Genomic DNA, 64492 nt, shown 5'->3' on the forward strand with positions numbered 1-64492 from the left:
GTGGTGCTAGTGGTAAAGATCCTGCCTGCGATACAGGAGATTCTAGTTCAATCCCTGGCTTGGGAAGATCGCTTGAAGAAGGAAATGGCCACCCACTCCAGTATTCTTGCCTGTAGAATGGATAGAGGAGCCTGGCAGGCTTCATGGATTCACAAAGACTTGGACATGACTGAGTGACTCACACACACACACACACACACAGAGTTTCACAAACACATGGAGTGTGAGCTGAGAAGAGCTCAGTCACGCATGCCCAGAACTGTGGGTCTGGGAACCAAGGAAGGCAAGGCACCTTTTTGGCTACAACGTGCCCTGCACAGACAGGCACCCCTTGTACCTTCCTGCTCTTTGAAATTATCTTCACAAGGCAGAGGTTATTTCCCCCCAAATTTAAAATGCTTAGACACAGAATAAACGGTCCCAGAAATGGGTATACAATAGAAATAGTTAGAAGCTGAAGAAAACCTTGTAGCAGGGCCATCTCTGTGACTTACCAGGGATGTGGCCCCATGAGGAATTATATAATGTCTTTAAGGGCCCCTGAGATCTGAACGCATCTTTAGTAATAAGAGCAGGCCTCTTACGCACGTCACAATGCTCAAAGGGAGTCTAACCACACAAAAATGTCAGAGGATGCCAAAGGCGGAAGCCAGCCAGCCACCGAGAAGCCCGCGGGCACACACGTGCTCAGAGCTCCCAGCTCCCTGGATGCTTAGAGTCCCTGTTGACTCAGCCCCACCCCTTAAAGGTATTTCTAGAACTTAGGTTACTACTGCCCTTGGCAGTTCTGCTTTACACACAAATACTCAGAGGTTGAAGTTTACGAAGTGTGACCTGTTTATCAATGACTAAGTTCCATTAACCTCAGCTTCCAAATGTGAATTCTTACCTCTGGCCCGAGTCAGACAGTCACAACTGCTGCCTGTGCTGGGGGCAGGCAGGGCAGTGTGGGGTGGGGGCAGTCATGGAACCCTGAGTCTATCCCACCAGGCTAGGGGCTCCCACACCCAGAAAGTAAACCTGTGGCTTCCTCAGAACTAGGGTGGGTTTTCAAAATGCTCCTTGAGCCTCAGCAGTCCTGCTCAGCTGGGGAAGTAGCTGGCCTCAAGGGTCCCAAAGAAGCCGTGAGAATCAGGAAAGCCTCCTTGAACTTAAGCAGGAGGCAGGGTGAGTCTTCCTGACTCAGACCCCAGTGTGACACCAAGCAGGTGGGCTCATGGGGGACCATGGCAGACAGATGTAAGGGGCTGCCAAGGACTCAGGGGGCAGAGAGCACCCCAGGGTCACCCAATTCCCTAGGCACCCTCTGCTCCTTAGAGAGACGTATGGTGTTCCCAACCAAGGTCAGAGAATATTGGGTTTGTTTGTCATTGAGGCTTTTCAGGTCATTTCTGGAAACCACCATGTCACCCCTCTTTTAGCTTGCTGAACAAAATGTTTGTGCAGTCTTGATGATAAGAAGCAAGGCCAAAGAGCACCACTCAGAGCCAGCTTTGTACCTAGCGGGGCAGCCTCACCTGGGGTCATCAGTGCCCCCGCTAGAAGGACAACAACCAGGAGGGAGAGTGAGTCTGCTGGTGATAGCAGTGATTAGCATTTCTGGAGTCTTAGAATTTGAAATGTTTATGAGAGTTCTGTTCTATTTTTTTTAGTCAAGAGACAGTTTGAAAGGACTGGGAGGTTTTTATGCTGAACAATGCCCTTCAGCCATCATCCTGTTGCCCAAACTTTGCTCATGGACAGGTGGGTTTGGTCCCTGACAGCGATTTTTCTCTTAGAGAAGAAGGTGCTTCTGGTGGAGGAGAGCCAGCAGGAGAGGACCGCGGTCCATGGTCAGTGAGCAGGTGACGCAGGCGCCTCTCTTCTCTGTGGGGCCAAGCAGGGCTCCGACTTCCCCAGGCCACGGCCGCTGACAGCCCTGCCTTCTTCTTTTCTCGGATATCTGAAAGCCAGGCTTGTCCAGTGAGTAGATTAGGACAGGATATGGGAACTTGTTCCCCATATTTTGAAGCAGGGAAAAAGAGCCTTCTTGTGAAGAGAAGAAACAAAACCTGTTTGGTGACTTGTCATTTCAATGAAAACATAAGCCTCTCACAGGTGAGCTTTCCCCTTAAGCCTCCCCTTCCTCCTGGTTCACAGGCAGGGAAGAAAAACACCAAACAGCTCACTCGGCTCCTTCAGAGAACGTGGTGACTCGGTGACAAACGTTTCAGGAAGTTTCTTGATAAAAGTAAATTGTTTTTATATTTATCTTGTTTTTCTCCATTCCTCTGGAAAGAACTGATTTCTTAGATCACCTGCATAGAAAAACACCCCTATCACATCCTCTGAAAGGATAGCCAGCGCTGTGGGAATTCAGCAAAGAGAATACAGTTTGTTTGTTTTTTCTTTTCCATTATGGTTTCTCACGGGATGCTGAATACAGTCCCCTGTGCCATACAGTAGGATATTGGTGTTTATCCTTTCTGTATATACTAGTTTGCATCTGCTAATCCCAAACTCCCAGTCCATCCCTCCTCCACCCTACCTCCCCCTTGGCAACCACAAACCCGTTCTCTATGTCTGTGAGTCTGTTCCTGTTCCGTAGATGAGCTCATCTGCGTTGTGTTTTAGATTCTACATGTAGGTGACATCACATGGTGTTTGTCTTTGTCTGACTGACTGAGTATGATAATCTCTAGGTCCATCCAGGTTGCTGCAAATGGCATTCTTCAGAGAATAGTTCTAATTCTTTTTTAAAACAAAACAGTCAATCAGTCTTCAGGGTTCCTTCCATAAGACCTGACTTATCAATTCTGTGAAACTCTTGGGGAGCCTACATTGGAGGCCACCCAATAGGAACTCTGCGTGAAGAAACCTGTTGAAGTCAGTTTGAAGTCAGCTTGTAGGGGGAGAGGGAGGAGAGGAGAGAGCAAGAATGCAGCAGCTCCAGCTGAGCCCTCTGGTCTCGAGAGACTTGAGACATGGGAGGGATACCTCCACCTCTGCCTTTTCTCCACAAGCCTTATAAGAGGAGAATGACCCGGGGCAGACAAAAGCAAAGATCAACATTTCCACCAAATTTGTGAAGATAAGCCATGCACACTAGCCAATAGAGCTGGAGGAGGTGGAGGACGCTGGACTCTTACCCTGGAAACTGCAGGGTATTACCCTTTGCAGATGACCCTGGTTTGCCAGTTTGAACATACCTGCCTGAAAGCAGAGAATCCCCCCTTCCCCAACTCCCTGCTTTTAAGTATTAACTTAAAGAGTTTCATCTTTATCTTAATACTTAAAATCAGTAAAAAAAAAAAAAAAAAAGTTTCATCTTTATCTTAATGGGGACTAAAATGGGGGTTGATTTACAAGCATCACTTGAAAGAAAACTGAGCACTTAGGATTCCTATTTCCTTTTTGTTACAAGTTTGCTTTGAAATATGGTCCTTAAAATTCCCTTGAAGATGGTCCTTTAAGGATGTCCTATCACAGAGTTATGGGAAGGAAACAAATGCCCCTCAGAAAACAAATTGTTTTTGTTAAGGTGATACAAACAAATACAAGTTAGTTCATTAGTGGCTAAAATTTGAGCCTTGTACAAGATATACGGCTTTAATTGCTAGGCTTTTGGGCACGAAGTGGCCAGAGTAAGTCAGTATAATTATGAATAAGTAGGTAGAAAACATTATGAATAGACAGAAGGAAAGAATATAACCATTTAAAAGAAAATACCTGAGAATAAGGGTAAAATGCAAAAACAAAGTTGCTTATACTTAAGAGACATCTCTAAATTTATTTTTCAAAAATGTCACTATGAGAACAAATATACTAACATATAGTTAAGTTTTAATCACAATGAAGTCATAGGACAAGAAAAAAAGAACCATCAAATATAAGAGATTTTTAAAATGTAAGCCATTTTAAAATACTGTGTGACATGGCATCTCACTTTATAAAAAGCCCCCAAGAATCCTTTAAACAAATCCAACATAAACAGAAGCAAAATAAAAACTTTTTAAAAACCTATAAAATCAAAGCACCTATTTAAATTAAGACCACTGAGAATCTATGAGATTATATCGGGAGGACAAAAGCTAGGCGAGTCACTAAATAATGTCATTCTAAGGAAAACATTACAATCATTTTATGTAACTTACACGGCAAATTGATACTATGAAAAACACCCTTCACAGCACATTTAGCAGTTTGAGTTTAAATAATACTCAACAGGAAAGAAACAGATTCTGTGACAGTGGCTGAGACATACAACAAAAGAGTGTGACTTTCAAGTGTGGGCCTTCCTGGTCTATTTTTAGAGGTTTTAGACTCCAGCCTGAAATAGTTTGATAATAAAGCTGGTGGTTACAACTCAGCATGGGAGATACTGTATGGGAGAAATCCAGTTTCATGCTGCGTAACCTAGTTTGCTGCTTTTTCCCTTTTAAATTAATCCTGAGATCTTGCCCATGGAACATGGGGGCTGTTAAGACTCTTGTTTCCTTCTGTTTACCAGCCACCTTGGAACATGCAAAACTAAAATTAGGTGATAAAATTAGGTGATACATGACATCTTTAAAAGTGTACTTCACACACACACAAAAAGTATATTTCACACACACAAAAAAAAACTTTCAGTAAAAAATGAACTCTCATGCCTAGTAGGAAGCTTATTTGGATTATTACTTTAATTGGGAACAGAACACATTGTTGAAGAAAAAGCACTTTAGTTCACAGAAATGTTATGGAGATGTGTCCTTAAAAGACTTCTTGATTAGGAAGTAACAATTTCTGTGGCATCATCTCAACACTGAAATGGTTTGTGTATCAAAAGAATAGGAAGTGATTGAATCTTGCAGTTATGTAACAGGGTTTTAAGAAGTTAAATATGTATGTAATAATGGGTGTGCATACCACCTATATCTGTATATGCTGCTAAGTCACTTCAGTCGTGTCCGACTCTGTGTGACCCCACAGATGGCAGCCCACCAGGCTCCCCCATCCCTGGGATTCTCCAGGCAAGAACACTGGAGTGGGTTGCCATTTCCTTTTCCAATGCATGAAAGTGAAAAGTGAAAGGGAAGTCGCTCAGTCGTGTCCAACTCTTCGTGACCCCATGGACCGCAGCCTACCAGGCTCCTCTGTCCATGGGGTTTTCCAGGCAAGAGTACTGGAGTGGGGTGCCATCACCTTCTCTGATATCTGTATATATGTCCCTATAAACATACATTATGTACATGTATATACACAGTACATGATCATACACATATCTCCCAGTAACAAAGACTCTGTACTTTGATAAGACTTTCTTAAAATTACCCCCTTTTCCAAACTGAACCCTTACATTCCATTCTCATAACTCCACATTACAGCAAATCATACTCTAAAGGCTTTAATTTTCAATTAAAAAAAAAAAAAAACCTGGGCAAACCAAATTTTATCAAGAAACAAAGGCATATCTCAGGCTAACATACTTTCACCTTTAAAAAACTAACAAAAGACCAAAACAGTGCTTTAAGACACTATGAAAATTGAACAAGCACTTCTTTATTTTCTTGAAAAGAAGGGGAAGTTCCCTTTCTTAGGGAAACGAGTATAAGATCTACACTGGCTTTCCTCTCATGCATTCGGGGATTAAAGGTTAGATCAGAGACTCAATAACAGCAAAAAAAAAAAAAAAAAAAATCAGACCCAAATCCCCTTCCTCCTAGATCCAAAAAACATATGGTATTTACAAATCATAGAAACCTGTAGGTTTTCAAGGTTATTCTCTGAGCTCTTGGAAAAGGGAAGACAAGATGTGGTGCGGGCCCTCTCACATGGAAGGATGTCCCAGCTCGAATGCAGAACGGAGGGGGTCAGCTCGTCTACTGACTCCCAGGCCTTCATCTCTAGTCGTCAACCGGGTACCCAGTTGGGGCTTTGCAGCTGCGCTGCGCGCATGTGCACATCCAATTTTGGCTCTGCGCAATAGACTATCCTGCCTTCCCCGGCACCCGCTCGCGGTCCATCATAAGTTTTCCTTCAGGAGGCCGAGCTTCCGCAGGGCCTCCCGGCGGGCCTCCTCTGTGGAGCCCCGGCCCGAGAACTGGACAGTGATGCCTTGGGGTCTGAACCCCACAGCCCTGGGGAGCGAGCCTGACCGCTTCCTGGCCGCCTGGCCGCAGTCCGGCTGCTGGGGTGCAAGTCTGCTGGGGAGGGCCGGGTCTGGACGGAAGGTCACCGTCTTCCCGGTGGAGACAAAGGGCCCGGCCTGGCTCCTGAGGACGTCGTGGATGCTCTGGAAGCCGTTGGCCAGCGGCAGGGGCTGTTCTGTCTGCACGCCTCTGGACTGCTGGGCGCCGCGGGCCCCTTCTCGCGTGGGGACAGCCTCCTGGGCCGGGCCTGGCTGGCTCTGCTCGGGAGAGACGCTTCTCTGCTCGGTGGGCTCGCCTCTCTGGGCCCGGTCCTCCGTCTCCCCCAAGGAGAGGAAGGAGACGCCGTTGATGTTGGCCAGGACCTGCGCTTTGCGCTCCTGCACGTTGACTGCGGCCTTGGAGATGGTCTTATTGAAGTCCTTCCCCGCGCTGTTGGTCACGCTGATGTTGCTCGGGAAGCGGTGGATCTTGGGCGCTGGTTGGGCCGCGTGTCGGTGCCACGGTGAGTGGTCTCCGTGTCGAGGGGCCAGAGAAGCCAGCGTCCTCCACTCTGCAGGCCTGCCCTCTTTGGACGGAGATGTGGGCGAAAGCCCTTCGTTCCCTGCCAGCTTCTCAGATATCTTCTGGGCGATGACGAGTGGAGTGGGGACCGAGCGGGTCAGTTTAGGGTGCTCTGTGGGAGGAGTGGGGGGCTCTCTCCTGGGGTGGGCTAGAGCTGCTACAGGTGAGGCAGGTGGGGAAGATGGCAGGGCCTCAGGCCCTGGGGGGTCTGATGGGGGAGACTTCTCTGCATCCTCTTTCTTGGGTTCAAGGTCAGGGGCGTCTTCCTTTCCAAAAGGGACAGCCCCTGAAAAGTAGCGAGAATCCTCGTAAGCTACAGCCATATGTAGAATTAAATGCATCACCTTTCCTTTCCACTGACTTTACAAAGGTCTCAAGGGATGTAATATCAGTTTTAACAGTACCTCCTGTACTAAACTCCTTCTACAGCCCCTGAACTAGAGAAAGAGAAGGTAGTAAGATTCTCAGCACCACAGGATAAAAGAAGTACAAGCCAGAAGCAGTCAGTACCTGGGACACACAAGAGCCATCATCCTGAGACATGTACCAGGAGGAAACCACACCTTACGTTATAGGGGATTTTTACAAAGGGAAAGGAGATGGAGTAGTCTGTGGTACCCACCAACCCCTCCCTCAGTTCCTCTAGGTAAAGGATAGTTGGATGTGTCCCTCTCCTCCAGAAATAGAAATGTTTCCCGACAGCCTCTGATAGAGGTTACTATGCCAGCCTGTGAACCTTTACTATTAATATAGTCTAACATGCCTGATCATAGATCACCTAAAACTTTTCTCCACTTATACTCATATCTGCTGCAAAATTGGGAACCATGTATTTATCTTTGTATCCTCAGAATCTCACACAATGCCTGCCACCGAATGGGTACTTAAAATTGTGATGAAAACATCATGTTAGAGAATTGATGGGCAAATGGCTTACATTCAAAAAGTGTTTTCCTTAGCACAGTTATACAATCTGACATGTTTTAAAGATCAGCTGATTCAAATTTATCATAGGAATTATTCTTCAGAGAAGTGTGATAAAAATGGGAAATTCATATTTAAATCTCTTCTTTGAAAACTGAGCCCCATATTTGGAACATAAAACCAATAGTATGTGAAATTCTGTGTCATACACAGCGTTGCTTACAAAAAATAAAGGTGTGGGGGGGATATATTTCTAGAGGCATGTGACAAGTGGCAATATTTGCAGAGGGCAGGGTAAAGATATTTCCCCTCCTATTTTTCCCTCATCTTTTTACAGTCCCCCCCATGCCCACATTTCCAATATTCTTTCCAACCAGGAAAAAAAAAAAAAACTAGACGAAAGTTTTCTCCTTGCCCATGCATGCCCCTCAGTTTCTGTCACAGGACTCAAGGGACAAAAAGCATAGCTTTCCTCTAATGCCACCCTGAGTCAAGCAAAATAGATACTGAGCTGAATTTTTGTTCTGATCGATTTTGTTTTCCTGAACCAGCTGACTTTTCAGTTCAAATACTCCCACCTTGGAATAGGGGTATAAGCTTACACAAGAGTGGAGATTAAACCTCAAGGGCTAAAGTACTAGTCTTCTGTATGTTTTCTTTGTAGAATGGAATTGTTACCTGAAGCCATTTCCAGTTCCCTTTCTTTCTTTTATCCACACATGCAATCTGCTTGTTCAACCGATTGGTCTCATTCTTTATTCTCACCCTGTTGGAATTTCCCTTCCTGTGTTGTCATTCTAATATGCCATGAAAACACCTATTTGGTTGGTCAGTCAAACTAGAGAGAGGATGCTTCCCCCCTACAAAAAATCTGATCAGCCCCACAAGCTTCACAAGCTTCCGTACAGGCTAGAAACACAGAGACCACGAGAAGAAGGAGGGCCTCTGTGTCTGGCACCATACAAGGAGCCACATCAGGGTGCTCCTGTCCTCACCTGTGGTCTCCTTCACCTCCTCAAGGCTCTCAGGCTCCCCGGCTCCAGGGCCCGGCTGCACCAAGTCCACGACATCCTCTGGCTTGGAAGGAGTGGAAGTGCTCTCTCCCAGAGTCCTCAGAGAGCGCCACTGGGCGTCACTGGCACACAGGACCTGCTCCTCAAAGTCATCTTCCAGGGAATCAATCGTCTCTTCAAAAAACAGGAGGACGTCCTTTTCCTCGTGTGTGAGGTACCTCAGGCTCTCATCATCCTGTACAAAAGGTGTGGGCGTGAGGAATGAGATAAGCCAACAGTGGCTTCACAGAAGGGAAAAAACCCACAACACAGGGATCAATACAGAGCCCAGGGTGGAAATCATGGACCCTCCAATTTCCCACCTGGGGAGAGTGTACCATCCAGGTAACCGCTCTGGCACACCTCTGCCTGTGTGTCCCTCACCATTAGACCTGCATGAAAAAGGAGGTTGTCCCAAAGGTGTGGCAAGTTATGGATCTTAGACAGTTTTGTTCCTTGTGAGTCAATGACAAGAAAGCAATTCTTCAGTACCTCCAGAAGAGGCCTTTTCAACTCACCGCTAACAGATAACACTTGGTTTCCCCATAGTAACAGTGGGGGGATCTCTGGTTAAAGATGGAGGAGTGAACTTACATATGTATCTCATCTCCCTCCAGAAACCTTACTAAAACAAAAATGGGCTTTATTTTTTTAAAAATACAAGTCACAAAGACAACTGTAATAGGAAAAGAGGTGACAGCAATATTTGGGAAGGTAGACAGCAGAAAGAAAGGTGGGAACTGACGCAAAAGATCCAAGAAAGGTGAATTTTAGTCAGCATCTGGGGGCAGGGGCAGAAACCAACTTCCTGTGGTCTGGGGCTCAGATTTCACAGGGGTCAGCACAGTGTAGGGGGTGCTGGGAGGTTCTGGAAGTCTGGCTAAGATGACATTGAAAAGAGCAGAACTGGCCGAGAGGCTCTTTCAGAAGCAACTAGGTCACCCAGGCAGAAAACTAGACGTTTATTCTTAAAGAAGGTAAAGGAGGGATCAGAAGGGGTGGGGGCATCAAGCTGAGTTTACGGTGAAGAACCATACTGATAAAGGGGAGTCAGGGAATCAATCTGACTCTCTCTGGACAGAGGATCAGAAGGACCTTCTCTGGGGAACTGAATGATCCAAGTGCCAAGAGTTTCCAAAAGATCACTCTACCAGTGAAGTCACAGTCACCACCCCAGCACAGAATATTTATAATCAGTTTAATATCTCACTCTTAAGCATGTGCATATAGCTAATGATCACCAAGCAGGCTAGAACAACCTTTAAGGAGAAAGACACATCAAAACAAGATGGAAAAAAAGGCAACTTACAAGAAATAAACCATGCGGAATATTGAAAATTCCAAGAAGATCATGAACATTCTCAGAGAGATCAGAGGAGAGACTGAATCCATAAACTAGAATCTGATGCTACTTTAAAAAACTAGAAGAAAAGAGCTCTTAGATATTAAAATGACAGGGGGAAAAAAAAGCCTAGAAATAAACTAGAGTAACTGGAAAAGCACAACAAAAAAGTAAAAAAAAAAAAAAAAACAACCATTTTTAAAGCAGAAAATTAGAGCATATGTGTGGGAGGGCCAACAACTGAATAAGAATTCCAGAAACAGGAATCAGGAAAAACAGAGGGGAGGAAATGATCAAAGTAAACAGGCAAGATAATTCAAGGAAATGCCCTTAAACAGAAGGATGCAAGTTTCCAGATCAAAGGGCTGTGAGAACGACCTGATAAACAAGAATAAAACAGTGCTACACCAAGGCCCATCCCTTGAAGTTTCAGCCACGGGAGATGAGTTATCAAGTTATAATTAACATGGTATTTTATCAGTGTACAAAGAGAGAAGCCAAATGAACAGAGAAGAGAACCTGGAATAGCCTGACCCACGCACTGTCACCTGATTGACAACCAAGGAACCTGCAGTGGGAAAACACTGATCTTTTCAGGCAGTTGTGCTGCAAACAGTGAATCGTGACCTCACACCATACACAAAAATTCATTCTGATGAACTGTAATGGGCCTTCAATCTGTTTTAACAGACCCTCCAGGTAATACTGATGCACTAACATTTGATATGCATTGATCTGGTTTATTTTCTCTCAATAATATCCTGTAGTTTTGAGTGCACAGATTTTACACAGTTTTTGTTATTTCTCTTCTTAGGTATTTGATGTTTTGTGATGCTGTTAGAAATGGCATCACTTTAAAAATATTTTTATTTATTTATTTGGCTGCACTGGGTCTTTGCTGCAGCATGTGGGATCTACTTCCCTGACCAGGGATCGAACCTGGGCCCCCTCCATTGAGAACGGGAATCTTAGCCTCTGGACCACTGGATCACTCAGATATGGCATCACTTTTTAATGTCTTCTAATTGTTGCTGGTCTGTAGAAATACAAGATATACTGACCTTGAAGTAAGTAAATTTAACAAACTTGCTGCACAACACTAAGTTTATCTGTAGGTTCTTTTCAGTACTCTGCATATACAGTAGTGTCTATAAATGAAAGACTTTTATTTCCTCCTTTCCATTCCTCATGCCTTTCATTTTTTTCATTTTGCCTTATTCTACCAAAAGGGTCCTCCAGTTAGCTGAACAGGAGTGGCATTTTTGTCTTTTGCCCAATATTAGGGAGAACATTTTCCATTATTTCACCATTAAGCATAGTGTTTGCTTAGGTTTTTTTAAAAAAATGATATTCATCAGATGAAGAAAGCTCGCTTCCATTCCTAGTTTGCTAAGTATGTTTTTCTTTAAAATAATGAATGGGTTTTAAACCCTGTCAAAGGCTTTTTCTTCCTTTGTTGCAGTGGTTCTCAGCTAGGAGTGATTTTACCCTGCATGGGGCACTGGCAATGTCCAGAGACAATTCTGGTGTTACAATTTTCTCCTTAATTCTGTTAGTGCAGTGAAGTACAATGATTGATTTTCAACTATTATCAGCCTTGCATTCTTGGAATAAGTCCAACTTGGTTGTGATTCTATCCTTTTTATACATCACTGAATGTGATTTGCTAATATTTTGTTTAGAATTTTTGCATACATATTAACAAGACAGATAGTAATTTTCATTGTCATCAGATTTTGTATGTATTTCCTTTTTCAACTTTAAACTTAGAAAACAGTGTGCTCTAAGATTTGAGTTCACAGAATATCTTTTTGCTCCACTTCTTTTAAAAATATATTTATTTATTTATTTGGCTGCACCGGGTCTTAGTTGTGGCACTCGGGATCTTCGATCTTCAGCACAGCACAGTTACATCATGTGAACTCTTAGTTGCGGCATGTGGGATCTAGTTTCCCGACTAGGGATCAAACCTGGGCAGCCTGCATTGGGAGTGTGGAGTCTTAGCCACTGGACCACCAAGGAAGTCCCTTTGCTCCACTTGTTTTGAGGCTGAGTGGGGTTGGAGAAGGAACAGACTGATTTGAAGAGCAATTTTTTTTCCAGTTGAAATTGCAATAGTTTCATATTAACTAGATCTCTCTAAGTTTGTCAGCTTACATACCTAACAGTTGTGTAGCCCCTAAAACGAAGAAGGCAATGGCACCCCATTCCACTACTCTTGCCTGGAAAATCCCATGGATGGAGGAGCCTGATAGGCTGCAGTCCATGGGGTCGCTAGGAGTCGGACACGACTGAGCGACTTCACTTTCACGCTTTGGGGAAGGAAATGGCAACTCACTCCAGTGTTCTTGCCTGGAGAATCCCAGGGACGGGGGAGCCTGGTGGGCTGCCATCTGTGGGGTCGCACAGAGTCGGACACGACTGAAGCGATTTAGCAGCAGCAGCAGCAGCAGCAGCAGCAGCCTCTAAAAACTATTTTCCTTCTAATAAGAGGGTCGGTCTGAAGCACATTAGGAGAGTAGCAGGATACTATAGGGGAAAATGGGCACAATGCATTTCTTATTTAATACTTTTTATTAAGCACTGAACCAAAGAAGAGAGGAGCAGATTTTAAAAGAACCAGTGTAATATCTTAGAAGTCCTCTGTGTCTACAGAATATATGACTAATGGATTCACACTTTATTCTGAGAACTCCAGGATCTGGCCCTACCTAGCTTTTAAATGTCACTCCTACTTCTCTCCCCTTTCTACTCTATAGCAGGGCTGATAAACTTTTTTCTATAAAGGGCCAGATAATAAACATTTTGGGCTTTGCACTCTTAATGGTGGCAACTATTCCACTGTCAATGTGGTGTGAAAGATACATGAGATATGTAAATGAATGAGCTTAGCTTTGTTACAATAAAACTTTATTTACAAAAACAGGCTGGGGGGCCAGATTTAGTCCACAGGCTGGGGTTTGCTAATTCTTGTCCTATAATCAAATCAAATCACTTGCTATTTCCTACACCTGCTTCTCTGTCAGCAATGCCCATGTCTACACAGCCACATCTACCTGTCCTTCCTGATCCAATTTAAATGACACCACACCTCCAGCCTACTCCCATAGCATCCACTGAATCATGCATTCAAATATTTGAGCATCTAGTAAGCACTGGGCAATGTAAATACAAGGGTGTAAATGATGTTCTTGCTGTCTGGTTTAGTCCCTTTAATGAGGGCTTCAGACAAGAAAATAAACACACACTTTAGTGGGTGGAAAAGACTATGACAAAGTGACTATGAGGTGTTGGAGAAACACAGAATGGGCATCAGTTCACACTTTGGGGACAAGGAGTCTGATATGGAAAAATTCTAGAGAAGAAATGATTGTCACTAATGTTGAAGAATTGGGTGAAAATTAAACAAAAAGAATCCAGGGATATGTATTTTGGAGAGATCCTGTTGGCCATAGTGTGGAAAACAGGAAAGAGTTCGGACAACTGAACACGGAAACAATTTAGACAGAAGTTAAAAGTCACCTAAAGAAGAGCCGTGATGATGGGAGAAGGAGAGAGAAGGAGATGGAGCTGTGGGACGTTTAACAGGAAGAATCAACTCTTTGTATAAAATTCTATTTTTTACTGTAGTTGTTCATCACCCATGCATTTCCCCTTTGCTAGACTTTACAGGAAAAACCCACATCTGAGGTATCCATGAACTCTGCACAGAGCTGTCGCGTGTCCAGGAGGCAGGCACTGGAACCATGTTTCAGCTGCCTCCTCACCATGTAGGTCTGTCGTGGTGCTTTGGCCACCAGACACAGAGCTTTCATAACAAATCCAGCAATGCTACTCAGTCTGTGATTTTTTTAGATTTAGTGCATGTTGGTGGGATCATCTCGGTTACAATGTATGGCACAGAGCTTTCTATCTCCTCTTTCCTGTCTGCCTCAGTCTTGCTGGATTATCGTGCATCCATCATTCAGCACATGCCACCCCTCATGACTCCCAGAGTCACCATAAGACATTTCTCATTTTTCTTCTCTCTATGCAAAGCCAACAAATTGCCAACATCTACTGGATCATAGAAAAAGCAAGAGAATTCCAGATAAAGTTCTGCTTCATTGACTACACTAAAGCCCTTGACTGTGTAGATCACAACAAACTGTGGAAAATTCTTAAAGAGATGGAAATACTAGACCACCTTACCTGCCTCCTGAGAAACCTGTATGCAGGTCAAGAAGCAACAGTTAGAACATGGAACAATGGACTAGTTCAAAGCTGGGAAAGGAGTACGTCAAGGCTATATATTATCACCCTGCTTATTTAACTTATATGCAGAGTACATCATGCGAAATGTTGGGCTGGATGAAGCACAAGCTGGAGTCAAGATTGCTGGGGAGGAATATCAATAACCTCAGATATGCAGATGACACCACCCTTATGGCAGAAAGTGAAGAGGAATTAACAGCCTCTTGATGAAGGTGAAAGGGGAGAGTGAAAAAAGATGGCTTAAAACTCAACATTCAAAAAACGAAGATCATGGCATCTGGTCCCATCACTTCATGGCAAATAGTTGGGGAAACAATGGAAACAGTGACAGACTTTATTTTGGTGGACTCCAAAATCACTGCAGATGGTGACTGCAGCCATGAAATTAAAAGACGCTTACTCCTTGGAAGAAAAACTATGACCAACCTAGTAGCATATTCAAAAGCAGAGACATTACTTTGCCAACAAAGGTCCATCTAGTCAAGGCTATGGTTTTTCCAGTAGTCACAGATGGATGTGAGAGTTGGACCATAAAGAAAGCTGAGTGCCAAAGAATTGATACTTTTGAACGGTGGTTTTGGAGAAGACTCTTGAGAGTCCCTTGGACTGCAAGGAGATAAAACCAGTCAATCCTAAAGGAAATCAGTCCTGAATATTCATTGGAAGGACTGATATTGAAGCTCCAATACTTTGGCCACCTAATGTGAAGAGCTGACTCACTGGAAAAGACCCTGATCCTGGGAAAGATTTGAAGGCAGGAGGAGAAGAGATGACAGAGGATGAGATGGTTGGATGGCAGACTCAATGGACATGAGTTTGAGCAAGCTCCTGGAGATGGTGAAGAACAGGGAAGCCTGATGTGCTGCAGTCCATGGGGTTGCAAAGAGTTGGACATGACTGAGCGACTGAACATGCAAAGCAGTTCAGCTCAGTGATACAATAACAACAGAAAATGCTGCAAGTCTAAAAGGATTAGGGTTTTTAGCATGATGAAGGCTTCCCTGGTGGCTCTTTACCAGTTGGTACAGAATCTGCCTGCAATGCAGGAGACCCAGTCCCTGGGTTGGGAAAATCCCCTGGAGAAGGAAATGGCAACCCACTCCAGTATTCTTGCCTGGAGAATTCCATAGACAGAGGAGCCTGGTGGGCTACAGTCCATGGGGTTGCAAAGAATCAGACACGACTGAATCAGAGCAACTTTCACTTTTAGCATGACAAATGTCCCTCTAGTTAATAATTACAACCACCACCGATGTTGTTAGGGTGACATGAAAATGCTAACAACCAAGAACAAAGATAAACGTTAAGCCCAACTTTTCATTGAATCAAATGTCTTGGGAAATAAACTACTGCTCTCTACCCGCTTCCTCCTACTTTTGACTTTCCTAACTCCATGTTTCTATTCCCTGGACTTTGAGATAATCTACTTTGGGAGGTACCATGATTTCTGTTTGGTTGGACAGACAGTAGAATTAAATAGGCAGCTGGGCTGGAAGAAACCATCAGCTTAAGACACATGCCCATTTCACACATTAAGTGAGGAGCAGATGTGAGAATGGGGTACTTCCCTGGTGGTCCAGTGGTTAAGACTCTAGGCTGCCAATGCGTGCGGCCTGGGTTCAATCAATAGTCAAGAAAATTAGATCCCACTTGCTATGCAGCGTGGCCAAAGATTTAAAACAAACAAACAAAAAAAGTAAGAATGGGTTATATAAACCTGGCACGTCTTATCCATCCTCAGAGCAAGGAGTCCCAACATCAGATTTCATTTGGAGAGTAAGCTTAGGAAGGGAAACTCCCATTCAATCATTTCATGTTGTGCAACAAACTGTGGGACTCAGGGGCTGAGAGAAGCAACCCAGAGAGCATGCAACCCATCCAGCTCCCTCCCTGAAAGTGTGAAAACTGGCTGCAGAGGCAATGCTGTGACTTCCTAAGTGGCTCAAGTATTTCATAGAGTGGCCAAGGCCAGAACTAGTTTTCTGCTTGCTCTCTGTTTGCTCTAGTCATTTCCCTTTCTAATCACATACTAATCCAAGACCTGTGCTTGGATGCCTGCTCTTCTTGTACATCTGATCCGGAGTTCCTCAAGCTGACATTTCTGCCTCAGTGTTACTGTAAAACATGAGACATAAATTATTTTTAATGGGGCAGGTCGGCAGTCGGAGCCTCAGGCCCTGGCAGACTCAGATTCTTGCATCCTCCTCTGTCAAGCCTCTCTCACTCGAGTTAGAGTGTGGAGGGCGGGCTGGGTGACTTGTTCGTGATCAGCCTGGCCTTGAGCCTTGACCAAGGGCCAAACACGCCGTGGACTCAGTCTGTTGACTAATTCCCCAAACAAGCTGCTGCCCTCCACATGACCCTGCACTCTGCGTGTACCCGGGAGAGTCAAGGAAGCAGAAACAGAGGGAAGCCCCAGTGCTGAGGGCCGGGGGTTCAGGGCCAGGAAAGGGGCGGATGGCAGGTGGCCGAGAGAGCTCCCGTCTGTGTCTCTGACCCTGGGAGATGCTGCTGCCTCTCTCAGGCAGGGAGGTTAAAGAAGACGACCTTGGCCTCAGGGAAGCCTGACAGGCAAGGCGCCATCTATGGAGCCAGGAAGTGGACGGGAGGCTGGCCAGGCCCGAGGGCAGCTGGAGGGCGGGGCAGTGACTTCTAGTGGGCTCGGGGTTTGTTTTGGATGATGAAGATGTTCAAATTTGGCCGTGATCATGGCTGCACATCTCTGTGAATCTACTAAAAACCACTGAACGGCATACTATAATGGGTGAGCCACAGGGTCTGTGAATTATATGTCAATACAGCTGTCATAATATGTTTAAGAAAAAAAATGCAAGGCAGTGGCCTGGGGGCCCCCACGAGAGGAGGGAAGAGAGCTGGCGTCCTGGTGGGGTGGCCCCTACTTGATCTCTGGTGCTACTGGACAGGAGACATGCTAACTCAGTCCCCGGAAAACTAAGCGGAGAGGGAATGAGGATAAAACACACAGCAGCTTTCTTGGAAAGGGTGAATGGGAGAGAATGTACGTTTGTCCCTATCATTTGGAAGGTGGTAGGCTGACAGAATTGTTTTTTGTTTAAACTCCCCTTCTATCAATGGAGTTTTTATTTTTAAAATGTTTTCCCTCCTAATATTCATTTCCTTTTTGAAAAATTGGAGTATAGTTGCTTTACAATGTTGTGTTAGTTTTCATATAACAGTGTGAATCAGCCATATATCCCTTCCCTCTTGAGCCTCCCACCCACCCCCATCAATGAAGTTTTTAAAGTGCATATTTGGGCTGTGGAGTAAAGGGAAGTTCTTTATGGCTACAAGTCTCCAGATGCTAAAAGAAAAGCTAAAAGAACTGTCTAGAAAACCAGCTCTCACCTGTGCTACCCCTCCCACCACACTGCCTGAGGGTGGGGTCTGCAAGCCTCCCAGTGAAACACTGCTTTGCTTCAAGAATTTGGGAGTACAGACATTTCTACCCTAATCTGTGTACTGTGATGGTGAAGAAATAATTTCTAATGTATTCAAACCAGAAAATTCAAAATGCCAAATCTACTGCTGTAACTGTAACACACAAGTTTGAGTCTCCTAGGAGCAGGACAGATCCCGGTCTCTGCGAGGTCTGCCCTCTCCAGAAAAGATGACAGCACAGCGTCCCTCTGTCCCGCAGGGCTCTAAGGGGAACATACTCCCGGCCAGAGGACAAACTCTTCCAGCGACTCCAACCAGCCATGATAACAGTCAGCAATCCTAGACATCCTTATGGGAATTCTGGGGTGGGACAGGAGATGTGTTTGTAGGGAAATGGGAGAGAGAATAAAACCTTCATATCATTGAAGAAAAACATCAAGAAGGCTTAAAACACTCATACTAAAATAGCAGCAGCAGTGTTAGTCTCTCAGTTGTGTCTGACTCTTTGCGACCCTGTGGGCTGTAGCCCCCAGGCTCCTCTGTCCAGGGTATTCTCCGGGCAGGAATACTGGAGTGGGTTGCCATTTCCTCCTCCAGGAGATCTTCCGGACCCAGGGATTAAACCTGGGTCTTCGGCATTTCAGACAGATTCTTTACCGTCTGAGCCACCAGGGAAGCTCCCAAAACCCCACTTTAAAAAATCCTGAATTAATTCAGTTTTGAGGCTTCTTTTCTACCTTCGACTTCTTTTATTTTTTTATCTTTTGGCCACACTGCACAGCATATGGGATCTTAGTTCCGCAACCAGGGGTCCATCCTGCACCCTCTGTGTTAGAAGGGTGGAGTCTTAACAACTAGACCATCCGGGAAATCCCGGGGTTTTTTTATCTTTTGTTTTGCTTTTCTTTTAAACAAAGAAATTGGGTTTAATGGCAGATTAAGACAGTGATAACTCCCTGTGAGGGAGGGGGTAAAAAAATGAACCAGCAGAAATCATCTGTATCTTAAACCAAAAAGAAAGGGGTGGGGGATGGAAATTATGAATGTTGTTGTTGTTCAGTTGCTAAATCCTGTCCGACTCTTTGTGACCCCACGGACCACAGCACGCCAGCCTTCCCTGACCTTCACTATCTCCCAGGGTTTGCTCAAACTCATGTCCATTGAGTCAGTGATGCCATCCAACCATCTTATCTTCTGTTACCCTCTTCTCTTCCTGCCCTCAGTATTTCCCAGCATCAGGGTCTTTTCCATTGAGTCGGCTCTTCGCATCAGGTGGCCAGAGTACTAGGGCTTCAGCATCAGTCCTTCCAATGAATATTCAGAGTTTATTTCCTTTAGGATCGACTGGTTTGATCTCCTTGCTGTCCAAGGGTCTCAAGAGTCTTTTCTAGCACCACAATTATGAAATATTATGATGGCTAAAAAATTCTTGAGATGAACCCGGATCTCTTAACCCCTACTCTCCTTGGTTAGGCCACCTTGGGTGTTTGTTTTGGCAGAATCTGAGTTGATGCTCACATTTTCTTTCTACAGACACCAAAATGATCTCCCTGACACCTGAGTAAGGCTTTACTAATTTAAAAACCCAAGTTGATGAGAGCCCCCATCCCTGACACACCAACTAGGAGCTGAAACTCAACATAGGGGCAGCAAGAAGAAAATAGGAATCAGTCTCTTCTGTGAATGCCACGCTTACTTTGGCAACCTCATAAGAAAGCCCATAAGTACATGTGGCCTTTCCCATGGTTTCATCACAGGGGTTTAATTATGGTGATTTTTAACTAGTCCCCATTGTAATTTTTCACTATGGTTAACATAAACCTGTACTTCTGGCCGGAAAGAGACACAAACAAGTCAGTGGGGGATGAGATATGTGTGCAGTTTTGATTACAGATCGAGAATCATGGCTTTGAGGGCTGCCTTGAACTTCTCTGAACTGGCAATGTTATAAAGCGGTCCTGACCGATACGGGAACGCCTTAAGTGCATGGCGTCATGTGTGAGACCCCACATAAGCTTGTCACACGTCCCAGAGCTCCACGTGGCTGTTGGGTCACCACACTGTGAGATCCCGAAAAGATTAAAGTCGAGTTTTATTCCATCACCTATCTGATCTGGTGTGTAACAGGCATTTACTACATGTTTACTGAATTGACCTCTCATCAAAGCTACTTAGCTTTGTCTTAAAATAGCCGTCCTGTCCAGGAAGTTTGGGGTTCAATCTGGGGAAGGAGCCAGAGCTGAAAGGACAGTGGGGTTGCTACCGACCAGTCTCTTCTCCTTTCCATGCCTCTGTTCTGTGTCTTCTCCTTGAAACTGCCTGGCGACCAGCGTGTCAGATTCTTAGTGTCCTGTTTAGACCTCAGTGGAGCCAGTGTGGAGACAGCCTCACCTCCACTTGTTTTACCTTCTCCTTCCACAACTGATGGGTGAGACCAAACAATCTCAGAGGTTTTGGAGAGGGAAGGGGTGGTCAGGAGCTGACAACCACTGTCTGATCACAGCCTCATTCTGTGACTTGAGGGCCACAGGATTTGTCTGCTGAGGGACCAGGGAGGGTTTCAAGAGAGCTTAAAGGAAAGGGAAAGTGAAGTCGCTCAGTCGTGTCTGACTCTTTGCGACCCCATGGACTGTAGCCTACCAGGCTCCTCCATCCCTGGGATTTTCCAGGCAAGGGTACTGGAGTGGGTAGCCATCTCCTTCTCCAGGGGATCTTCCTGACCCAGGGATCGAAGCCGGGTCTCCCACATTGCAGGCAGACACTTTACCGTCTGAACCACCAGGGAAGCAGCTTCAGTTCAGTCTCTCAGTCGTGTCCGACTCTTTGCGACCCCATCAATCGCAGCACCCCAGGCCTCCCTGTCCATCACCAACTCCCAGAGTTCACTCAGACTCACGTCCATCGAGTCAGTGATGCCATCCAGCCATCTCATCCTCTGTCGTCCCCTTCTCCTCCTGCCCCCAATCCCTCCCAGCATCAGAGTCTTTTCCAATGAGTCCACACTTCGCATGAGGAGGCCAAAGTACTGGAGTTTCAGCTTTAGCATCATTCCTTCCAAAGAACACCCAGGGCTGATCTCCTTCAGAATGGACTGGTTGGATCTCCTTGCAGTCCAAGGGACTCTCAGGAGTCTTCTCCAACAGCACAGTTCAAAAGCATCAATTCTTCGGCGCTCAGCTTTCTTCACAGTCCAACTCTCGCATCCATACATGACTACTGGAAAAACCATAGCCTTGACTAGATGGACCTTTGTTGGCAAAGTAATGTCTCTGCTTTTGAATATGCTATCTAGGTTGGTCATAACTTTTCTTCCAAGGAGTAAGCGTCTTTTAATTTCATGGCTGCAGTCACCATCTGCAGTGATTTTGGAGCCCCAAAAAATAAAGTCTGACACTGTTTCCACTGTTTCCCCATCCAGCAGCTTACTGGATATCAAAACTTCAAAAATGTAGCAATGAATTTAGGTCATCATTTTTGCCCAAGCTAGAGGTAAAAATGAATAGGAAGTATGCTTGGGGACTTGGGATGTTTCCAATCCACTCTCAAAGTGGCACACAAATTATGAAATTCCTTAATTCCTACAGTATTCAGAGGGTCCTGCTCTTTCCAGCTAGCCAAATCATATTCTTTCCTGGAGGACGCTCCAGGGTGCCCGCAGGGCAGAACAGACTTCATTCAGACTGTGTTCTTCAGACAGTCGAAGAACCTAGGGATCCTGGCATGGGGCAGCACTGGTCCCTGGCAGTGAACCCCAGAAGTTTGATGAAATGCGTGAGTGTCTGAGATACTCTCCTTAAGAGGTTAAGAATATAGGTCACCTACACCCAAAGCTTCCTTTGTCATCCTGAAGAGCTGTCATTTATGAACATCTCTAAATCTTTCCTGAAACTTTTGTTTTGAATCCCATCACCTCTCGAGGTTGTAAGTTCCAGAACCACCACGACAACTTTGTATTGTACTGAAGCTGTCCTTACATTTCAGAGGAAAAAGAGACCCTCTTAGTCAAGTGTACAAAGATTTGGTCTACTTGTTCTAGTTCTAGCTGTACATTCTGCTAGAAAATGTTCAGAGGAAGAATTCTTTACAAAAAAAAACACTACATGTACACAACCACAACTGGCCGCCTGAAGGGCTGACTTCTTTTTGGCTGGGCTGGGGCTTCGTTGCCGCACACAGGCCTTCTCCAGCTGCGGCGAGTGGGGGCTGCTCTCCAGTTGCAATGCTTGCCCTTCTCACTGTGGTGGCTTGTCCTGTTGCAGAGCACAAGCTCGAGAGCATTTGGGCTTCAGTAATTGCAGCTCCCAGGCTCCAGAGCACAGACTCAGTAGTTGTGGCCCACGGGCTTAGTTGCTCTGTGGCATGTGGAATCTTCTTAGAGCAGGGAATCAAATCTGTGTCCCCTGTACTGGCAGGCAGACTCTTTACCACTGGACCACCAGGAAAGTTCAACACAACCAACCTCTTGAGTGATAAAGAGTTCATTTACTTCATCTTCCCAGAATAGCCTAGGTCTTAACGGCAGCCATGTGGATAGCCACAACAATCCTACCTAAGCAGCTCTTTCAATTTTTAACTTGTACTAGCTCAGGAGAAAGGTTTCTAAAGAACAAAGATCTGTTCTCTTCCAGGCAACGAGAGTTTAAAAGCTTTACGATACTCTCCTTTAACATTAGGCATGAATGTTTATCTTCTTCTTAAAATAACCTTTGCTTGAAAGAAATACCCACTTCTATAAAGTGGAATCAGACTGTCTTCTAAAAGTTATTTACTTAGCCTCCCTGGGTGTTAGTTGCAGCATGTAGGATCTAGTTCCCTGACCAGGGATTGAACCTGGGCCCCTTGCATTGGGAATGCAGAGTCTGAGCTTCAGGGAAGTACCAGAACTTGACTATGTTTTACTTAAAGAGTCTTACAAGGGGTGCATTTACTCCCATACAATCTGGAGGCCTAAAAACACTATTGCTGATGAATCTTTTATGAGGTCAGAGAATCAAGAACAGGGAGTGTAGAACTACTATGGTTGATAATCATTCTAAAGAGACAAATCATAAAAAGACTACATATTTAGAGTAAAAACATATAGATCCTCCACAAATTTAGACTTTTAGAAAGCAGAGTATAAGGGTAACAAATTTTTTAAAAACTTAGAGATTCTGTAGTGGTGTAGACAGTTCACTCATTCAAGGGAACCTGGCTGCTAATATGGTGTTTTATAAAAGTCAAATGTTCCACAGGCATTTACAAAACTCTACTTGCCATTTAAAATCAAATGCCAGATTCTCTCAGTGTATCCATTCTATCTAAGCAAGACACACAACTGTGAAATAAAAAGAGATGACAACTAAAGTTGGCCCAATGATTTTTCCATGAAGCGAAATGCTTGAAGCTTAAAAAGAGTCCACTGGTCTAGGTAGAAAGTCCTGGAATGGGATGGGAACACATCCTCCATCAGACAGTGAGAAGCAGGTAGGTGAGTGGGGTATGGACCGAATCAAGCAAACATAATATAAGAATATAACTGAATGACGTGCTTCATAAAAGTATGGATTCCGTAATGCCGTTTCCACAACTATTGTCTATTACATAAAAGGATGAACATACAGATGAATCAAATATGTCACAGTGCTACTGTAAGATTTTACCAGATAGAAAAGAATAGAGGGCAGGCATTCTTTAATTTAAATTCAAGGTGATGCCCCACAATAAGATGGGTGGAATTACAAAATGGGTGAGATATTGGGTGGAAGGAGGGAGAGTTTTCCTTTTACCATCTCTTCTTCACTGGTCAAAGAAAGACGTTCAGAAGGCTACTGCTAAGAGATGGATAGAAGAGAGAGCACGGGCCCAAACAAGACGAAGAGGCAGAAAGAAGTGGTGCTGTTCTCCACCTGGGCTAACAGGGCACTTGCAGAAGCTGGTACCAGCAATTAGGAAGCACCGGTTAGACACTGGGCATTTCATCTCTACAGTAACCCTGGAGAAAGAAATCACTATCCCTCTCAGCCCCCCACCCCTTTTTGAACAGATGGAGAAAGTGATTAAGTAGCTGTTCCAGCTTACAAAGGGAGGCAAATTTAACTTGAACCCAGGCATGTCTCCAATATCCTGTGTTTATTACTATTCTGAGCTGCTTTTCAGGCTACTGAATAGCATCAGTAAAGAAGAAAGCAACTGGAAAAATGCATACAGATTTCTGGGAGGGCTTAAGAGGAATTATAAACACCTTGAGGAACGGCCTTCTGATCTATGCTTGGCTCCACTGTGGAACCTACGTCCCCCAGCACTGAGGCCCACAAACGCCTTCCAGCACAGGCAGCTCAGAGCTGTAAGACTGTGCTCACCCTGCTCACCCTGATCCCCCGGGGTTTACAAATATAAAAGATCTACAGTCTTTCTCATCTTTGAACCGAAAGGTATTTCTAATATTTTACCATAAATACATCCATGATAAAAGTTTCACAATAAACCATTTCTCCCTGTGACTGTGGAGCTGAAACTTAACAGGCCTCCTTTCAAAGAAGAGCTTTGGTCTCTGAAGATGACTTCCTGGGTCTGACATCCTGACAAAGAGTCAGCATCACACATGTTCTCCAAATCTGACAGAAGAGGGGATGAAAGCCCCACCTGCCTAGATGGACACTGCAGAAAGAGCTTTATTTACATGGTGGTCTCTTACAAACTCCCCAAGTTCATTTCACAGTTTTGCTTCTTCTGATTCAAACATCTTATAGCTGCTCTGGTGACGTTGGTCCCTCTGAAAGGCTCTGTTCCTTTTCTCCTACACCTTCGTGGCCGAGAGTGTGATGCGCCCTGGGGATGAAGGACTCTCCCCCACCTGTTGGGCATGCTGCTGGTAGGCAGCCCTCAGCTGGCAGTCCCCTTGGGAACTGTCCTGTCAAGGTTATGCCTCCCTCCAGGGGTGTCCTGACCCAGGGCTGATGGCTGAGTAGTGGGCGTCCAGGCTCCATGCTCGGCCCACTGCGAGACAGCTGGAGGGCCTCCCAGCACCAGGGCTTCCTGAGGATCAGCTGAGGCCTTCTCTGGGCCTGCATCACAGCTTCTCTCTCTGCTCAAGTCCTGCCTTCTCTTCCTTCCAGATGCTGAGCCCAGGAACGGGCCTAAGAAGCTTCCGGCACTGTGACCTCCATCTCAGAATCCGCTGCCCCGGGGAGCAAACTCGCAGCCTATTCTGTCAGGATGGACCACAGCCGCCAGAGTGCAGGCTCCACCGGCATCCTCACGTCTGAGAACGTGTTTCAGTGTCTGAGCAAAGGGAGAAATCACACACGGGCTCCCCAGGTGGCGCCAGTGGTAAAGAACCCGCCTGCCAGTGCCGGAGACATGTTCGATCCCTGGGTCAGAAAGATCCTCTGGAGAAGGGCATGGCAACCCACTCCAGTGCTCTTGCCTTGGAGAATCCCATGGACAGAGGAGCCTGGTGGGCTACAGTTCATGGGGTCGCAAAGAATCGGACACAACTGAAGCAACTTAGCACACACGCAGGCAAAAAATCACATGCATAGAAGAGACAGAAAGCGTCCTCCACGGGCAGGTTTGCAGAGCTGCCTCAAGTCGGTCTGTCTGTGAGTGTACGAGTGTGAGCCACCCAGAGGATGTGGTGGGAGGGGGCGTTACGCCTCATGTGAAGAAGGGACCCCGCAGGACTGCACCAGAGATGGAAAAGCAGCAACTTGCCGGCCCCAGATTCGGAGCGCTTGACACACCTGGGGCCAAGGTCTCTCCCAGGAGGAAGCAGAAGGGATTATTTTTACTTTCTAGCAAAAGGGGCCACGGGACAGAGGATGCTAAGAGATCTGCCTCAAACTCAACAAGACAATGAATGTGGAAGACACAAAAATAATTCAAGCACTGACATAATATCCACTGCACCTATTTCCTCAGAGACGGAGGTCATCTGATGACCGTTCGCATCTTTATTCCCCCCAGGCTCACAGGGCAGCCCTTCAGACTGTGTTCCTCAGTTAGCCACACCACATCCACATCAGAGCAGGGCTGTTTCCAAGCTGTGCTTTGGAGAACAGATTCCACCAATGACTGGAGTTTTAATCTGTATGTCTTCTCTACCTAGTATTTCAGTGTGTCTTTTTAAAACACAAGTTGTCTGTGCGGCTGTGCTGGGTCTTCGTGGCTGTGTGGCCTTTCTCTGTTTGTGGTGAGCAGACGCTACTCTTCTTTCGGTGCCCGGCCTTCTCACTGAGGTGGCTTCTCTTGTTCCGAAGCATAGGTCTAGGGCATGTGGGCTTCACTAGTTGCTTAGTTGCCCCGTGGCATGTGGGATCTTCCCGGACCAGGGATTGAACCTGTGTCCCCCCCACTGGCAGGGGGATTCTCTACCACTGAGCCACCAGGGAAGTCTCAACATGTCTTTTAACATATACATTTTTTAAATTAAAAAATTAGTCCCAAATTCTCCATTCTTAAGGATTTATAGGTTCTCAGATATTCAGAGAGTAATTTGTAACATGTTTTTCCTTTGGTGAATCAATCAAATAAAATTTATTACATACTTACCAGGGTGGTTGAAAAAAGAAAATATGCAAGTAGGAGTCTGTAAGATTCTATTCTTACTATTAACTGCCCTCTATCTATTTCTTTCTTATGCTCAGCATGAAAGTGAAAGTGTCAGTCGTTTAGCCATGTCTGACTCTTTGTGAACCCATGAACTGCACCCACCAGCTCCTTAGTCCATGGGATTCTCCAGGGATTATCCGAGAATACTTGAATGGGTAGCCATTCCCTTCTCCAGGGTATCTTCCCAACCTGGGATCAAACCTAGTTCTCCTGCATTGCAGGCAGATTCTTTACCATCTGAACCACCAGGTAAGTCCCTATGTTTAGCATGAAAGTGAAAGTATTAGTCTCTCAGTTGTGTCAGACTCTGCGACCCCAAGGTCTGTAGCCCACCAGGCTCCTTTGTCCATGGAATTCACCATGCAAGGATACTGCAGTGGGTATGTTCAGCACAGCTGAAGTTAATTTCAGGGCTCCATGTATCTGAAGGAAATTCATGCTCCCATTAGAAGACAGGCTGAGATGAACAATGGACCATTATTATTAAGATTCAAGATGAACTTTCTCCTGTCCTTCCCTCTATGAATATGAAGGTCACCTTCCCTAACCCTGAGGGGTGAGGAGGGCCAAAAGTTCATTTCTTAACTTTAAAGACTTTTTTCTTTTTTTTCACTCAAGTGGCCAAAGCTTGTTGACACTCATGTAAAGGTCTGGATGCTGAGAGAAAGGGATATGGAAGCATTTATACTTGTAAAGGAGTTAAACATCTGTTTTAAAGTGAATTTGATTTATCTTGTGAGGTGTTTCCTATCTTCCAGTCACTGGACCGTAAAGGCAGGTATCTGGGCTGGACTGGGGACCGCCTTCAGGTACGGTGTGCTCTGGGTGGCAGCAGCCAATTCTCTGCTCTGCATGTGTGCAAAACTTAAGATGATTAACATAAAAATGCCACCTCAGAGAGAAAAGATTCCAAAATATCAGGCCAGTTACCCCAAAAGGATGCTGTAACATACTCCTAAGAGGGGGGTGAAGTCAGCCAACATCCAAGCACACAGAGCACCAGAGAAACAGTCACTCACCAGAGTGAGGCTTCTGGAACGGGAGCTGCTGGTCCGACTCTCCAAACTGCTCCCTCTGCTCAGGTCACCGAGCCTGCAGCCGGGCAGTGAATCAGGGTCCATCTCCCAAGAGTCTGACTTCCGGTGATGGACAGGCATCCCCCTAGTAACCCCAGCCTCTGGCTCACTCAGAGGAAGTGGGGAAGGGGCCAGTGTCCCATGCCCAGGTGGTGGTCACCCCTGGAGGAGTAAGTACAAGGCGACAAGGGTTAGTCAGCGCAGATGGGGAAGGCCTCGCGCCCTGCAGGACACATGGGCGTTGAGAAAAGTCAGCTGGCCTAACAGCTTCCACTGTTAAGATAAGTACGACACCCCCAGGGTCATCTTGTTTGGTGATGCTCATTTCCAGTTCTCCTTTATCTCCTTCTTCATTATGAAGATGTAAGGATTATTTTTATTGAAGTATAGTTGACTTACAATGTTGTAATTTCTGCTGTATAGCAAAGTGATTCAGTCATATATATATATATATATATGTATACCCACACACACACACATGCTTGTTTACATTCTTTTCCATTACAGTTTTATCACAGGATATTGAATGTAGTTCTCTGTGCTAAACAGCATGATCTTGTTGTTAGCCATCTTAGATAGTAGTTGGCATTTGCTAATTCCAAACTCTCAGTCATCCCCTCCCCTGCCCCCGCCCCCTTGGCAACCGCAAGTCTGTGCTCTATGTCAGTGAGTCTATTTTTATTTTGTAGATAAGTTCATATATAGATTCCACATATAGGTGATATCATATGATATTTGTCTTTCCCTGTCTGACTGACTTTACTTAGTATGAAATCTTGAGGTCCATCCATTTCCTGAAAATGGCATTATTTTATTCTTTATGGCTGAATAGTAATAAGTTTTTTTTTTTTTTTTGGCTGCACAGCATGTAGAATCTTAGTGAACCTGGGCCCATGGCAGTGAAAGCACCAAGTTCTAACCACTGGAGTGTGAGGGAATTCTCATAGTAAGAATTATTTTTAAGGAAAGATGGGTGTACTAAAAGTTGTTTCGGTGCTGAAAATTTGATGAAATCACATTCTGACACCGTCCTCTGCTCTCTGGGTCTGTGCTTCCATGCTCCGCACGCTCCGTCATGTTCAGGTTCTGGCTTCCCCGTGCTGCTCATAAATTCTAGCCTTTTCTGCCTCAGACACCACAACATTATGGTTCCTTTCCAGCTTCATTACAGTTCAGAGTTTAGGGGGAGTGACAAGACCTAATGAACTGCTAACACAAGACTGACACTTGGGAGATCCTAGACTCCTTGGAGGCCATGATGCTACTGCAATTTCTACAGAAGATGCTAAGGCCCCATCAGTTCGTTAATACCTTCGGGAAGCTCATGTTTTCACTTTCAGGGACAAAGACACTGAAACTGTCCCCACCACCCAACCCAAGCCCCTTAGTCTCATACAGTCCTCTGGCTGTTCCAGCAGGCAATTCAGTTAAGCCCCTGAACAACAGACAATCGAGTTAAACAAAACTGTCTAGAAGACCAAGGAAGCCTAGCGGGGAATATGGGAAGATGCCGCCTGCGTGTTACGTGTGACCTGACGTCACAGCAAGTGGGGACATGGGTGTTCCTCCCTCCCTAGACTGAAGGCGCCGCTGGGAGGCCTCACAAGCCCCTGAAGATTCCTGAGGGGCCGTGAGCTAAAGCAGCCCTAGGTACTATCCGGGTTATGTATAGGCACTAGTGTGTACATCACTTCGACGCTTTCTTTCTTTGGCTGCAGCCCTTGGGATCTTCTGTCTTCACTGTGGCATCTTCAGCTGTGGCATGGGAACTCTTAGTTGCATCATGTGGGATCCAGTTCCCCAACCAGTGATTGAACCCAGGCCCCCAGCGTTGGCAGCATGGTCTCAGCCACTGGACCACCAGGGAAGTCCCAATGCATGGATTATTCTCAGAGAAAAGTTAATCAGTATTGAACACTGTTAGGTGGACCTTGTCATTTAAGGTGTCCAGAATTACTGCGCAATCTCATAGAAATCCTGAGACATTAGAACAGATTAAAAAAGAAATTACTCTTCACCCCCATTTTTCTTTATTTCCCAGGTCAATCGGCACTAGTCAAATGGCAATTTAGGAGCGAGGCTAGGGAACAGAAAATTCTGAGTGTATATACCTTTTTGTAGTTGCTATTATGCCAAATGGTTTAAAAAAAAAGAAGACTTGAGAAAATGTTAAAAGTTTTGCAACTTAACAATAAGAAAGCCTAAACAAATAAGTTTTTAAAAAGAAGAAAAAGCCTAAACAAATAAATAATAAGAAAGCCTGAACTGTCCACACAGCCAATAAAATGCGACTCAGAAGTTCAGGTCTCGGTGGTGAAACTCCCAAGAGTATCACTCTAATGAATTAAGTGCCTACTGTGAGTTGAGCGTGTGCACACACACACAGCAGACACACTCAGCGTGTGAATGGTGTGGCCGGTGACAGAGCCAGGTGAAGGCAGACAGAGGCATCACAGCTGCATCCTGGGGTCACAGGGGAAGTGGGACAGGAATTCTTAGATTCCCTCTGCCCTGCAGATTCCTACCCCCTGACTCAGCACTGCCTCATCCTGAACTAAGTCATCACAGCTCACAGAAAGGGGGGCGGGCAGTGAGGTGTCCCTTCAACAGCGAGAGGAAAGGCAGGAAATGAGGTGCTGATTCACCTCCAGTGAGGGACCCCGGGGGCTGTGTGCTGGGTGGGACAGGACCTGGCTTGTCCTGCCAAGTTCCTCGGCAGACTTGGCTCGGGGTCCGTGCAGAGTGCAGCACGTGGGGCGGGGGGAGTAACTGACCACACCATCTGAGAGCAGGCCTTTCTCCTGTGCTTCTCTGATGGTTCAGCGGTAACCAATCGGCCTGCCAATTGATGTAGGAGGCGTGGGTTCAATCCCTGGGTTGGGAAGATCCCATGGAGGAGGAAATGACAGTATTCTTGCCTGGAGAATCTCATGAGCAGAGAAGCCAGGTGGGCTACAGTCCGTGGGGTTGCGAAAAGTCAGACATGACTGAGCAGGCTTGCACACCTGCAGTTTAAAAGTTATTCTGGCACTGTAAAACTGCAGTGCTGAGACTCCTACAGGCGATTCCCTTGAAAGAAGATGAGGAAACAAATCAGAATTCTTCAGAAGCCAACGGTTGTGGGGGAGAAAGTGGAGACCTTGGCTCAATACCCTTCACAGGCTCACAGAGTCAAGCTTCTTTCATCTCTTAAGGAATCAAGAACCAGGGGCTGCTCCTTGTCCTCATTCTCCAGGAGCCAAAAATATAGAATTCCCCAGGAGAGCCACGGAGGGGGACAGATTTCTGAGCGGGAGGAGGACGGGTCTGCCCCGTCAAGGGGACAGCCAGAGATAAAGAAGCAGGATCCAACCCATCTGACACTAGCCAGAAGCTGAGGGTCTGTGAGTTCACGACCACCTCACAGTGTCTCATCTCCTTGCCCAATCAAGGGCTCACGTTTTACAGCTGCAAATGTACACGTTATACAAACGGAGACCAGGGTTGTTAAGAAGGCCCCAGAGATGAAAACCGCCTTCTCCCTGGAAGCAGAGCAGGAGGCGTCTCAGGTTAACACCACGGAGGGACCCACAGCCGTGCGTGCACGTTCTCTGTTCATTCGTTTGGCTTCCTGTGTTTGTTTCTCAGCGTTTACTAGGAATATCCTTTTCTGGTGAGGACAAGGTTGCAAGTGATCCACAGTCTTGGTAAATCTGCATGTGCTGAGTGCGGCCCGTTGTGGCCCTCGGAGCTGACGGTGCTGGTGGAGCTGACGGGGCTGTGGCTGGTGAGGCCAGTGCACGTCCAGCAAGTGCACGGGAGCCAGAGAGGAAGGTGGCCCCCCCATCCATCCTCCCCTGTACGTTCCAGAAAGAATGGCCTGGATGGAAGGCAGCCGGCCCTCCTTCCACCATCACCCCCGTCCATCACAGTTCCAACTGGCCACAGTCAGGTCTGCAGAGCAATCCAAGGATCTGGGTCTTTCCATCATTCACCAAACCCTAGAGCTGAGTCATCTTGTCAAAGACCCATCTCAGGCACAGCAGCTTTCAGCCTCGTCACACAAACAGCCTTGGGGACATCACTGGCTCCTCCTGCCACTCACAGCCAGCCAGCTGCCCGGCCCTGTTGATTCTTCCTGCACAATGTCAGCTGTTCCACTTCCTTTCTGGGCCCCCTCCAGAGTACAGGACCACATTTTATCACATTTGACTCTGCTCTTCACCTTTTCCACTCTTGACCATCCTGCTGGATTAATCTTGAAACACCACTGTGATGTCACCCTTCTCCTAAAAGCAATCACCCACCCCCACCGCCAGGCTGCAGAATCAAAGTTCGTCCTACCCATTGGGCTTCCCTGCTGGCTCAGACGGTAAAGAATCTGCCTGCAATGCAGGAGACTCGGATTCGATCCCTGGGTTGGGAAGATCTTCTGGAGAAGGGAATGGCTACCCACTCCAGTATTCTTGCCTGGCGAATTCCATGGGCAGAGGAGCCTGGTGGGCTACAATCCATAAGCTCGCAAAGAGTCGGACACGACTGAATCAACTTAGCACGCACGCCTACCCATCACTCCTTGCTTCCCTTTGCAATCCAACTTCCTCTCTAATCTCAGCATATTCTTCTGATGTTTACCATTCTCCTACTTCACAAGGAGCAGATTCCATGTACTAGAAAAAAACAGGCAGGTGAATAAGAAGCATCTCCTCTTCAGGGGAACTTGATCAAGGTATTGGTCCTTAATCTAGCAACGGGTCAGACCAGACCTACTGAATACATCTTCGGGGGTAACACCTGAGCGTGTGCATCTTTATCAAGTTCCACAGGTAATTCTGCCACATGGTGCCAACTGTAACGGAGGACGGACGCATCACTGTGTTCAGCGCCATGACACAGCACATGGGAATCAAGGGGAAGGCGCCCACACTCCCTGGGAGGGCTCAGGGACTTTCAGAAAGGCCAGCACTAAGAGATGTTTGAGACTTCAGGAGACTGCTAACTAAGCAAACCGTGCTGAGCATTCGAAACAGAGAGTAAGCAAAGCTATGGAAACACACGGCTTGTTTGAAAAGTGGTGAGTGGTTGAGGTGAAGCGCTGAACTGGGCTAAAGCACAACACCGAACGAGCTGGAAAAGGGAGGAAGTGCAAATAGATGTACAAGGAGTAGACCTGAGCAAAGCAGGGCATGAGTTTTGTTTTGTTTAATTTAAAAAATTAAAAAATTTGGGGGGTGTCTTCATTGCGGTGCTCGGGCTTTTTGCCGCACACACAGGCTTCTCCAGCTGTGGCAGTCGGGCTTAGCTGGCCCGTGGCATGTGGGATCTTAGTTCTTTGACCAGGTTCCCTAGAGATTTGAGGAATAATGACTTATCAGATCATTTTATTGCCTGGGAAACTCCGAAAGGCCCAGTGTCTCAGGAGGTGATACGGGACAGATGAGTTTGGATTTAATGAGAGAAGCAGAGGAGACACCCACAGTCAAGAAACCCGGGGACAGTCTAGAAAGGAAACACTGAAGACAGCCTGGCTTTACTTGGAGGGAGAAACCCTGAATTTAAACTTTTCTTGGATCACAACTTTGCTCGAAATTAGCCAGGCAAAGGCTGACCAGACCCAGTTTACTAAAGAGTCTAAACTGGAACAGATGAGTTCCCTTCCATTCAACTACTAGGCTTTGTCCCACTGGGGTTGGGGGAGGGGCTCAACTTCTTCTGAGACTTAAGATTCCCTGCAGACAAGCTAAACGGAATCACAAGGGTGATTATTGTCTTTGCAGTTCCGAACATGAAGGGGAAAATGATCCTCCTTAACCAAGTGATGTGGAACTAATTTTGCTTAGCACGACTGTGTGACAACCCTAAAATGAGAACTGCTCTGGCTTGCTGCCAAGGCAAACTCTTCACAAAAGATCGAGGTTGGGTCTTGGGGCTCTGAACCCTGTGGACTATGATCCAGGCTTAGAGACCCCAACTCCTGTCCAGACCCCACTGTGAACTGCCAGAGCCGAGGTACTGTCGGCAGAAGCACAGCCTCGGCTGGGAAAGGGGGAGAAACGAGCTCCTTAAAAACACCCCCGCTTCCCAGGGCAGGCCGGATCCATGTGCGAACCTACATCCCGCTCTTCCATCATCTCATTCTCCACTCACAGGAACACTGGCAAGTTTTGTTCCCAAACCTAGAAAAACAATCTGAGGACAGAAATTACCTTGACGGCTATATCCTGAGAAACCCCAATATAATGATTTAACAGCCAAGCTGCTTCCAAAAAGATAAGTTTTGACCTTCAGGGATATTAAAAATGCAGGAGCTTCACAGTGGAAACTGTTTCTGAGTCACTGAAGATCATTACCAGGTATGGGCTTTTCCTCTGGTTAAGCAGTGGGTGCAAGTAAAGATAAGAGTCGTATTACATGGAAGGTATACACTCTGAGATAAAATAATCTGAATATACACAATAGACAATGTTAGCCTTAGTGCTGGCGGTTTTTGTGTTTTTTTAAAAATATTTTTATTTTGGCTGCACCAAGTCTTAGTTGCAGCACGTGGCATCTTTAGTTGTGGTATGTGGGATGTAGTTCCCTGACCAGGGATCAAACCTGGAAACCCTGCATTGGGAGCACAGAGTCTTAGCTACTGGACCAGGGTCATCCCAATGCTGGCAGTTCTTAACAATCTTCATTTGTCCTAACATGCTCTGACTTACTCAAACAAAGATGACAGGAGTCCTATTTTATGGTTTCCTATAGTTTCTGTTTCTGTGCTCATTCCTAGTTTTATGGCGGTGATGTGCAGTAACAAAAATGAGTTTCATAATGAGAAATTACCTAGAAGATGAAGCTGTGATTGTTTTATTAGCCCAGTCCATAAATTAAAAGGAAACAGAGTCCTGATATTCTTTCTTTTCTACTATTCAACTTAATTAGGGCTTCAGTAGAATTCTTAGGCTATAAATAATCATCTCATTTCTCCCTCTAGTAATTTACAGACAAACTCCACAGAAACGATCATGCTCTGGTTATCACAACACATCTGATCGTGCAACACAGCTCCATCCTGTCTCCCATTTCACACATAAAGGACAGTTTCTGCACAACCCCTCCCCCAACCATACCCCAAGGTACCAAAAACGCACATTTAGACACAAACATACAGAACTGACCTGGCAGGTTGGCCAAAGTACTTTTGGGGTCCTGAAATTCATTTTCCTCCAAGTTTTATACTCTCAAAACTTTGTTAAAAATAAAACAAAGACTCAATGCAACATTCACCAGTGAGTTGCACGGACCTAATTAACCTTTCTGAAATCCTGGATTCCTTTTGGGACCACAGGCCTGTCAAAGTTGGCAGTTTTCGTTTTCCTAACTAATCCTGCCAAAGAGCTGACCTGCAAGAACCAAGGCTTTCAAGTGTCTCTGGAATCGGCCTAACTTTATCTCTTCAAACCTGTTTTCCACGATACGAACCCTTTTACCCAGCCTGGTCTCCCTAACGCTCTGAGCCACGTTTGGATTGCCTCCTGTCACTCTCCTCCCCATCTTCACAGCCTGGCTCAGAAATGATGGCAAGCCTCTTCCACCCTCCCTTCCTTCTGGAAGTTGCTCGTCACCCCTCTCTTCACCTGCTCCTCCCACCGACTGCTCATCTCCCACCACTTGTTAACCATGCAATGCCACCTTTGTCCCTTGGATACAACTCACACATCAGATCTCATTATGCGTGTAATTCTTCTTCCTCAGTTAGACTGGACTTGCAGGCAAAGCTCCCTCTCTCTCTTTTTAAACTATAGCCGGGGATTTTGGAAATATTAGTCCCAAACTATTGACTTAGCATTCATTATATAAGCAAAATTTATATTTTATTTAAAAATTTTTTATGGAAGTATAGTTGCTTTACAGTATTTTGTTAGCTTCAGGTGTACAGAATAGTGATTCAGTATTTTGTGCAAATTATATTCCATTATAGGTTATTAAGGGCTTCCTTGATAGCTCAGCTGGTAAAGAATCTGCCTGCAATGCAGGAGACCTGGGTTCAATCCTTGGGTTGGGAAGATCCCCTGGAGAAGGGAATGGCTACCCACTCCAGTATTCTGGCCTGGAAAATTCCATATAGGTTATTATAAAATAATGGCTATAATTCCCTGTGCTATACATGATATCCTATAATAGTTTGTATCTATTAATCTCATTCCCCTAATTTGTCCCTGCCCCCACCTTTGATAATCATAAGTTTGTTTTCTGTGAGTCTGTTTCTGTATTTACATGCATTTGTATGATTTTTTAGATTCCATGTATAATCAATAGATAGTATTTGTCTTATTTCACTAGGCAAAACTCTCTATGTCCATCTGCATTGCTGCAAATGGCAGTATTTCATTCTTTTTTGTGGCTGAGTAATATTATACTGTATACACATCACAACCTCTTAATGCAGTCATTCCCTGATGAGCACCTGGGTTGCTTCCATGTCTTGGCTATTGTAAATAGTACTGATATGAACACAGAATTTATATTTTAAAACTCTAAAACCATTAGAGTATCCTTAAAATGGACCTTTGACCTAAAGGAGAAGTTAAACGTGTAAGAATCATTTTAGACACGTTAACCTCGTTGCGGTAATCACCCTTTATCCCTCTGTCATATTCAGAGACCAAAGCCTTGAAATTTAGGAGAAATTACTCCCAGTCAACCTAGAGATTTCAATCAAGGACAAATGTGGAGCAGGAGGAGAGAACATTAGGCACGAATGATGATGTGTTAGAAGCCTGGCAGCAATAACACCGGACACGGTAAACCAGTAATGCTTCCTGATATTAACACGTGACAAGTTACAGGACGCATGCACCCATGTGTACATCCACAGGCGTGACCAGGACCAACATGAAATCTCAAAATGGGCTGCCACAGGAACAGACAGCAGAAGCAAAAGAAGTATGTAGCAGCTATTCTTTAGTATGGGCTCTTTCTCCATGTCAAGAAAACAAAGCCTTGAAAAGAAAAGAATGCCTCCGAAAATACTCACTATGCAAACGAGCAAACTAAGACTAGATCCTAGCACAGAACATCAAAGGAAGATCTCAGGTAGAGACTGGTAGTTGTTGGGAGAGCTGCGGGCAGAGGCTTACTTGTCTGGAGTTTTAAATTGTTGACGTGGTCAGTGGTTTAGCATCCTTTTCCTAAGGTTTTGCTTTTTCTCTGAGTTGGGTATTTTCCTTACTTCTGAAAATGTCTTCTGTAAGAACTTAGGACCTTAAACTCTTAACTAGCACTCAAGGATATTAAAGACAATTAAACACTTCAAAGCCTGGCAGTTTTACTTCTCCAGAAGAATCTCCATGCTTTCATTTAGAGGTTTTTTTTTTTTTAATTAAAAAAAAAAAGCTCTTACTGAAAAATATAGAAAAACAAGGTTGGTTTCAGATTATCTCAATTGTGAATAGTTTCAACTATTAATAGAAGGCAGTAATTAATTTACTTAAGGCCATATACCACATGAAAGTAACTGATTCACCTACATGTAAGCAAACACTTTCACATCAGAGGCCTCACCCAGGTAGGCTGGTTAACCTGCCCCAAGGGGAGCAGTCTTTCCACTCCAGTGCACTACCACTGAACAGAGGAGGCAGAAATCAGTCCTTCCCAACATAAATCTTCACCAGAAAACAAATTTAACCAGATTTGAGTTTTGTTACTAATAACGAAAAGTAATGACCTAGGAAGAAGCAAACATGAAAGAATCAACAGGAGGAAAATCTAGCTTCATCTGATGAAATATCTGCAAAGGTAGACACTTCAATTTTTGATAGTTTTAGCTCATTTTTTAAAAGTGGAAAGAATCCACCTGCAGTGCTGGAGACTTGGGTTCAATCCCTGGGTCGGGAAGATCCCCTGGAGAAGAGAATGGCAACCGACTCCAGTATTCTTACCTGGGAAATCCCATGGGCAGAGGAGCCTAGCAAGTTGAAAGTCCAAGAGGTCACAAAGAGTTGCACACGACTGAGCAACTAAACATATGTCTACTGCATTTCTGGATTGTTTGACAGATTAAAAAAAAAAAAAAGATCGAAGGAAAAATCCCAGCTTAAGTTGTTCTTTTTTTGTTAAACAAGCTTGTGTACTTTCTCTTTATTCAGCAAATGTTACCAGAGCAGCCACTGTGTGCTGCTCCACGGTGCTAAAACATAGAACTTCTTACTTGGACATAATAAGTACGCCTTATTGCTCTATAATGCTTTTTCTTTCTCCTGAGAAGCTCAAACAAATTCTTGGCTGAGTCTTTCATTCCTCCTCGAAGCAAAAATAAAGGTGACCGAGAGCACGTTCATCCAGCTCTGGTATTTATAACACCTGGTGAGACCGGAAGCCAAGACCTGGTTTACATGTCTTATCTCAGGTTGAACAGATTTAAATCCAAACCAGAGGGGAGCAGAACTCTCGCAGGACCTCCTGCTGGGTCCAGCTTTGAACCCCGTCTTCTCCAGTCTCTCTGCAAGCCCTGTGCCTGCATCTCCAGAGGCTTCCTCCTGCCCGCACTCTTCCTGGACACCCCCTGCAATCCAGGAACAAAGCACTCTACTCCCTCCCTGTAAATCCAGGCCTGTGGGCTCCTACCCCAGTTTTAACAGAGGGGAAAAGATAAGGGGCTTTCAGGACTTTTTCAAGAAATGGGGATAACCAATATGAAATAGGCTTCCCCGGTTGCTCAGCGGTAAAAAAAATCTGTCTGCAATACAGGAGTGTGTGAAAGTTGCTCAATTGTGTCTGACTCTTTGGGACCCCATGGACTATTCAGCCCATGGAATTCTCCAGGCCAGAATACTAGAGTGGGTAGCCTTTCTCTTCTCCAGGGGATCTTCCCAACCCAGGGATCAAACCCAGGTCTCCTGCACTGCAGGCGGATTCTTTACCAGCTGAGCCACTAGGGAAGCCCAAGAATACTGCAGTGGGTAGCCTATCCCTTCTCCAGCAGATCTTCCTGACCCAGGAATTGAACTGGGGTCTCCTGCATTGCAGGCAGATTCTTTACCAACTGAGCTACCAGAGAAGCAAAGCAGGAGACCTGGGTTCAGTCCCTGGGTCGGGAAGATCCTCTGGAGACGGGAATGGCTACCCACTCCAGCATTCCTGCCTGGAGAATTCCGTGGACAGAGAAGCCTGGCCGGCCACAGTCCATGGGATTGCAAAGAGTCTGACATGATGTAGTGACTAAACAACAACAAGAAATATAAAATAGATAATCGGCAAGGACCTGCTGTCTAGCACAGGGAACTAAGGGACAAAGATCTGAAAAAGAGTAGATATATGTGTCTGTAGATATAACTGAATCACTCTGTTGTCCACCTGAAACTAACACAATATTGTAAATCAACTATTTCTGTGCGTGCTCTGTCATGTCTGGCTCTTTGTGACCCCATGGACTGTAGCCCGCCAGGCTCCTCTGTCCATGGAACTCTCCAGGTAAGAATACTCTCCTTCTCCAGAGGATCTTCCCGAAGCAGAGATCGAACCCCTGTTTCCTTTGTCTCCTGCCTTGGCAGGCAGATTCTTTACCACCAGTGTCACCTGAATGCTTCAGTTAAAAAAAGAAAAAAGAAAAAAATGGAAAGAAAACAAAGAAATGTGTACAACCAAATGTTTGTTGAAAAAACTGGGGGACTCTAATGAACAGTCAAGGTGATACTGATGTCAGCATTTCAAGGACTGCTTATCAAACTCTCTGGGAAAAAACTTGGCACCTTGAATGAATCAGCGCTGGAATTTGATGATTACTCAAATTACTCAAAATTTGACAAAGGCCTCTTGGCTACTGAAGCTGTCAGGTTCCCCACCGCTTTAGAAAACTGACTGACATGAGAATTAGTTAGGGGATACAGTCTTAAACACACTGTATTTTTATGTGAATTTTCAAGTTCTTGGACAACATTCTTCCAGAGCTTGAGAAGGGAAGGGTCGGACGTCTGGCCCACGGTTGGTGGATCAAATCACTGACGTAGGTCAGAAATAGCTGGGGCTTCCTTGCTGGCTCAGTGGTTAAGAATCCTCCTTGTAGTGCAGGAGACATGAGTTCAATCTCTGGTCTGGGAGGATCCCTGGTGCAGCGGAGCCACTAACCCCGTGTGCCGCCAACTACTGAAGCCTACATGCCCCAGAGCCTGAGCGCCTCAACAGAAGTGGCCACTGCAATGAGAAACCCGAGCACTGCAATGAAGAGGAGCCCCCACCTTCCGCAACTAGAGAAAACCCTGGGCAGCAAGGAAGACCCGGCACAGCCATAAATAAATAAATAAGAAAACAACACCATCAGTGAGAGCAAAAATACAGTTGAATAGCCATGGTTAACCTGATGATTTTGGATCTCAACTGACAATTAACACTGTAAAAAAAAGGAAAGTGTTCTTGAGATGCAGTTCTTGTTGCAGTATGGCTTTAGCACCCGTTGATGTTAAAATATTTTTCCTTTTAATTAATTTCTTTTTAATTGGAGGATAATTGCTTTACAATATTGTGTTGGTTTCAGCCTTACATCAACATGAATCAGTCATAGGCATACACGTGTCCCCTCCCACTTGAACCTCTCCCCACTCCCGGGCCCATCCCACCCTTCCAGGTAGTCATGGAGCACAGAGTTTGAGCTCCCCGCGTCATACAGCAAATTCCCCCCGGCTGTAAATACATCTGGTAGTGTGTGTTTCAGCGCTACTCTCTCTCTTCATCCTGCAAATTGTGTGGAAGGGATTTAAAATAGGTCTCTGGCTTATAAGGAAAATGAGCCCACAATTCCTGGCTCCTCAGAGTTCCGTGTGGGATCCCTGGTGTAAAATGATCTTTTACATGCCTGGTTGGAACTATGAGGTTTTTTTTTTTTTTTTTTAATAAATGTTTCTCCTCACACAATACCTCTGAAATCACAACATTCTTTCACAGTAAGAATGAACAGGGAGGGAAAAAAAATACACAACAGATTCACGTTGCACACACTTTACAACCTGATTGATGAAGTGAAGCTCAGCAGGAGCTCAGTCAACAAATACACTGGTTCTCGATGCTTCTGGGGACAAATTACATGAGGAAACAGAGGTCAGAGAGAGCTGGATTTAGGCTTTAGCTTTCCACTCTAGAGGAATGCCTTTTCAGACTTTTTCTGTACCAGAACTTCTGCTCAACATCAGACGTTTCCAGAGCCATCCCCTTCTCTGTACCATCTTATCTCCTTCATCTTTCTAGCCTCCCTCCCTCAACCCCTGGCCCCCTGCTCAACTTCAGGTTACTGCCTCAGCGTACGTACAAACCTCTCCTCCACTGCAGAACCCGGCCACTCATGACCTGTCCATGGTTCAGGCCCCCAAACTCAAGGCTAAACTCTTCAGCATGATGAGTAAAGCCATGGCTCACCATTTTGACAACCCACTGTCCTGCCTTTGTTGGCCTGGCTCCAACATTACCTCCTGAAAGGTCAGGGTACCTCTGACCTCTGCTTCCAAAAGAGGCATGGGCCTCTGAGATCGACTCCCACTTGACACCTGTATCAGTCTCACCAGATCACAAGTTTCTCGAAGGCTGGGACCATATTCACTGATATCTATCTGCGTCCCCAGGTATGCCCAGCACAGAAGGAACTTGAGTGTTCACGAGAGCGCTTCGAACCCTGGGGATCTTCACAGAAAATGCCGAATGTGCCACTGTGGAAAACAGCAACTGACCAAACTCACCTGCTGGGTATACAGGAACAGAGCCATCTTTAGTCTTTGCACACAAGACAATTCCTTGAAGTGAGCTATACAAAAAGAACTATTTTACAGACACTCAGAGAATTAGGTTTGTAGGGGAGAGCTAGGGTAAAGCCTGAGTGTATCATCTCCAGTTTCAAGGTCTACAAGTGCCAGAGAAGTCACTTAGTCCTGCCCACATGTTCACAGACCAGGAAACTGGGGTCCACAAAGGTAAAGTGGTGAACCTGATGGTTACACAGCTATTTGGTGCTGAAACCTTTGGTGGAGAGAGTTAAGTACTGTTCTTTTTCCCTGTGCCAGGCTCAAAATTACAGCAGAAACTAACACAATGTTGTACAGCAACTGTACTCCAATAAAAATTAATTGTAACAGTTTTTGGAACAAATGAAATAGGAAAAGTAGTATGTCAAGGCTGTATATTGTCACCCTGCGTATTTAACTTCTGTGCCGAGTACATCATGAGAAACGCTGGGCTGCAAGAAGCACAAGCTGGAATCAAGATTGCCGGGAGAAATATCAATAACCTCAGATATGCAGATGACACCACCCTTATGGCAGAAAGTGAAGAGGAACTAAAAAGCCTCTTGATGAAAGTGAAAGAGGAGAGTGAAAAAGTTGGCTTAAAGCTCAACATTCAGAAAACGAAGATCATGGCCTCTGGTCCCATCACTTCATGGGAAATAGTTGGGGAAACAGTGGAAACAGTGTCAGACTTTATTTTTGGGGACTCCAAAATCATTGCAGATGGTGATTGCAGCCATGAAATTAAAAGACGCTTACTCCTTGGAAGAAAAGTTATGACCAACCTAGATAGCATATTCAAAAGCAGAGACATTACTTTGCCAGCAAAGGTCCGTCTAGTCAAGGCTATGGTTTTTCCAGTGGTCATGTATGGATGCGAGAGTTGGACTGTGAAGAAGGCTGAGTGCCGAAGAACTGATGCTTTTGAACTGTGGTGTTGGAGAAGACTCTTGAGAGTCCCTTGGACTGCAAGGAGATCCAACCAGTCCATTCGGAAGGAGATCAGCCCTGTGATTTCTTTGGAGGGAATGATGCTAAAGCTGAAACTCCAGTATTTTGGTCACCTCATGTGAAGAGTTGACTCGTTGGAAAAGACTCTGATGCTGGGAGGGATTGGGGGCAGGAGGAGAAGGGGACACCAGAGGATGAGATGGCTGGATGGCATCACCGACTCGATGGCTGTGAGTCTGAGTGAACTCCGGGAGCTGGTGATGGACAGGGAGGCCTGGCGTGCTGCAATTCATGGGATCACAAAGAGTCAGATGCGACTGAGCGACTGAACTGAACTGAACTGAAAATAAAATGTAATCTGCAAACATCTAAAACAGAAGTGTATGAGGAGTGGTAGGTTTGAATCTCCAGGGACAGTTCAGTGACCAGAACATGGCAGATGCCCCAACAGCCTACAAATACTGCTGAATGAACAGACCAGGCCTTCAGATAACTAGAATAGGTAGAATGTTAAATATTTCAAAGCACCAGCTGGACAACTAGTCTTCTGGGAGATGCAGCAGAAGCCGAAAAGAGAAAACGGAAAAAAAAAAAAAAAAAATGAAGCCAAACAACAGAATGAGGGTTTGAGAAGGAACATACTACACAAAGTACTCTTGGGACTTCCCTGGTGGTTCAGTGGTTAAGAATCTGCCTTCGGATTCTGGGAGCTTGTGTTGGATCCCTGATCAGGGAACTAAGATCCCACATATTGCAGGGCAACTAAGCCCATGCACCACAACTAGAGAGCCCGTATGCTACAACTAAGACTGACAGAGCCAAATAAATAGATAGATAAATAAATATTAAAAAAAAAAAACACCCTACTCTTACTCACTTGAAAGATGCTGGTGATAGAAAAGTTAAAGAGAATCAAGTCCTTGAACAGAGTTTTCTCCAAAGAAAATCTCGAAGTGGTCACTAAGTCCATGAAAAGACGCTCATCATTATTAGCCATTAGTGAAATGCAAATCACCACCACAATGAGACACCACTTCATGACCACTGGGGTGGCAATAGAAACAAAAACACAGAAAACAAGCATTGGTGAGGATGTGGAGAAACTGGAATCCTCAAACATTGCTAGTGGGAATGTTAAATGGTGCAGCTACCGTGGAAAACAGTTTGGATGTTTCTTGTAACTTCAGTACTCACAAACCAAAAGGTGGAAACTACCCAAATGTCCATACGCTGATAATGAATAAGTAAACTATGGTATATCCATTCAGTGGAATATTCAGTTCAGTTCAGTTCAGTCGCTCTTTGCGACCCCATGAATTGCAGGACGCCAGGCCTCCCTGTCCATCACAAAAATGAATGAAGTAATGATTCATGCTATAAATGGATGAATCTTGAGAGCACTGTAAGTAAAAGAAGTCAGACATACGTTGTATAAGTCAACTGGTATGAAATATCCCAAAAGGCAAATCCACAGAGGCAGAAAGCAGATTAATGGCTGCCAGGGGCAGAAGCATGGGGGGCAGTAGACTGACTGCTTAATGGGGATGGATTTTCCTTCCATGGTGATGAAAAAGTTCTGGAACTAGACAGAGGTGATGGTTGCAAAACACTGTGAATGTACTACAGCTTATTGAATGTCAAGTACACGGCAGTACAGAATCTGCCTGTCAATGCAAGAGACGCAAGAGACCCAGGTTCGATCCCTGGGTGGGGAAGATCCCCTGGAGTAGGAAATGGCAACCCACACCAGTATTCTTGCCTGGAAAATTCCATGGACAGAGGAGCCTGGAGGGCTATAGTCCATGGAGTCAGACATGACTGAGCAACTGAGTGCAAAGATACTTGAAAGAAAATTTTTAACACAGAAAGATATATCAAGCAAATGTTAACAACAGTAACAATGAACAGATCACTTCTGGCTATACTGCATCAGGGACTGCCCTGGTGGGTCAGATGGTAAGGAGTCTGCCTGCAGTACAGGAGACCCAGGTTGGATCCCTGGGTTGGGAAGATCCAGGAGAAGGAAATGGCAACCCACTCCAGTATTCTTGCCTGGAAAATCCCATGGATGGAAGAGCCTGGCGGGCTACAGTCCACAGAGTCACAAAGAGTTGGACACAATTAAGTGACTTCACTTTCTTTCTTTCTACACCTCATCAGACAAAATAGACTTTAGGGCAAAAATCCTCACGAGTGATAAAAGTAACTATATGATAATAAAAATTCAATTCCTATTAGACAGTATATGTCTAACAATATAAACTTACAGATGCATAGTTAGAAATTAAAATAGAAAGTTGTATGTACATATAGTCTCAGAATATTTTTTAGCTCAAAAATAAGGAGATATCAACAAAGACCCCATTATAGTGGGATCTTTCAATACACCTCTCTCAATGATTGACATGTTAAGCACACACAAAGTTAGTGAGACATGATGAAATTAATAAAGTTCATTTACTGAAGTAGGAAATGGCAACCTGCTCCAGTATTCTTGTTTGGAAAATTCCATGGCCAGAGAAGCCTGGCGGGCTACGGTTCATGGGGTCACAGAGTCAGACGTGACAGCACAGCACACAGCACAGCATTCAGTCGTTACAACTGTAGGTATTAACTGATATGAAGAGAGACATATAACAAAGAAAGAAGCAACAACAAAAAAATAGGATTTCAATAAAGTTCATTTAACGGATATCTGTAGACCTCTACAGAACATAATGAAAGAAAACATGCTTCTCAAACACATGTAATGTGAATGTACTTAATGTCATTGATTTGTACACTCTAAAATGATAAATTCACGGTTCTATGTTTTTCACTACCAAAGAGAGAGAGAGAACCAAGTCTTGATGGATGTTTGGAAACATCCAGTCTGAAGATACAAGTTTGTATGGAACAATCACATCACTATTCAATAAGGCAGCATGTTCTGCCCTGCACATTTCTTTACCTTGGATCCAGACTGCATGGATTATAAACCTAGCACCTACTTCCTCAAAACACGATTCAAGATTAATGCTGCAGGTTTGGGAGAGGGGCAACAGCCTCGCTGAGAAGTGCAGCTTCAGGGTGGTTCTCTACAGAGGCTGCTATGGGGACTGCATGGTCCTGATGCCACTGTGCTAACGTAAACAGAAGCCGAACCCACTCAGATTCCAGAGAGGAAGGCTGCAGGGACCCAGGGGCAGAGCTGCCCAGCCCGTCGTCCCGAGAACATGCAGGCAGCGGTGAAGCCACCAGCACTGCCACAAAGAGGGCAGTGGAAGCTGAAAGGAAAAGCCGCCCCCTAGCAGCGAAGGCTCAGGTTCTGGGATGCTCCTAGGATGTCCCAGTACCACTGGCAGCTGTCCACAACCGAGTGGGTAAGATGCACTTAAACTTTTGTTCCAGAGGATGCCCTGTTCTCAGCTCTGCTCCACCCAAGCCTTTCCCCTCTCTCCCCCAGGCTTCAAGGCTCAGCTCTGTCTCTTGGAGTTATTTGAGATGATCTTGATAATCAACACAGGGTGCCAACCACAGGCTCCTGAGGTGTCTGAGAGCTTGGGAACCAGGGCCAGGTGTATCTCCAGCTCCCGATGAAGGCTTTACTCGATCTGGTTTTAATCAGTTCGGGTCGAGTGGCTGTTATCTACGTGTGTTGGTGTGTCCCATGACTAGGTCAGCGCTCAGCACATTGAAAGTGGTCAGACAAGCTTGCAAATATTGCTGAATTAATTTATGATCACCCAGTGTGTTAGTCGCTCAGTCGTGACTCTGAGACTCTGTGGAATGTAGCCTGCCAGGCTCCTCTATCCATGGGATTTCCCAGGCAAGAATACTGGAGTGGGCAGCCATTCGCCTCTCCAGGGTATCTTCCCAACCCAGGGATCGAACCCCAGTCTCCTGCACTGCAAGCAGAGATTCTTTACCCTCTGAATCACCAGGGAAGCCCCATGAATGCCCAGGGCCTGCACTAAAACAGGCAAATCCTGCCCACCGCCTCAAAGAGAGTCAACGTGGAGCCAAACGCCCTCATATTTTCTTAAAATCATCTTTCTTCTTTCCAGACTTCTCTAAATAATCTGATTTTGGCTGATTTCTACTAAAAGAGAAAATGTGTTACCTTTAAATTATCAGCATCCAATATCTTCCCCCCTCCCAAATGTAAAAAAACCTCTGTAGTGCTGTTACCAAGGCATATACCCAGTCCCTTAAAAATGGCCATTACAGGTCTGAGCAAGAAAATACACAAGATTCCATACATACACTGTCAAGTTTGGCAAGAGAGATTTTTGACAACTTCCCTCCTTCCCACCCAATCCCAAGTAAATAGGGCATTTGTTTGTATTTCCACATTGGTCTCATAAACCAAAATACCTCCTCCACCTAGAAAAACAATCTAACATTCAGAAACTGAGCTTTGAGGGCAGACTTTTTTCAGTGCATGCTAGAGCAGTAAGAATGTAGTGCTTAAAGAAAAGCATCTTTAATAAACTTAGGTTCTCCTGTGACCTTACACTTATATCTGATTTGGTGTTTCTATAACTTCCAGAAATACAGATTAAAAAAAAAAAAAAAGTAGTTCTCAATGAAAATTAGAGCCAGAGGAATCTTCTTCCTACAGTCTCCAGCAACAGACCTGAATGTTCTACTGTATTTAGCAGGGGAAAAGGCACAAAAATCATTTTCCTTTCCTGTGAGTGTTCGTTTTGCACCAAGTGGGTCCTGGCAGAGTTAAACGTTTTCTGAGGTTAGTTCCTGCGGTTTAAAAAAAAAAAAGGCTAGATGCTTAAATTTAGACTTCGTAAAACAATACTGGGAAACTTTCAAAGCCTTGGACAAATACTGGAGTTTGTTTTATTGCCTTTTGTTAAATTGCACCACATCAGCCACAAAGTCTTCTCTTTTTTAATCCCTCGCGCCCCAGCTCAGGGGCAGTTCCTGGATGTTTCCCGCGTGACTGTTACCTGTTGGGGGTCAAGGGCTGGGGAGCGGGGGTGGGGACGGAAATCCACTGGTCACTTTGCGCAGGACCCAAGTTTAACTAACAGGTGGCTCGGCCACCTCCTGCCAATATGACACTCTCGCCATCCTGCCTGCGGCGGAAGGGACACAGTGCCCGGGAGTTGGACAGCCGCTGCGGCTCCCCCGAGGAGGGCAGTGGGGCCAGGGCAGGAGTGTTGGGACAACCCCGGACCGCTCTGCGAGCAAAGCAAGAAACGTGCCACTGACCACCGTGCGCCCCCCGGCCAGGACAGCCTCGGAGTCAGAAAGCCACGCGTCCTCCCCACCGACCCCGAGCCGGGCGCACGCCTACTCCCGGGATCCCGAGGGAGGTCCCGAGTTTCCTGGGTGAGAGGCCACAGGGCCGACGACAGCCCCTCGGATGGCGCCAGAGTCTTTCCAAACTTCCAAGGGACGAGATGCGAAAGAACCGAAGAACGCGCTTTAGAAGAGATCCCTGCCAGGACCGCACCGGCAGCGACCCGCGGGAAGCGCAAGCCGCTGGCTCACTAGGAAAGGCGGTCGCCCTTTCCCTTGGGCCCCACCCGAACCCCGACTTCCAGCGATCGGCTCCAAACGCCACCGGGTTCACTGTCGTGCGGGGCGAAGGGATCCGCTGCCAGGACGCCCTCCCGCTCTCCCACCCTGTCCCGGATAAAGAAGTCCGCACTCACCTGGCAGGAGCGCCCTCCCCGGGGACCGCAGGAGCCCACCTTGACGGCAGACCGGGAGCCCAGCGTCCGCGCCACCCGCTCGCCCGTCTGCTTGCGCGCACCTCGCGGACCATCCCGGGCCGCCCCGCCGCGCGCGCGCTCTTGCGCGCCCTCTGCCGCGCGCTCCCGGCGGGGCGCTCGCTTCCGCGCACACCCGGCTGCGCCCTCTGCGCCGCGCCGCCACGCGTGCTCGTACGCGCTCCCACCGGGGTCTTGGCTGTCTCGCTCCCCAAACTCACAGGGCGCGTGCCCGGGACATTTAAAGGGACCAGTCCCCGCGCCGGTGCTGCCAGGCAGCCGCCTCCCGCAGGGGTCGTTGGTGTCGGTGCCAGGTTTGAATTGGTCCGATCTGAGTGAACCCCTAGCCCCATCTCTGAATTACACAGAGGAAACATAGAGATTTGCACTTGAAAGTCTGAATGAAACGAAACATTTTTTTCCTCCTCCTATAGTCAGCTTTAAGAGGTTATTTTCTATTTAGCGATTATAACTATCACGAATCAAATTCTTATTAGCCTCCGACAAGGCGTTTAATAGACACACATAATTTCATTAAATCCTTAGGACAGCTGCCTGATTTCTCATCTCCATTTTACAGAGGAGGAAAACGGAGGTTCAGAGAGGCGAAGAAACGCGTCCAAGAGGTTTTGACCCTATTGCTCGGTGCCGTTTCTCCTTTATCACCGTGGAAATATTCACTGAGGTTATTAGCTGGTTGTGGAAGGCTTTTGTAAGTTGGTGGAAGTGAAATTAATGTTGGTGGAAGTTAATGGGGTGGGACAACTCTGTACGAAGGGAGAATGCAAGAGTTATGGGGTTTTATTAATTGCAGGGTTTGATATATACTCAAATGGCAGATATGATAAAAACTCGTATTGCAGAGTGCTGTTTGTGCTTATCCCCATTTTACAGAAAGCTAAGGAAGGAAGTGGTTGATGGCAAAGGATGACTGAGTCACTGGCGACACTTAGGGCTGAGCCTTAATTCCTTAGTCCTGATATCATTTCTTTGCCCTTCCCAGGGGGAGGTACCTGATTAAAGGGAAGAAAACTTTTTCACTAATAACACACTGGCCTCATCTAACTCCCTGCATCTTTAATTAATGTTTACAAACACTTTAATCTACCCCACTTACTACTTAATTAGGCAAGTATTATTACCCCCTCTTTCTGAACCAAATCCAGAAGAGACTTAAGTCCTTAATCCTCCTTAAATAATGCACCTAAGCTTTCTGTCCATGTTCTTTTTATTTCCTCTTTTGTACCATATTGTTAAACATTAATGTATTTATTATTTATTGGCTTAGTAAAAAAAATAAATAGCCACGGGTGGGAGGTAATATAGGCAACCTCTATCTTTCATAAATTCAGATTTTAAAAAGACATTATGACAAGTGCTTCCCAGAATTTTTCTTTTCCTCTTTACTGGTTGTTGTTTTTCTTAGCTTGGTTAAACTTTTATTATGCATATGCACATGCTTAACTTAGTTATTATAAAGTACACATTATGTTGTGCATACAAATTAAATTTTACATGGTATCTTCTTCCAGGTGAAGAGGAAATATAAGGAGGAAGAAATTGAAGGATGATGGGATTAGGAAGGAAGAAAGGGAAAAGAAAAAGGCAAACAAAAAAAGGTGGGAAGGGAACAAGAAATGAACAGGGAGAAAATGAGACAGGTTTCAACCAAGGCAGTAGGGGATGAAGGCAGCCCTTCTAACTGGGACCCGAGCCTTGTGGGAATTTCGAGCAGGCTGCCCTTCTTTGGGGCTGGTGCAGAACTGGCCAGGGCCCAGCATGAGTACCTGAATCCTCTGCACCCCTGTCCACATACCTCTGTCCCAACTGAACATACCCAAAGGTGTTAGATGGTGAGAAAGGATACAAAATGAAGTAAGAAAGCAAAAAATGGGTTAGAGGGGGAATTTAAAGATTCTTAAAAGTACTTTTTTTTGTATTTAAAAGTACTTGGGTAACATCAATGGAGAAAAGAGCAAAGAAACATCTGGAGGGTTGTGGACATGCAATTTTTACTACTTTAAAATCCATGATACTGACAAAACTTTGCTTTCTGTTCACTTGACTTTTTACTGAATTATTTTGAGGCTGGTCTTTGCTAAGAAAATACCGATGATACACGGCCCCAAATATTAGACTATTATTCTTATTACCTCTGTGTAAGTTAAAAACTTTTAAGTAAACTTTAAAAATGTAAGCTAATGATTTTTCTTGTATTAAAATGAGTACTGTGTGAATTGGCTTGAGAAACTGCAATATCTGTAATGACCACTAGAGGGAGGTAGACGGGAAATGGGAAAGAACACAAAATTTCAAGAGTTTTCTTTACTAAAAAATTATAGTATTTTAGAGCTAAAAGGGGACATATCAAAAGACATGATTCTCCTTCTCTCTCTTTCTCCTTTTTTTCTTTTTTGGCGGCACTGTGCGACTTGCAAGGATCATATTTCTCCTACCAGGATTGAACTCGGGCCTGGCAGTGGGAACACCAAATCCTAACAACTGGACCACCAGCAGGGAATTCTCCAAAAGACATGTTTTTGATTTATGCCTCTTCCATTTAGAATATGTGTAAACTTGAACTATGTATTCCATTTGAGACTCAGTTTCTTACTTGTATGATGAAGCTATTAAACCTACTTTAGGAGGCTAAAACGAAATTATTTTAAAGTTTACTTGAACAAGTAGCAGATGAAAAATGTTAAGAAAATAATGAAAGTGAAGAAAAATACAGGAAATTTCCCCACTTGGTAGTTAAACATAGTGTAAATAATAAAGTGAATGTTAGCATATAGGAAGGAGAAGGCAACGGCAACCCACTCCAGTACTCTTGCCTGGAAAATCCCATGGGCGGAGGAGCCTGCCTAATACTCTGCAGTCCATGGGGTCGAGAAGAGTCAGACTCGACTGAAGCGACTTAGCAGCAGCAGCATATAGAAACAGAATGTCAGTATATATTGAATGATATAGATAATAAAATGGAGTAAATAACCCAGAAAAAGACACTGGGTCAATATAGTGTAGATTTTAATATGTGATGGAGTCATCTAAAATAAATAAAAAAGGGACAGATTCTCAATAAATGGACTTAAGAAAACTAGTAATTTGAAAAAAAATCAAGTTGAGCTCATACTTTTCATTATGTGTTAAAAGAAATTTCAGCTACATTAAAGAACTTTAAAACTAGAAAATTTAGGCAAATATTTATGTAACCTCAAGATGAGGGAATAAAAGAAATAAAAAAATCATAAAGGAAATGACCAGTAGACTACATTACATGAGAGTTTTAAAATCCTGACAACTAACTAAAAATATTGTAAGCAAAATTTGAAAAGAGAAAAAAACTTACAAAACTATAGAAAACAAATCTGGCAGTTCATTTCATCCTTAATACAAGGGTACACACACACATTGATAAGAAAACTCTAATAATGGAAGAATTTTCTTAAAGAGGAAATAAAAATGATTAGTGTGTATGTCATTATATATTTTTAATTTTCAAATTTATTTACTTATTTTGGCCACACCATGAGGCTTGTGGGATCTTAGTTCACCAAACAGGGATCACAGTTGTGCCCTCAGCAATAAGGGCATGGAGTCTTAGACACTGGACCACCAGGGAATTCCCATGTAATTGTATTTTAAAGTGCTTGGATTATCCAGTAATTTAAAATTAAAATAGTAAGCAATATTCACATCTATTATATTAGAAAAAAATTTAAGTCTAATATCCAGTACTGGCAGGAGTGCAATGAAATGGAAAGTTTTATATACTATTGGTGGGACATGAGTTGATATAACTTTACTGGAAAAATATTTGTATACTCCAGCCCTATAATTCCATATCTAAGGATTCGATAGAAATAATCAGAGATGAGTGCAAAAATTTGTGCACTGTCCCCTTTTTCATAATGTCAAAAATTATAAACAACCAAAAAAGTCCAAAATTAGGGGAAAGTCTCAGTCGTGTCTGACTCTTTGTGAGTATGCACACATGCTCCTTAAGTAAACTATTAAACTATACAGCTCTTAAAAATGAAGTATTTTTCATGAACACAAGAAAATACCTAAAGAGGAAAAAAGAACTTTACAAAATTGTGTGTAAATGACTGTTTCAGCTATGGAAAATGCATGTATATATTAAAAAACTGAGTGAATATATCAAAAAACATTGTGGCGGTGATCATGTCATTTTTATTTTCAGTATTGTATATGTCCCAAATTTTCTGTTCTGGTTCTATATGATTTTTGTAAATCAATATAGGCATACACATCTTTTTGAGACAATAAATGCCAATGTGCATAGCATAGAGCCTGGCTTATATCAAACAGTCAGTAAATATTTGGTAGATGATAGAAGGAAGGAATAGAAGGAGATTGATGTACTTCAAAGATGACTTGCTAGTGAAATTTCTTGATTTATAAAAAGAAATTATTCTACCAATGAGGAAATTACAACCTGGAGGGCTTTTGGTGATGATTTTAAGAAAAACTGTAAAAGACGATAATAAAGTGGTCCCATACTTCCTGAGAGCAAATAGATCATGTGCTACCTTGTTTGTTTTCCAGGTCCATATTCTGAAGGAAAAATGCACGTGGAAGAAACAAATATGGAATAAAGTAGTAAATAAATCACATCTAAATTCAAAAAGAGTCTGAAAGAGAAGCAAGTTTCTAAAAGATCCATGGTGAAGAAGTATCGTTCATTCAAGCTTCAGGACCCGCCAAGTGACCGAGGTCCAAACAGGAAGAGAGGATGTATGGAACCCATTCATTCTTCATCCAAAAATAATTTGTGGTTTCTTATGTGCCAAGTGTTATGAAGGGTAAAGTCCAGGAGGTGCAACAGTGAGCAGGATGGATGAGTTCCCTGTCCAAGGAAAATTTATGATCCAGGAGGGTTTGGGGGATACAGACGAGACTCCAGTGATAAACTAGTTGGTCATCATCCATCTGTTAATCCCCAAATAGAGTAGGAGTGATTCTGTAAATAAAACAACAGTAAGGTGAATGGCATCCCCCCCCAGAGATAAGCCTGAGGACTCATGGTTGGTCTGAATTTGGCCAAGGACAACTTTGCTTCTCCTGTTATCTGGCTAGCTTTCGGTTTGCAGATGGAGTATGCAGAGCCAACAGGGTTTTGGAAATGACTCCAGGAACCCGAGGGTGTCTGGGGAGCCAGGGGATAGGAGAGCCTTATAGAAGTTTCCTATGCAGTGTCTTTTAATCCTCTCCATCTCCCCTTAAACTTCACTAATGCCTCCACTCCTCAGAAATGCTTTTGGAGTGAGCCTTATTCTCAGGAGATTTGAATGTGGCTGAAACTGGCCTCGGGTGGGTCTCTGAGGCAGGACCCAGTGAGACCCAGTCCTGTTTGTGTCAGGGACATTTGGAAGGAGAGATGAGTACAGTGCATTGGAATACTTAACATTTGTAGCTTGTGTTACCTTCTGCTAAGTTGAATTCTCCTAAAACAATTTCAGTGAAAGGATTTCATTGCACCCAGTTTCTAAGTTTGAGGGCTGACATGTTTTTATACAATTCCACTCTGACCAAGCCATAACTTCTTCTTTGAAGTGACCCTTAACTTAAGGATGTTGATTCTCTGATTTCAAGGGAGCAAGATGTGCCTAGTGTTACAGTCAGAGAATCAGAGGAATCACCAAGCAGGTTGTTGACCACCTAGTTGGACTGTGGAGTCCAGGTGTGTCCTCAGCTTTACAGACTCAATAACTCGATTCCTTCAGGATCATCTGGATGTGACCAGGCGTTCAGACACTGAGTCTCAAATGTATTCCCAAGTGGCAATATTGGTGGAGGAAAGGTTGGGGAAAATCAAACTGGCAATTCTTTGACAAGCTTAAAAATACTTTACTTCAATTTCTAGATTGTTAAATAGGATTTAAAGCATTCTCTCTACAGAAAGTCACAATAGGAAAAGATGTGCCCATTCATTGTGTGATAAAATGAGAGATTTTTTTTCCCCCTCTTGTCCTAGAATTGTCCTGAGAGCCAAAATACTTACTATCTCTTACACTGCCAGATGAAGAAGTCACTAGGGACTAAGCCCCTCCTCAGGACTTACTGACAGTTGGCGCTTCTGAACTGGCCCTTCTGACATCCACACCCTCAACCCCATTTCCAAACCAAGAGGCTTGGGGGTCCTAAGCTTTGTGGAGGTGCAGTTAGTATTCACAGTGGGAAGCTGGTCCCTGTACCCCGTAGGAGACTGGAGGCAGGGGCAGAATATATTCCCTTTCTGTCTTCCCCAGACCATCTCCTTTCTAATTCTCTCCAAGTCGACTGATGAGGGAATTTACATCCACAGAATCCCTTTTGCCATAAAACGTGGCATAATCACAGAGGTGACACCCCAGCATATCTACAGGCTCCACTCATGCTTCAAAAAGCTGGAATCTTGGGGGCTAGTTTAGAATTGTGACTGCACAGAGAGGATGAGGGATGAGGTATCTTTGATCCCTGAAGCCAAGTCTGGGGAGAGTCTTGAGACAATCACTTGTAAAGACCGGAGTACAGCAAAACAGGGAAATTGGACTCTTGCTAGGGTGACCCTATAGCTGTCCCCAGGTCACAAGATGCTTAGCAGGGTAAGAAGGTCTTAGCAAACATCCAAGGAGCCCAGGATCAAGGCACAGTGTGTCCTCCCCTCTGAAGTTTGGGAGCAACCTTCAAAGGCTGGTTACCTGCCCGGGTGGATATTTCAGGGTGGTCCATTGGGGTTGAAGGGCTGCGAGAACAGTAGGCCGGAGGGAAGATGGGGAGCTCTAACCACCCCACTCTTCAAATCTGTCCAGGTGTATGAAGGGGACCCCTCAGTTCCTGGGGCTCCATATGAGAGAATACATGTTACCCAAGAGGCAGAACCAGCAAGCTGCTGGGGGGGGGAAGGGGGCAATGGGCCAGCAATTGAATTTCAGATGGAATGCCTAGGACTGAATCTTTAAAAAAAATTTTTTTAAACATTGTGGTAAAACATACATAAAATTTACCGTTTTGACCATTGTAAGTTCAGTGCCATTAAGTACACGCACAATGTTGTGCAACCATCACCGTTATCCGTCCGCAGGACTTTCCCATCATCCCAGACGGAACCTCTGTCCCCACTAACCTTTCACTCTCATTCCCCAGCCTGCACCCCAGGCACCCGACACTCTGCTTGCTGCCTCTATGATTCTGATGACTCTAGGGACCTCATATAAATGAAATCACACAGTACCTGTCTTTTCGTGTCTGGCTTCTTTCACTTAGCACATTTTCAAGTTCATCCATGTCATAGCATGAATTAGAATTGCCTTCCTTTTTATAGTTCAGTAATAATCCATTGTATGTATGTGTCTACATACAATGGACATCACCAGATGGTCAACACAGAAATCAGACTGATTATATTCTTTGCAGCCAAAGATGGAGAAGCTCTATATAGTCAACAAAAACAAAACCAGGAGCTGACTGTGGCTCAGATCATGAACTCCTTATTACCAAATTCAGACTTAAATTGAAGAAAGTAGGGAAAACCACTAGACCATTCAGGTATGACCTAAATCAAATCCCTTATGATTATACAGTGGAAGTGAGAAATAGATTTAAGGGCCTAGATCTGATAGAGTGCTTGATGAAATATGGAATGAGGTTTGTGACATTGTACAGAAGACAGGGATCAAGACCATCCCCATGGAAAAGAAATGCAAAAAAGCAAAATGGCTGTCTGGGGAGGCCTTACAAATAGCTGTGAAAAGAAGAGAAGCAAAAAGCAAAGGAGAAAAGGAAAGATATAAGCATCTGAATGCAGAATTCCAAAGAATAGCAAGAAGAGATAAGAAAGCCTTCTTCAGCGATCAATGCAAAGAAATAGAGGAAAACAACAGAATGGGAAAGATGAGAGATCTCTTCAAGAAAATTAGAGATACCAAGGGAATATTTCATGCAAAGATGGGCTCGATAAAGGACAGAAATGGTCTGGACCTAACAGAAGCAGAAGATATTAAGAAGAGGTGGCAAGAATACACAGAAGAACTGTACAAAAAAGATCTTCATGACCCAGATAACCACGATGGTGTGATCACTCATCTAGAGCCAGACATCCTGGAATGTGAAGTCAAGTGGGCCTTAGAAAGCATCACTATGAACAAAGCTAGTGGAGGTGATGGAATTCCAGTTGAGCTATTTCAAATCCTGAAAGATGCTTCTGTGAAAGTGCTGCACTCAATATGCCAGCAAATTTGGAGAACTCAGCAGTGGCCACAGGACTGGAAAAGGTCAGTTTTCATTCTAATCCCAAAGAAAGGCAATGCCAAAGAATGCTCAAACTACCGCACAATTGCACGCATCTCACATGCTAGTAAAGTAATGCTCAAAATTCTCCAAGCCAGGCTTCAGCAATACATGAACCATGAACTTCCAGATGTTCAAGTTGGTTTTAGAAAAGGCAGAGGAAAAAAAAAAAAGAAAAGGCAGAGGAACCAGAAATCAAATTGCCAACAGCCGCTGGATCATCGAAAAAGCAAGAGAGTTCCAGAAAAACATCTATTTTTGCTTTATTGACTATGCCAAAGCCTTTGACTGTGTGGATCACAATAAACTGGAAAATTCTAAAAGAGATGGGAATAGCAGACCACCTGACCTGCCTCTTGAGAAATCTGTATGCAGGTCAGGGAGCAACAGTTAGAACTGGACATGGAACAACAGACTGGTTCCAAATAGGAAAAGGAGTACGTCAAGGCTGTATATTGTCACCCTGCTTATTTAACTTCTATGCAGTGTACATCATGGGAAACGCTGGGCTGGAAGAAACACAAGCTGAAATCAAGATTGCCAGGAGAAGTATCAGTAACTTCAGATGTGCAGATGACACCACCCTTATGGCAGAAAGTGAAGAGGAACTAAAAAGCCTCTTGATGAAAGTGAAAGAGGAGAGTGAAAAAGTTGGCTTAAAGCTCAATATTCAGAAAACGAAGATCATGGCATCCGGTCCCATCACTTCATGGGAAATAGATGGGGAAACAGTAGAAACAGTGTCAGACTTTATTTTTCTGGGCTCCAGAATCACTGCAGATGGTGACTGCAACCATGAAATTAAAAGACGCTTACTCCTTGGAAGAAAAGTTATGACCAACCTAGATAGCATATTCAAAAGCAGGGACATTACTTTGCCAACAAAGGTCCGTCTAGTCAAGGCCATGCTTTTTCCAGTAGTCATGTATGGATGTGAGAGTTGGACTGTGAAGAAGGCTGAGCACCGAAGAATTGATGCTTTTGAAGTGTGGTGTTGGAGAAGGCTCTTGAGAGTCCCTTGGACTGCAATAGAGATCCAACCAGTCCATTCTGAAGGAGATCAGCCCTGGGATTTCTTTGGAAGGAATGATGTTGAAGCTGAAACTCCAGTACTTTGGCCACCTCATGCGAAGAATTGACTTATTGGAAAAGACTGATGCTGGGAGGGATTGGGGGCAGGAGGAGAAGGGGAAGACAGAGGATGAGATGGCTGGATGGCATCACAGACTCGATGGACATGAGTCTGAGTGAACTCCGGGAGTTGGTGATGGACAGGGAGGCCTGGCGTGCTGCGATTCATGGGGTTGCAGAGTCGGACACGACCGTGCGACTGAACTGAACTGAACTGATGTATGTGTCTGACTCTTTTCGACCCTATGGACTGAAGCCCGCCAGGCTCCTCTGTGCATGGAATTTCCCAGGCAAGACTGTTTGAGTGCCATGTCCTTCCCCAGGGCATCTTCCTGACCCAGGGATCAAACCTGAGTCTCCTGCATTGGCAGGAGAATACTTTACCACTATTGGCACCCGAGAAGCCCCACTGTATGTATAGACTACACTTTTTTTTAATCCATCCTTCTGTGGGACGTTCTTCTAGGGACTTCCCTAGTGACTCAGATGGTAAAGAATCCGTCTGCAATGCGGGAGACCTGGGTTCGATCCCTGGGTTGAGAAGATCCCCTGGAGAGGGGAATGGCAACCCACTCTAGTACTCTCGCTTGGAAAATCCCATGTACAGAGAAGCCTGTTAGGCTACAGTCCCTGGGGTCGCAAAGAGTCGGACACGACTGAGTGACTTTCACTTCACTTCTGTGGATGGATGCTTAGGTTGTTTTCACCTTTTGGCTATTTGAATAATGCTGCAGTGAACTTAGGTGCACAAAAATCTGTTTGAGTTCCTGCTTTCAGTGATTTGGGGTGTACCCCCAGCAGTGGAGTTTCTGAATGCTACGGTGCGTCCACGTTTACTTTTTCCAGGAGCCACTATACTGTTTGCACAGCGTCTGCACCACTGTAGATTCTGACCAGCGATGCCTGTCTGAGGGTTCCAGTTTCTCCACATCTTCATCAGCACCTGCTATTTTCTTTGTTGTCACCATTGTTTAATAATTAGAATTGAATCTTAAATACAAAAATGAGACTAATAATCAAAAACATTAGGCAACTTTTAAAATCTGGCCAATCTGATCACTGATGTCCTGCTACTCTGTGGGAAAAGGGAACTAGTGGAGAGCAGCTGGGGGTGGATGCTGACAGCAGTGGAACCATTCCATGCTCACACCCTAACAAGGTGAGAATCTTGTAAACCAGTTACAGGCATACAGTTCTTTTTCTTAAAATGCTTACCAGCTTTGACAATGATTCATGTAAGAATGCAGCAGCCCAAACATATTTACTGCCTTTTCCATTTCACCTCCGTTTGCTTCCTAAACCCTGGCTGTCTGGGTTCTGTTGCCATGACTGTTTGGAAGTTGTCTTTTCTGAGTTTTTATCCCAGCTTACAGGCATCTAGCAGCTTGGACCATCCATTAAATAGAAGTGTTTTTTTCCAGAGTTGAGTCTGTAGCAGAGTTCACTCTGTTCTCCTTGGGCAAAGACATTCATCACCCTGGCCTCAAATATGACTTCTGAGACCATGACCTGAACAGTCTCCACCTCTGGGCATTATCCACTTTGTTGAACAAGCTGGTACCTCCTCTATGTAGTCAGGAGTCATGTTTTGAGTTGTCCGTCGGACATCTCATTAAACTTAAATTCATTCATTCATCTGTCATCCCTACTAGGCTGTGAAAGGTGAGGAGGCTGTCTCCTTAGGATGCTTGAGTTGGGAGAAGTATAGGCCAAAAAAACCTTAAATCATTCCGCATGATACAGAAACAGGAGAAATTCACTGGTATCTCACGAAGGGAGTAGAGGTCTTGAAGAAAGAAATGGAAGAGTCTAGAGGAATGGGGTTGGGGAGGGCTAGCTAGAAACATGGGAGAAAACCAGAGAGATGTGGAGAGATGTGTATGTAGACATTCTCTATGTGGGAGGTGATGGAACTTAGGGCAGCGACATCCAACATTGAATTTGAAGTGTTTGCACATCGTGTGATAATTCTCTCTGCTGCTCCCAAGCTGCGTAACATCAGCAGTGCTTTAGGGGAACAGAAGGGGTGACGTTCCATGATTTCAGGACAGCAAGGATGGCTAAAGAGGGGCTGGGAGTAGTGGTGTCAGAGGACAGCATGGAAGTCAGTGACAGTGTGCAAGAGAAGGAAAACCCCTGTGCTCTCAGGTATTTTAGAGAAAAAGACAAGAATGTTCTAGATTCAGCTGTTGTGACTGCATTTCATTTTGATATTAAGCGAAAGAGTGACCTCAGGAAGTTGGAGGCCAGGGAGATGCTTAGACTATAGAATCTTCATGAACAAGAATTGACCTGGGGGACGAAGTGTCTGTTCTTCATACAAGCTAGCATCCGCATAGGACCAGCAACATGTGTTTATCATGCCAAATGTTTGGCCCTTGTCTTTTGGGTTCATCATCTCTCAGATCCTGACCTTCTTTCTTAAGCACTTTAAAAGACCTGGAGGGAATTCTTTGGTGGTTCAGTGGTTAGAACTCTGAGTTCCCACTACCAGGGGACCCAGGGAGCTAAGATCCTGCAAGCCATGAGGCACAACCGAAAAAAAAAAAAAAATCTGCAGCCTCTCTTGCTCACATTTCAGGAGTATAAGTAATAATAACCTTTACATCCTTATACCATTTCATGGTTAACAAAACTCATTCACTCACATTTAATCTTTTTTTAGAAAGTGTGGTTATTCCCATTCTGAGGAAACTGAGGCTCAGAAGTGTTCGGTGACTTTGTTCGATCTCATTCGAGTAGTAAGTGCCTAAGTGGCCATTCTAATCCACTGCTCTCTGCTTTTCACCAGAGCTGCTGTTCCTGAGTCTGTATTGACTGGGTACAGCAGTACTTTTTCCATGCATTTTCTCTCTATAAAGCCAATAAAGGGATTTGTGCTCATACTGTTGACTATTTTCAAGGTTATTAAATTACTGTTGGGGGAAAATATAAACTTTTTAAATAAGAGTTTCAAGAATAGTCATAGACATTAAAAATGTGGAAATCTCATCAGAAATATAGAAATCTCATCTTATTAAATATTCACCTGAGTGGAATCAGCTGAGGAAATACTGTGGGAAGGCTATGGGGATGGCAAAAAATAGAAATTGTGTTTCAGCTAAAGGTTGAGAACTACATAAAAATACATTATTTTGATGGAATACACCAAAACATTTTCCCAAAGCATTCCACAATTACTGAATGCCAAGTACAAAGTACTACTATAGATTTGTGAAAAGATTCTGTGCCTTCATAAATCAAAGGAATCAAAGAAATTCCATGAGTAAGGATAATGCACTTAAAGCATCTCCTCCAGCACAGACCAAAGTCTTCATTCAAGCAAAACCACAGAAGCTACAAGGAGGTAAGGCTACAGGCTCATGTGCCCAGACTTCATTGTTTTGGCCATCATCACATCTTCCTGTGGTTTTATTTGGAATCCCTTAGCCAGGATGACAGGGGTCACAGAAACAGACTCAAGACCCTGTGGGCGAGGGGCAGAGCTAGTCAGAGAGGAGATGCAGTCTACTTCCTACTGACCACGCCCTGCCCCAACCTGGGCAGGACAGATGGTCCACCCTGCAAGACCTGTATTATGGTAGGAGAATAATTACTCCCAACAGGGAATCTAGACATCCCCATTTTCCAACAGCTGTTTGAGAGTAGCAGGGTAATTGATAACACAAACATCTCCGTGATAGGTTTTGAGTTTTGTCTTCCATCAGCTCATTTCCCACATTTACTAAAATACAGAAAAATTAACTTATTTAATTTTCATTGGCTTTCCCTTCCCTTCATCTTCTGGGATGATGTGCTCATGAACTCTGAAGAGGAACAGGCCTGCCTAGATTCATAAATTGAATTGTTGAAGCAAATGAGGTCTGACTCTAGAGCCAAATGCAATATACTCATAAGGCCGTCTGATTTCATTAGCAGAGAGCATGACAGATAACAAGCCACTTTGACTCATACTGTATTGAAGTGTCCTGTTAAGAAATTCCAAATGTCTGAGACATTTCTAAGAGGGCCACATAATTTTTCCTTTCATAAATGCATTTTACTAAAAGACGTACTTAAATTGTAAGCTCCTCTGGTGCATTAAGAATATTCAAGTTACATATAAGACTACTTCTGCAGCTTAAGCTACATCTACAGCTCTGGTCCTATAGCAGTTTTTATACCTCAATCTCAAAATATTTTTCAGATACCAATTCATTAACTAGATGACATTTTATATTCCATTTTCAGAAGAAGAAACTGAGGCTTCCAGAAAACCTGCAGAAGGATATGCTTCCTGCTCCCCTATCTGTAGCTTTCTTCAATAAAAGACCTTTGCAAATTCAAGGACACTGCCCAACAGGTAGAGTGATTATAAAAGCAGGGTGTTTTTACAATAGGGGTGGCTCAGTAGTAAAGAATCTTCCTGCAATGCAGGAGACACAGGTTCAATCCCTGGGTCGGGAAGATCCCCTGGAGGAGGAAATGGCAACCCACTCCAGTATTCTTGCCTGGAAAATCGCCATGGACAGAGGAGCCTGGTGGGCTACAGTTCATGGGGTCACAAAGAGTCAGACATGACTAAGCGACTATACAACAAATTATTACAATAAGACAGTAGTAGAAAAACACACTATGATTTTTGGCAAAATAGCTTTCGGACAGTTGAAGAAAGCCATAAGCATTGGAATAGAGGAATAAAAGGCTATTTAAATGTATTTTAAAAATATAAAGCATTTGTTCTCTGGCCCAGTGAAGGGTGGGAGTGGCATTGCCTGGACACCTTTAAATAAGTAAAAAAGTATCTAGTAACTAGAACAGCAGGATCCATGCGTGCCAAGGCTGTGTGTCATTTCAGGGCCAGCCTGTGGGCCGACCACCCCCTGGGGTCTGATCACTATCTCCTGGGCACAGTTTGCTATCTGAAGGTCTTTCATTTCACCAAGGCTTGCCTCCAGGAGTGGCGTACGCTGTCCTGTGGGGACAGAGCCTTCTTGGCAGCCATTTCAAGATTGTGAAGTGATGACCCAGTTCCCTTAAGAAATAAATTGGGAGGAGACCATGGATGAGGGATGGAAGCAGAAGGCCTGGGGCTCCTCAAATCCCCCCAGACATCAGAGACCCACCCCTCTCCCCTGGCTTGGCTCATGAGATGTGGCTCACTCATCCACACATTTTTTCACGGGCTATCAGAATGGAACCTGCTGCTCATATCAAGATGCTGAAGTCAGGGGGCTTCCTTGATGGCTCAGTGGTAAAGAATCCACCTGCCAAGGCAGGAGACACAGATTCGATCCCTGGTCCAGGCAGATCCCACGTGCCGCGGTATAGCTAAACCTATGGGCTACAACTACTGAGCCTGTGCTCTAGAGCCCAGGAGCCATAACTACTGAGCCCGTGCGCCACAACCATGAAGCCCAAACACTCTAGAGACTGTGCTCCACAGCAAGAGAAGCTGCTGCAACAAGAAGCTCATGCACTGAAACTAGAGCGTAGCCCCTGCTCTCTGCAACTAGAGAAAAGCCCTCGCCGCAACAAAGACCTAGCGCAGTCAAAGAAATACATATAACTGTATTTTTTAAAAAAGATGCTGAAGTCACTCACTCATTATGAAGCCATTGAATTGTCTCCTTTTTTTTTTTTTTTCCCACAAGTGGGACTGAACCACCAAGCTTAGTGCAACAGAACTTGGGGGTCTACTGTAATAATGACTCAGTTCTTTTGTGGCTAATAGGCAGACAAGTCGGAGGGAAGCCCCAGTTTGGGAGGTGTGACTGCTGCCGATAAAGCTTCCTGCTCACACATGCCAAGTTTAGGCCTGCCTTCTCAGCTGCATTCCTCCTTCCTGCCCCCAAATTCCCTCTTCACTGGATCCTTGCTGCTTCTGCTGCCTGAATTCTTCCTGACCTGCGCCCCCATCTGCTGGTTTGCTCTCATCCTGGCTCCTTAAAGATCTTGCTGGTCCTTGAAGTTCACGGCTTGAGTGCTGCTTCTTCATGGAGATTTCCTGTGTGTCCCCCCAAAATCCCCACTTCTTCCTCTCTCTCTTGTTTTGCCTTAAATATATATTTCTTTCTTTAAATTGAAGTATAGTTGATATATAATATTTTGTTAGTTTCCAGTGTACAGCAAACTGATTTGGAGATATATATATATGTATATATATATAATTAGAGAGTAGGATTGCTATATATACATATACTGGATTGATGTATATACGAATCCTAAGCGAAATCAACCCTGAATATTCATTGGAAGGACTGATGCTGAAGCTGAAGCTCCAATACTTTGGCCACCTGGTTCAAAGAGCCAACTCATTGGAAAAGACCCTGATGCTGGGAAAGATTGAGGGCAGGAAGAGAAGGGGACAAAAGAGGTTGAGATGGTTGGATGGCATCAACGATTCAAAGGACATGAATTTGAGCAAACTCTAAGAGATAGTGAAGGACAGGGAAGCCTGGTGTGCTACAGTCCATGGAGTCAGCAAGAGTCAGACATGACTGGGTGACTGAACAGCAACAACAATATTCTTTTCCAGTATAGCTTATTATAAGATACTGAATATAATTCCCTGTGCTATACAGTAGGTCCTTGTTCATTTATCTGTTTTATGTATAGTAATATGTATCTGTTAATCCCATACTCCTGATTAATCATCCCCCAAAACTTTTGTAACTGTAAGTTTGTTTTCTGTGTCTGTGAGTCTGTTTCTGTTCTGTAAATTAGTTCATTTGCATCACAGTTTAGACTCCACGTGTGATACCATATATTTGTTTTTCTCTGTTTGAGTTATTTCATTTAGTATGATGATCTCTAGGTCCAAATGGAAAATGGCATTATTTCATTATTTTTTTATGGCTGAATAAAATTATATGGATATATATACATCACATTTTCTTTATCCATTCATCTCTGGGTGGACATTTAGGTTTGTTTTCATGTCTTGACTATTGTAAATAGTGCTACTCTGAACACTGGGATGCATGTATCTTTTCAAGTTATAGTTTTTCTCTTTTTTGGCTTATATGCCTAGGAGTGGGATTGTTGAATCATATGGTAATTCTTTTTTTTTTTTTTTTAAGAACTGCCATCTCTCTTTCTCTTTTTATAGTGCTTGAAACATTTTGTCTGGTGGCTTAGTTGTCTCTACATCAGTCTAACTGAGCAGGCACAAGGCCCAGGAGAGGGAGGCCCAGCTTGGAGCCTGAAGGACTGCTCTGAAATGACAGAGCTAATGCACTGTTCTAGATTAGGGAGGAAGGCTCTGGGCTCAGGGGGTGTAGGTGGAGAAGCACAGACATTGTAGGTCAGGCTGGATTAAGACAGTAGTAAACAGCCCATCCAACCTCTGCTCCCAGCTTCAGCTCCCTCGCTCACCCATCCCTTGC

At 44.6% G+C, this 64492-nt stretch overlaps 1 protein-coding gene across 1 annotated transcript; it reads right to left on the minus strand.

Annotated features, from left to right (window-relative positions):
• Nucleotides 1–3743: 3743 nt before the first annotated feature.
• PROSER2 (proline and serine rich 2) lies at nucleotides 3744–47780 on the minus strand. The gene is made up of 4 exons (XM_040248483.1): nucleotides 47646–47780; nucleotides 27254–27472; nucleotides 8591–8843; nucleotides 3744–6957 (listed from the first exon to the last, which is right to left on the minus strand). The coding sequence occupies exons 2-4, from the start codon at nucleotides 27389–27391 to the stop codon at nucleotides 5984–5986; spliced, it is 1365 nt and encodes a 454-aa protein (XP_040104417.1). The 5' UTR covers nucleotides 27392–27472; nucleotides 47646–47780; the 3' UTR covers nucleotides 3744–5983.
• Between the last annotated feature and the right edge of the window lie 16712 nt (nucleotides 47781–64492).

This window comes from Oryx dammah, unplaced genomic scaffold (genome assembly GCF_014754425.2).
Source record: "Oryx dammah isolate SB20612 unplaced genomic scaffold, SCBI_Odam_1.1 HiC_scaffold_10, whole genome shotgun sequence".
Taxonomy (NCBI): Eukaryota; Metazoa; Chordata; class Mammalia; order Artiodactyla; family Bovidae; genus Oryx; species Oryx dammah.

Bases quoted from the DNA above. Each gene is read 5' to 3' on its own strand.
- PROSER2 (XM_040248483.1), bottom strand. From the start codon at position 27,391: ATGCCTGTCCATCACCGGAAGTCAGACTCTTGGGAGATGGACCCTGAT. The intron at 8,844-27,253 runs GTGAGTGACTGT...CCTTTTGTACAG, and splicing joins GTTCCAGAAGCCTCACTCTG to GATGATGAGAGCCTGAGGTA. The intron at 6,958-8,590 runs GTGAGGACAGGA...GCTACTTTTCAG, and splicing joins GGAGGTGAAGGAGACCACAG to GGGCTGTCCCTTTTGGAAAG.